Here is a 72,089-nt window from a genome sequence, read left to right on the forward strand (position 1 = left end):
CAGCTCATTTTCTCAGGACAGCGTTTTATCAGAAGGAAGCTGAAAAGCAAACTCATAATTACATGTACAATAATTTTATTTTTTAAATATAAACATGAAATACAATAATATAAGCACAAAACACATTTAGAAGGTGAAATTACTGTATCAATATAAAACTAGCTGTTGGAAATGTTAGTTATTTTCTTTCAACATCCAACGGCTATTGAAAAAATATTGTCAATAAGGCAGTCAACGATTCAACCTACTGTTTTAGCTGTATTAGCGTCTAATTACACTATTATTATTTTTGTTTCCCTCCTACTTTTAAATATAAATAGTAAGTATATAATACTTTTTAGTTTAAAAAACTTTATATGCCTTTTAGATATTTTTAACTTAGGAATAGTACACAACATAAAGAATGTAACAGTGTAAACAGAAAAGTAAATTTAACAATAGGTTATTGTTTTAACAATACATATTGGCACCTGATAAATAAATAGGGTATAATAATAACAAATAAAAACACCAAATATAAGAGTAAAATTTAAAGAAGGTGTTGAGAGAATATTCATTATGATGTCAAGTATGTAATAAAAAGGTAGAACTATATATAAACTAGACATATGAAATAAACTAATTCGACTATTTTTTTATTAACACTAGTCGGTGACTGAAAATGGGCTGCAGACTAATACAGCCAAACTGAATAATGTAAACTCCGCATCAGAGAATATTTGGCTTAAAATTACAAACGATAACAATATTTAACTTGTATATTTATTTTTTCGTTATTATTCTACTACTCATATAGAGATGTCAATAGAAAATGAATTGGCAAGGATACACCACAACCATACAATGGACCTGATTTAATGAGGAGCATGGCAGTACTACGATATTTAAAAGACGCTTATAGGAACAAATTGTGGTCCTAATTGGTTTTAACTTATTAAAATAAATTAGTTATGACAACCATTTCTTCCGATATTTAGCATATTTTAAATGTTGCAGTACTGCCATTTTCTTCATGGAGTCAGGTCCATTGTATGGTAGTGTATCCTTAAGCTGTCGTATCCTTAAAATAAATATACCAATCCTAAGAGAAAGTACAGTTATATTCAATTTTTCAATTAAGTCCTAAATCCTGTATCTAAATTTCGCCAATAAACAATTAGATAATGTTAATTAAGTGTTAATCTCAAGTTACCTATCAGGTAAGTATTGAACTGTATATTTTCTCCATAAATAGTTGAGTAATAACATAGACCACTGTACAAATGTATTATAAGTTTGTACAGCGCCCTTGAGGTGTTTTTGCACAAAAACGGCGCTATACAAGTCATCCAAGTATTATTATTATTATTATTAATTAATTTTCTATTGACATCGGTACACCATGCATTGATTATAAATGGTACAGTAATCTTGATAATGAATTGAATAATTTTTTTTATGTTCGTTACAATTAAGCCAATCAAAACATATATATTTGGCAATGGTTTCTTCAATAACGGGCACAAGATATAAATTTTCGCAATTATAATTCAGTACATACTCGACGACATAATGAATTTCAAGAGCGTTGATAGCAAATTTCTTAGTGGGATCATATGGGTCACCTATGCAAGATATTTTACATCTATGTTCTGCCATCCCCTGTGCAGCAACAGCAACGCTGCTGGTTGCAGAGAAGACATGACTGGGTCCTGCACTCATTTCTGGAAAAAAATATATCATAGTTCTTGAAGAAATTGAAGTAAAGATTGACATATTAGAGGAACAAAACTAACAATACTATTCCCTTTTAAGTAATATAAAACAGATGTGTACCTTCATTTTCTACTAGCTTCCCCTGTGCAGCAACGGGTACGCTGCTGGTTGAGATGTTATGCTCTGAAATAAATATAATTATTACATTAACCGAATTAACAAAACATATTATTATTATTATAGGCTGATGCAGTATAGAATACCTTTTAGGATGTAGTCATGATACGTGCTGAACACCATTCTCGAAATGGACTCTCAGAGGTTATGGTTGGAAACTTGTGTCGAATAGTCTCTGTCCGTACATCCTTTCACACAATACGTTTTAAGGACTTTATCGGTAGGCACATAAATGTTATTTATCACACATAAATCAACTGTTTTACACAACCAGATATTTGACAATTTTATGATGACAAACAACGGCGTCTGTCAAACTTTTCTTACAGTTTTTTAGAGGAAGTGAAATGGCGGGAAGCATGAGTCGGCCACCTAGCGGCGAGAACACGCATTACACCGTTTGCGAACCCTCTCTTTCTGGCGCACGAGTCTTATGGTAAAGTGAGCGAGAAACAAAAAAAATACACATCGCCTACGTCACAAACATAGATTTTTACCATGTCTATAATTTGTGTTGACGTTTTTAAGCGGAGTTATACCCCCCTGGGCTAGAGTGCTGGAGACAGAATAATATTATTTGCAGCGTGAGGTACCTCGCGCAGGTTTACAATGATACCAGTCTCACAAGATTGTAGGTAAAAATAATGTTGTAGTTATTTTCGGGAGATGTAAACTCCTTATAATTTACCCTACAATAGCTTAAAAGGACCCTCCCGATCCAATAATGCCAATAATGCAATATGGAATGTATTAATGCATAATAGAAAATTTTGATAGTATTCTTGTTTAATATGTTACGTACGTTATAGAAGACATAGATTAGTTTTATAATTCTTTCCACTGTGAGATTGATATGGTCTTTCCATTTAACATTTTTATGTATTAAGATTCTGAGATATTTAACATTAGATTTATAATTAATTTAGCGCAGTCTGTAGTGCATATGGTTCTTCTGATCAACTAATCAATAACTTTGAATCCATTTAAATCCTTTAAGGCGTAAATAGATAAATAAAACAATTTTGGAACTGGTCCTTCGAGTGTGTTGCAAAGGGATCCCAGCAGCACCTTCTAAAGCCATCAGCATTTTCTTTTGCATGATGACGGTGTTATCCCTTTGATAAAACTATTCTTAAAATCTCTCTAATAAACAGTACTTGGAAAGATATATACATATTTTTTATTGTCCACGAAACGAGAAGATATACTTTACAAAATTACGTCAGAAACGGCTCGTCACTTTTTGACTCGAATTAACGAAATTCCAATCATTAATGCAGATAAGACATTAAGACTTAGATTAAAATTATGAGATAAGTTTTCTCAACAAAAGTGGATTTGCAAAGTTTGTAATGTAAAATTACATGAGTCAGTTTTCTGAAAAAAAAAATGTTTTAATAGAGTGTAAAATGTATTGTATTAATACGCTAACGTCTGTCGTACACACTTAATCCACGTGCTTGCTACAAACGAAAGTGCTGCCATCTACTATTTTTAATTAATCGTCATCTTGGTGCCTATTTGTCCGATCGACAAATTAGCAAACATTATTCTGTTTTTCAATAAACATTATTTTATTCGAATAAATTTTTTTGTGTTTGTTTTTAGTCACTTTATTGTGTTATATATGTCGACCACAATGACACTGGAAATAAATGGTGGTCCATACGCTCTGGTACGCCGGATTTAAATTACCCTCAATTTTTTTATGCTTAAGTCCGCATTTCTAATGTGTGACAGTTGTCATCTGCTGTTTTTTTAAATTAATTTTATTTCTTGATAGAGCAATCCCGATGAGTTACAAAACTCATTGAATGACGAGATGAACTTACAATACATATGTGGAAGTTAATGGGTACATGTTAATAGGTATTTTGATATCAAAATTATTAGTTTCATATACAAAACAGTACAAAAATACAAAAAGAAAGGTTAAGTAGAACAAACAAGAAGAAACAAAAAAGTGAACAGACAGGGATGTATACATAAGCACAAAGCCAAGGCAAGAATTTACCAAAAGGTACTTACCCTTAAAATTGGGGATAAGAAAAGAGAGGTTGAATCTATATAACAACGCCTTGTTACTGTTAAAACACAAATTTATCCACCCTTTATAAGCCATACATAATATCTTAAAGAGTTTAGATTGGTTTGACCTTGTCTATGACCCCGTCGGATTGAGATCTGTGCCGAGTTGTATTGTAAGTAGTTATTTATTAGTTTCGGTAATATTATTTTCATGTAAATTACATTATTCTAGCACTCTGATAGAACGATGATATCGAAATCATTACCTAAGTTGGTTGGCAGTACAAGTAAGCTGTCGAAGTTTTTATTGAGGCTACGGATGTTCATGGCGATTAACTTGAAAGCTGTTGGTTAGGAGATATTTTTTTGTATTCGTATTATTTGTCGTTTGTACCGTTATAGTGTTAATGTTTGCAGACGACCTGAAATTATTCAAAGCAATCAGAAACATTAACGATTGCCATATATTGTCAAATAACTTGTCAAGATTAATTATATGGTGTCGTGATAACCGCTTGAAACTTAACATAAGCAAATGTCAAATTATGAGGTTTCATCGAATAAAGTATCCAATATTTTTTGATTATTCCATTAACAACATGTCGTTAGTATCTGTCTCGGAAATTAATGACTTAGGTATTTGGTTTGACACGAAACTTAACTTTATCAAGCATATTGAAATAATAACCAATAAAGCTTTGAAAATGTTGGGATTTATTTTAAGGGTATCTAGTGATTTCAATAATGTAAATACTGTAAAAACATTATATATGTCACTAGTAAGGAGTCATGTAGAATACAATTCCACGGTTTGGTCCCCAAATTATGAGGTTCATTCACATGCGATTGAAAGAATCCAAAATAAATTTTTAAGATATGTAAATTTCAAAATGGGCATTCCTAGAGAAAACCTAAATTACGATAACTTACTTTGTTCATTAAATTTAATAAAATTATCTGATCGCAGAATTATTTCCGATTTAACCTGTTTGTATAAAATCATTAATTCAATGTTTGATACCCCTGATTTATTATATGTAATCTCTTTTCATACTCCAAGCAGGTCGGTTTCAAGACAGTACCTACCATATTATTGTAGCAATTCTATGTCAACGTCCCAATATCATACTCCTATGCGACGGATTCAACAGCTAGGAAACAAATACTCAGATGTTGTTGATATATTTAGTACATCAATTTCAATATATAAGCATACCCTATTGAAGTTTTTTTTTCATCGAGTAGTGGAATATTTGAATAAAGGTATTTAATTTGATTTGACTAACATATAATAATTTTGTCAACTGAAATAGAAAAAAATATTTTGGATTTTTTATATGTTGTGCCTGCATTCTGTGTAGATCAAATCAAGTTTAGTGATATTTTGACTTTATATTTATTTTTCTGCAATTGTTTTAATAGTCGATTCCTGCACTATTTTCATGTATAATTTCGTAAATATTTTTATATATATATGTATGTAAAAGCCTTAATAGGCGTGAAATAAATAAATAAAATAAAAAAAAAAAAATATTAAGAAAATTATCAAAAGAATTAATCAAGTGCATTGTGTGTGTCTGTGTATTCTGTGTGATTGGATTCAGCAAAGGCTTTGTAAATTATAACGATGCACCTAGTTAAACCTTAAGGTTCCTAAATATTTTTGCCAACAAGTCCCAACGACGTGGTGAATTTTCTTTGAATTTCGAAATGGTCCCGAGGCATCTAAAATGTGCTACATATGACTTATTTTTGAAGTTGTCGTTAATGGAAAAACTATTTTAGATACAAGATTAAATTATCTCTGAAATATTTGCATTTGAAAAAAATATTGATGTTTCTAAAAAATACGTTTTTAATATAATGAAAATGTTAACAAAAAAACTTACTAGGACATTTTGACTAGGAACGTCCATAATTTTGAAATAGTTTATACAATAAAAAAATACATATTTTTGTCACTGTCTGTCTGTCACCTGTCAACTGTCAATGAAAAATGCCAAATTTCGCAATCGTGCACCAAAAAAGTTTTTAAAAATTTTATCCATGTAATAATGTATAAATATTTGATACCAACTGTGAAGAATAATTATTCATCTTTCCAATGACGAAAATATCACATATCTACGCATTATAGAAAAAAAGATAAAAATAATTTTATAATGTATTGACGCCTCGGTCAGATTTGTCCTTCAGAGCCTATAATGGAATATGATCTTTGTGGCTAGTAATGTCCTTCCGAGGTCTGAAGTGAGGAAACCTTCGCAATTAAAACAAATGAAATTGTTAAGACAGTTGAATGAAATATAGATTTTAAAATAATCAAACCATTGAAAGTATATGTACAGTAATCAAGATAGTAAAAAATAAGGCCAGAATAATATTTAAAAGAAAATATTATGTATATTCAAAAATCTGTTTCTGAAAAAATAAGAAAATACACAGATTTAGGAAATTAAATTAAAAGAATTTGGCATTCTCATTTCGGCTACTGGCATTATACCTAGCTCTCTAACTCAACATTTAGGCGTATTAGATCTGTCAAAGAATTTATATATCATATTTATAAATCAGTCATTTTAAATATATGTAGGATTACGAAACATTTTTTATATTTTTATATTGAGGGATCAGTGGGATTTATAGTTCCAATTAGAAGTTCTACCGAGCCGAACCCTCTGATATGAAAATATCTGGAGTCTGTGAATTATTTTCCCATTTGATCTCTGGTGATTTGACGTGTTGTTTTTGTATTATTTTGTATTTATTATACTTATATAATGCACTTGCATGATGTGGATTGACTAGCTGATCATTTGTGGAAGGGTTTAGTTTTTCCTGTGGGGAAGATTTAACCCGGACATAAAGTCGGAAATTAGATAAATAATCGAAATAAAAATAAATTAACTGGAGGAATTGAAAGAGTTTTAGAAATAAATGTAATTGAATGAATCAATATTACAAAACTTAAATGAATTAGATTCTTTGTTTCAATTTGAAAAGTAATATGAATCATATATGGTAATTTAATTAGAGGAATTAAATCAAACGAATTAGTCACATGCATTAAAGGAATCAAAGGAATTGTACATTATAAAGTAAAACATTGAGATTTTTAGATCGTGAATTAATTTCAGTAAGTAAGTAAATTGGATTGAATGAATTAAGATAATTATTAGCTAAATGAGTTAAAAAAGTACAGATAACTAAAATGATAGCATTTATTAGACAGATTATGATATTAAAAGGAATTACTACAATTATGAGAATTAAATAATTAGAATTAATAAAGTAATGGATGAGAATTGAACGAATTAAAATATTATGATATGTGTTTATGTTGAAGCTATTTTCGTAAAGGCAAAGGTTACTTTAGCTTTAGGCGATGCACTACGTAGTAATGCATAATCATGTGTTTTTGGTTTGAATATTTGGTCGCCTAGAAATGTTTCAGATGCTTTAATTAAATACTACGAGTAGAATACATCTTGGCCTTTGAAATAATCGAGTATTTTTTAGATAAGTCTTTTTATAAGTCCAGAAAACAATAATGTAAAGACCTATGAAAACTGCTTTAAAGTTCAAAATCTCCTACTTACGAACCCATTTTCGGTTATGATTGTATTGTACAATGTGGCAAATTAAGTTATTTATAAAATGATCGAAAAAACATTAAATATTTGTGTCTGAACATCCACAAAATAAAATAAAAGGCACTTTTTGGCCATGTTTTTTTCTTGCATAAATTAAAACAGGCGGATGGTGTTAAGCGGGAATTTAAACCTGATCGCCATTTACGTAAGTGTTATTATTGACAGCGGCTCAATTTAAAATATTACACGACGTAGTGCATCGCCTTAAGTCATTCTAAGTAAAGTGACTAAATATCAATTTTGGTACTTTATTTTTAGTTTTAAAACGGAGCTTGAGAAATTTGCTAATTGGTCGTTTGGACAATTAAGAACTAGGGCCACGTACTGTTGAAGTTTTCATAAGATACAAGTGGACCCATTTATGCTTCACTACTACTAATATCTTTCTCGAAGGCCTCCACTTTCTTCCACCATTCACTACTGTACATTTATATGTAGGTCATTTTAATATTAAAGAAGTTTTAATACTTGTGATATCAGGTCATTTTTATATTAAAGAAGTTTTCATTCTTGTGATATCAGCTCATTTTTATATTAAAGAAGTTTTCATACTCGTGATATCAGCTCATTTTTATATTAAAGAAGTTTTAATACTTGTGATATCAGGTCATTTTTATATTAAAGAAGTTTTAATACTTGTGATATCAGGTCATTTTTATATTTAAAAAGTTTTAATACTTGTGATATCAGGTCATTTTTATATTAAAAAAGTTTTAATACTTGTGATATCAGGTCATTTTTATATTAAAGAAGTTTTCATACTTGTGATATCAAGTCATTTTTATTTTTTATTTATTTATTGTTCTTCAAAGTACAATCCCATTAAACCGCAATTAAACAGTTTGTCAACAGGATGTTCATGTTCAATTACAATATAACATATTTTCATAATATTATTACTTATTACAATACAACTTATACATCATATTTATCACCAACCACTGCCATAATCAAAAGTATTATTAATACAGAGTATCTCTGCTTAGTAGCCATGTTTTCAGCATATATATCTGAATTTCTGAGGTGAATATTTTGGGCACGTTGTATTCCAGGGTTCGCTGTCCGTATTTATTGTTATGTTTTGGTACAAGCATTCCTTCATTTTTTGTGAATCTAGTATTATGTTCATGTTCGACTTTCCTCTTATATTCAGAGTCAGATATTTGCTGAATCAATATTTTGTACCATAATAAGGTCTGTACCGGTAAGACAGTCAAGTTCCGATACAATGATGATATGTTTCGCCTCTGTGAAAATATCTGTTTTGGAACTAGTAATTTAATCATAGAATTTTGTACTAATTGTAGGTAATTTAAGTTAGTTTTGCAAGAGTGTCCCCATTTGGTTATTCCATATCGTAAAGTAGATTCTGCAAGTGATAAGTAAATTATTTTTAAAATATTCACAGGAAAATTTCATTTACCTACTACACGGTGATCGCTTCGTTTGTGTCTCAATAACATATGCCATCTTTGGGATGCTGTGTGGAGGGTCCTCTTATAGTGAAAGATACTTTCAGTATCGCCCTGGTTTAAGACCACCATTCAGAATCGAAACCAGAGCTGAATAGTCAGGTACTCCCCCAAATTCCTCGTCTTCAGCTTCATAGCATATCCCTAGTAGGGATACCATAGTCTCACTGGTTCTAGTTCGGTTGGGAGCAGTTGGGACTCTTGTCTCTCTCTGGTTTCAATCCTGGGATTGGTTTGCAGCAATTTCATCTAATCTCCTCTTCCATTCTTCCCTGTCTTGTGCGGCTCTTTTGACTTGTGCATATGATGAGCAGCGCACGTCCACCAGCAGGTCCTCCAGGTACTCTCGGCGTGGGCGTCCCCTAGAGTTGGTCCCCTCAGTCATACCCTCCATTATGACATGCAAGAGGCCTTCTTGTCGTATAACATGGCCGATCCATCTTGCACGCCTTTCGGACAAGGTCCTGAGCAGGTGCCTTCCTCCTTCGATTCTTTGGAGAACCTCCTCATTTGTAACATGGTCTCTCCAGGAAATTCCTAACAGTCTTCTATACTATAGGACCACATCTCAAAAGCCTCTAGTCTCCGTTTATCTCTTTCGGATAGGCACCATGTTTCGCAGCCGTACATCAAGATACTCCATACATAGGTCTTGATGAGGAGTATTCTCAGTTTTAGGTCTATATTATTCGATTCTATTATTTTCGACCTTTTATTGAATGCAAGCCTGGCCTGATGTATAAGGCTGTCGACCTCGCTCTTAGACCGACCGTCCCATGTTAGGACTCTTGTGCAGTATTCATAATTAAAAAAAAATAATGGAGGAAGTTTTGGGAAAGAAAAAGGTATGAGAGATGCGTAGGAATCTAGGGATCAGTTTGTCCATGACTATCGTATGAATCCATCCCTCCCACTGCGATGCAAGGCTTTAGGTCCATATGACTAAAAATAGTATAAAATAAAGTCGCCATCCGAGACTGTCTGCTTGTGCGCTTAGTTCTTCTAAACTACGCAATGGATATTGATAGAGTTTTCATTATCATTTAGAAAATTTATTAGCTGAGGATTACATAGCGTTACTGGTCGTTATCCTTATAAACTATTACTGAATTTTCTGTAGACTTTTTTCAGATATACGTTATACATTATTTCAATGTTTCTTATAAGCCAGCGAAAATATTTTTCACTACTTGATTACAAAACATCAACTTTCCTCTACTTTGTAGAAATATAATATTGTATTATATACGCAAATTTGTCGGAATAAATTTTCTGAATTATCATTGTGAAAACCCTATCAAAATACATTGCCTAGTTTAGAAGAATTAAGCGCACAAAGACACAGACGTGGATAACGACATTATTTTATACTATTTAATTATTTTATTTTATTTTATTGATTTATTGTGAAAAACAGTATATTCCATTTACATTTCACAAATAACAGTTTATAAATTACAGTTTATAAGAAGTCAGTACATACATTTATTTGCACGGGTAAATACATCAATACTATCTGATTAACCAGATTTGTTAAATAGTATGCTTATTGCCGTCTTAAATTCTCTTTGGTTCAAATTGAAAATGTCAATCACAGAAGAAATGTGATTTAACAAAGTAGTTATTCTCCCCAAAGGCATGATCATTGGTAGGTTGGTCCTGCCCCTTGGAAAAATAAAAAATCTGTGCTGTCTAGCTCTGATGAAATTATCAGGGACATAAAAAGAAATTCGTTCCAGAATATCTGGATTGCAAAATTAAAGTAGAAGATAATTAACAATGTTTTCAAATACTTTCAATAAGATCAATAAGAGTCCGTGTGGAAAGTTCAAAGGGTCTTTCCAAGCTGGTGGGCAACGCATCGGCCGCAAAGAACTGGACATACTCACCCCATGAACCCTGGCACTCCTGCTAAATCACCAAACGTAATTTGCCACTTGGGGTGACCTATGGCAGTGAAGTGTTGGTATTGGTTATCCAGTTAATTGTCAGGGCGGTATATCTCCCAAATATAAATTTTGAAAGGGGTTTACAATTTTACATCTGATAGGTTCGAAGAAAGTGCACAAATTACAAATATTTATAATTCGAGATTTTCACGGCAAAAGTATTATAGACAGAGTTGTTTAACGGTCCGTCCTCTCTGCCTACCCCTGCGGAGAAACAGCGTGATGGTAAGTTAGTTAGTTGAGTATTATAGTGATTTAATTTTGGGATACTATGCCGTGTTGCGCTACTAACTTCTTTAGCCAACGTTTCGGAGAGCATTATGTAGCAAAAAGGAGTAAGCGCAACACGCCATGTACCCCAAAAATAAGTGATATATTTATTGACTTATTGATAAATAGGAAAGAAAAATAGAGATTAACAAATAGCAGAAGAAATAACACACAAACAAGCAGAAAAGAGTAAAATAAAACCCCACAGGAAAATGTAAGCAAGCAGAAGAGAACACAAAATAAAAACACCAGAGGAGAAAACAAACAATCAGAAGAGAAAGTAAGATAAAAGCATACGAGAATACAAATAAGTAGAAAGGCGTTAAAGAAAATAGTAAAAGCAAAAGAGAACACAAAAAACATCAGTGGAGAAAACAACCAAGCAGAAGATAATACAAGATAATGATACAGCAGATGAGAATACAAAAAAGTAGAAAAGAGTGAAGGAAAATACAAACAAGCAGAATAGGACAAATAAAAATTAGCTTCGGAGATAACAGTAAATAGAAGAGAACATAGATAATAAGAGAGGAGAATACACATAAGTGTAATAAATTAAAAGAAACTAGCAAAAAAGAAAAAAGTGGAGAACATAAAAACACAGCCGAGGAGAAAACAAGCAGGCCGAAGAGAATACAAGATAACAGCGGAGGAGAACATACACAAGTAGAAGAAAGTTAAAAAATATAACAGAAGAGAATACAAGCAAATCGAATTTGACAAAGAGAAAAAAAATAGAAATACAAAATGCGAAATATGTTATTGTTTTATACATCAAAGCAGTAGTAGAACTACAAAGCTTACATTCTTAATCCAATGGTTCTCAATCCAATGGTTATCGATCCAATGGTTCTCAATCCAATGGTTCTCGATGACTAAATAAGTGATCAATAAATTAATACACATTATCATGTCATTAAAAGTGCCGAAAAGGTACGATAAAAATGATAAAGAACCATTCCATAAAAGTATAAATACCCCGGAGAAGCATCATTGTTTATGTGATGTGAAGTGGTGATTAGTTCTGTAGATAAAACCTACTTTCAGACCAAGAGAAGAAAACACCTTTAACTTAGCATCATTACGTGATGGGTGAGTGAAATTATTATTTAAAAATATTTAAAAGTGAAATAAACATAGTTTTATAAAAAAATGTGATAATAATATATTTATATTCATAAAATTAAGTGGTAATCATATAAAGTTGTACAAAATTAAAAAAAATTAAAATTCCGCGTGAATTATTGATGGTAACATCAAAAAATCTAAGGATGGGCGTGTTTCACAGAGTTTGAACAATTCATAAAATTTAAAATTCAAGTTTTGTTACTTTTTCATCGTGAGCTTATAATTGTTTTAAAATAATTTGTAACTTTTAGTTTTTTTACTCTACTGAACATACAGCAAAATTATAAGTATCTGTAATAAAAAGACAAAAAAACACCATACTGCAAAACTTCCAAGACAAATACCATCCAGAAACAAAGACATGCTCCAATTTGTAAAATTTTCTTTGGTACGAGTATATATAATTTTGTCTACTTTTTATTTCTTTAATTTTCATTTATCTCTACAAATATCTTAATTTATTTTTTCTTCTCATTTTCTTTAAGAGGAAGCTACAAGCTAAAAATGTGTATATTCTTGGTATACCTTATATCGTAGGTAATAGGCATTACAATCGTTTGACAAACGGAGTCTAGAAACGTTCGATTTCAAGCAAAAACTGGTTTTTATTTATTTTATAAATAGTTTTATTAGAAAGCAAAAAAGTCAATCAAGTGAAACTGTCACAGATAATCTTAATAATAATATTAATATATATAATAATAATATATGATGCAAACATCTATAAAGATGCAAAAGTCGGTCATTTTGAATACATGTAGGATAACAAAAGATTTTTTAAATATTTATGTTGAGGGATCAGTAGGATTTATAGGCCCTGTTAGAAGTTCTACCGAGCCGAACCCTCTGATATGAAAATATCTGGAGTCGGTGAATTTTTTTCCCATTTCATCTCTGGTGAGTTGACGTGTTGTTGTTCTTGTATTGTTTTGTATTTATTTTGCTTATATAATGCACTTACATAGTGTTGATTGACTAGCTGATCATTTCTGGAAAAGTGAGTGGAAAGGTTTAGTTTTTCCTATGGGGAAGATTTAACCCGGACAACAAAATCGGAAGCATAAAAAAAAAAAATCTTTATCTTGATAATCTTAATCTTAGCTATAATACTGTATTTTAAAAAAGTTTTTTCCTTTATGCGTTCATACATTTCTATTGAAAAAATATTTTTTTTAGTAGTTTGCAGTTATATTTTTTATTGAGTAATTTATTATTTTATTTGTATTCTACTCAAGCGAAGCGATAGGAAAACCTTTAATTTATCTACAGCATATTTTTTGGTATTCATAATGTACACCAATTCGTAATAAAGATTAATCAAAATAGTGATTTGGCACTAAGCTTCGCCTTAAGATATTGAAATAAGTTAAAATATCTGCCATTATAAACTATGAAAATTTTTTTTTAACCTTACGTACTTAACACAGTTAATAATTTTTTTGTTTCATCACTTTGCATGACTTTATATAACTTTTTAAAGATGTGATGAATTATTATTGTGATGATTTATCCGGTCACCGTTTTTATTAATAATTTTTTACAACAGTTGAAAGAATGTGACTTTACTGGGGTAACTCGTTCTAAGGCCACATTGTATACGGTTTTGTGTATGAATTATAAATTTAGATCAATTTTTTTTTTGTAAGAATTTTAATTTCTTATAAGAACCTAAGCGTGGTTAAATATTACAAGAGGAAAATGATAATGCAGTGTCTTGGAGAATAACATAACAACAGCGTTAAACTTTGTTAGGTTGCAACATTGGATTTATATTCTTCCTTCCCGCGTCCTTCATCCATGTTTTAATTTACAGTCAGTAATTTTTTTAATGGTTTTTATTGCAAGTGTTTTAATTAATTTTATAGAGAAATATTGCACATTAATTCGTCCAAACGCCGTTTTAGGTTGGTGAAATGATTGTTGTAATGTGGATTTTAGTTTATTTGTAAGTTGTCTTAGTTTTTAAATGCGAAAATTAAAATATCTTTTGAACATAATTGATTCAGAGAACATACATTTGTAAGTAATGAAAATAATTTCATAAGATTTACAAATGGATAAAAATTTAAAAATATAATAATTTTAACATTTTTCAGAAAAAATATAAAATTTTGGTTATGTGTTCAGTTTCCAGTTTAAGATGGTAGCCGTGTTGAATGCTGTATTTTTATCCCGCCAGAGATCGCATGAGCGTGAATAGTGTCTATTTAGAATAATAAGTACTAGCCAACTTGCCTGAAGAAAGATTGAAAAAATAATAATCGTTAGGATAGTGATGTTAAATTAATTTTTATTTTATTTCTTTGGTTTATAATTAAGTGGGTGGGTATTTGAGTAACTATTTACAAACCTAATGATTTAAATTTTTGCAGCCAATTGCCAATAATATTTAATAAAACACAAAACATTTCAAATAAAGCAAAAATCTCCCGAGAAATGCTTAAATTGCATCTAAAGAATCGCTGTGAATTTTTTCAAACATATAACATGTTAAATAACAGAAAAAAGGTGTTTTTAATAATTTTTCGAAAATAGTTTGAGATTTCTTTCTATCAAATTTTTTTTACCAAAATTTGGAATTCGAGTGCGTATAAACATATACATTTCTTTACTTTCTATAAATATAGTATGCATATATTTTAGATATAAACCTTTTGGAAGAAATTTTCTAAATGATAATTGAAACACTACCAAAATCCATTGCATAGTTTAGAAGAAATAAGCTCACAAACGGATAGCGTCTTCATTTTGTACTATTTAGAGACAGTAATTATTGGCCTGAAGAGGAAGCTACAAGCCAAAAATGTGTATATTCTTGGTATACCTTATATAGTAGGTTAAAACGGAGGTTAAACGGACAAACGTAGTCTAGAAACGTTCGATTTCAAGCAAAAAAAACTGGTTTTTATTTATTTTGTAAATAATAATATAAGAAAGAAAAAAGTAAATCAAGTGAAATTGTCACAGATAATCTTAGCAATAAAACTGTATTTTTTTAAAGTTGTTTCCTTTACGCGTTCATACATTTCTATTGAAAAAAAAATTTTTTAGTAGTTTGCAGTTATATTTTTTATTGAGTAATTTATTTTTTTATTTGTATTCTACTCAAGCGAAATGATAGGAAAACCATCAATTAAACCATCGAGTAATCAAAATAGCTATTTGGTACTAAGCTTCGCCTGAAACATTTATATAAATTAAAAAATCTCCCGAGAAAAAACAAATTCTGATTTCCAGTCGGTCGCACCTAAGCCACTATGCTATTTATATCTCTACGCCACCGAGTAGAAAATTTGGTATTCACATGATAAAATAAAGTTGGCTACTTCCATGTGGATAAATCTAATAAGAAATTATTGTGGAATAAAATACTAGCATTTATTGAATTATTTGGCAGTTTTAAATAAGCCGACGTAGCAAAGCAATGCGATGTTTAGTGCACCTGTCCGCAAATCGATAAACTGTGTTATATAGGTGTTTCAGGCTAATCATGATTAATTATGATAATTTGTTAAGATTTGTGCTTTGCATTAAAACCTTGCCTAACATAATTATCTTTAAAAATAATTATATTTGAGAAGTAAAAATTTCTTCCCATTAAAATAAGAATTTGAGGAAAAGTTGATTAAAAAACATATTATCTGAGATGAAGAAACTGAAATTACATTTTTCGAAAAGTGTCCTGTTTGTAACGGCTGGTTAAAACAGAGTGGGTTTGACGATTCCTTAAGAAAGCGTGTTGTAAAATAATCAGGACAACCGCTCTGTAATATATAATTCAAGAATCACTAAAGCAAGGGTAAGCTCACAATAAACATGTCAAAACTTGAGGTGAATTGGTTTCCGAAATAAGGGTCCAATGATAGGAAGTCCAGTATGATTATTATTGCAGAATAATGCATTAGGCAGAGTAACTGGATAAGGTACTTTAAAGTTAATTAGGTGAGCGGCTCATTCACATAGACGTATAAATATATAGTAAACATTCAAATATTTCTTTACATTTCGATAAAAAAACATAATAATACAGACGCACATACAGAATACGACATAAGTACACTCACAGATGAAAAATATTAAAATGCTTTCATTACGTTTCCAGATAAAATATTTATCGTCGTAGTGGGGATCTTCCTACTAGGAACATCCCAAGCGAGAGGACCACCTGGATCATGTGATCCAAATGCACCACCGGCAAACTGTCCGGTTCACGACCCCGAAGGCCCAGCAATACACCTACCACATCAAAGTGACTGCAACCAATTCTATGAATGTGACTGGGGAGTAGCCTATCTAAAAAAGTGTCCAGGAATCCTTCATTTTAACCCGGTATTGGAAGTCTGCGACTATCCCGAAGATGCGGGATGCCAGTGTGAGACAGGGACAACAGCAGCACCAACCGCAGCACCTACAGCCCCAACTGAGGCTCCGATTGAGCCACCATCTTCCGCTCCAACTGCCGCACCAACAGTGACTCCTACATCAGCTCCATTGATATGCAACCCGACTGCTGGACCACCGACATGCCCCGTGCACGATCCCACAGGACTAGCAGTCCATCTACCACATGAGAATGACTGCACTAAGTTCTACGAGTGTGACTGGGGAGTAGCTTATCTTCTGAGTTGCCCAAGTGGTCTTCACTTCAATCCAACACTGCAAGTATGTGATTGGCCCAAGGATGCTGGATGTGCTTGCTCGGGAATCGCAACAACTGCTGCCCCGACCGCAGCGCCAACCGATGCCCCAACAAATGCTCCAACTGATGCCCCAACTGACGCTCCAACTTCAGCACCACCGACTTGCAACCCATCTGCTGGACCACCAAAATGCCCCGTTCACGATCCAACAGGACTAGCCGTCCATCTGCCCCATGAAAATGACTGCACTAAGTTCTACGAATGTGACTGGGGAGTGGCTTACCTTCTTAGTTGCCCAAGCGGTCTTCACTTCAATCCAACACTGCAAGTATGTGATTGGCCCAAGGATGCTGGATGTGTGTGCTCTGGTATCGCGACAACTGCTGCCCCGACCGCAGCGCCAACCGATGCCCCAACTGATGCTCCGACTGATGCCCCAACTGACGCTCCAACTGCGGCACCAACCCCTGCTCCAACATCAGCACCACCGACTTGCAACCCATCTGCTGGACCACCAAAATGCCCCGTGCACGATCCCACAGGACTAGCTGTCCATTTGCCTCATGAGAATGACTGCACGAAGTTCTACGAATGTGACTGGGGTGTAGCTTACCTCCTTAGTTGCCCCAGCGGTCTTCACTTCAATCCAACACTGCAAGTATGTGATTGGCCCAAGGATGCTGGATGTGTGTGCTCTGGTATCGCGACAACTGCTGCCCCGACCGCAGCGCCAACCGATGCCCCAACAAATGCTCCAACTGATGCCCCAACTGACGCTCCAACTTCAGCACCACCGACTTGCAACCCATCTGCTGGACCACCAAAATGCCCCGTTCACGATCCAACAGGACTAGCCGTCCATCTGCCCCATGAAAATGACTGCACTAAGTTCTACGAGTGTGACTGGGGAGTGGCTTACCTTCTGAGTTGCCCCAGTGGTCTTCACTTCAATCCAACACTGCAAGTATGTGATTGGCCCAAGGATGCTGGATGTGTGTGCTCTGGTATCGCGACAACTGCTGCCCCGACCGCAGCGCCAACCGATGCCCCAACTGATGCTCCAACTGATGCCCCAACTGACGCTCCAACTGACGCTCCAACTGCGGCACCAACCCCTGCTCCAACATCAGCACCACCGGCTTGCAACCCATCTGCTGGACCACCAACATGCCCCGAGCATGATCCTAAGGCACCTGCTGTCCATTTGCCTCATGAGAATGACTGCACTAAGTTCTACGAATGTGACTGGGGAGTAGCTTACCTCCTTAGTTGTCCAAGCGGTCTTCACTTCAATCCAACACTTCAAGTATGTGATTGGCCCAAGGATGCTGGATGTGTGTGCTCTGGTATCGCGACAACTGCTGCCCCGACCGCAGCGCCAACCGATGCCCCAACTGACGCTCCAACTGACGCTCCAACTGAAGCTCCAACTGCGGCACCAACCCCTGCTCCAACATCAGCACCACCGACTTGCAACCCATCTGCTGGACCACCAAAATGCCCCGTGCACGATCCCACAGGACTAGCCGTCCATCTGCCCCATGAGAATGACTGCACTAAGTTCTACGAGTGTGACTGGGGAGTTGCTTACCTTCTGAGTTGCCCTAGTGGACTCCACTTCAATCCAACACTGCAAGTATGTGATTGGCCCAAGGATGCTGGATGTGCATGCTCTGGAATCGCAACAACTGCTGCCCCAACCGAAGCACCAACCGATGCCCCAACTGAAGCTGTAACCGATGCCCCAACTGACGCTCCAACTGATGCTCCAACCCCTGCTCCAACATCAGCACCACCGACTTGCAACCCATCTGCTGGACCACCAACATGCCCCGAGCATGATCCTAAGGCACCTGCTGTCCATTTGCCTCATGAGAATGACTGCACTAAGTTCTACGAATGTGACTGGGGAGTAGCTTACCTCCTTAGTTGCCCTAGCGGTCTTCACTTCAATCCAACACTTCAAGTATGTGATTGGCCCAAGGATGCTGGATGTGTGTGCTCTGGCATCGCGACAACTGCTGCCCCGACCGCAGCGCCAACCGATGCCCCTACTGATGCTCCAACTGATGCCCCAACTGACGCTCCAACTGACGCTCCAACTGCGGCACCAACCCCTGCTCCAACATCAGCACCACCGACTTGCAACCCATCTGCTGGACCACCAAAATGCCCCGTGCACGATCCCACAGGACTAGCCGTCCATCTGCCCCATGAGAATGACTGCACTAAGTTCTACGAGTGTGACTGGGGAGTGGCTTACCTTCTGAGTTGTCCGAGTGGACTCCACTTCAATCCAACACTGCAAGTATGTGATTGGCCAAAGGATGCTGGATGTGTGTGCTCTGGTATCGCGACAACTGCTGCCCCGACCGCAGCGCCAACCGATGCCCCAACAAATGCTCCAACTGATGCCCCAACTGACGCTCCAACTTCAGCACCACCGACTTGCAACCCATCTGCTGGACCACCAAAATGCCCCGTTCACGATCCAACAGGACTAGCCGTCCATCTGCCCCATGAAAATGACTGCACTAAGTTCTACGAGTGTGACTGGGGAGTGGCTTACCTCCTTAGTTGCCCAAGCGGTCTTCACTTCAATCCAACACTGCAAGTATGTGATTGGCCCAAAGATGCTGGATGTGTGTGCTCTGGTATCGCGACAACTGCTGCCCCGACCGCAGCGCCAACCGATGCCCCAACTGATGCTCCAACTGATGCCTCAACTGACGCTCCAACTGACGCTCCAACTGCGGCACCAACCCCTGCTCCAACATCAGCACCACCGACTTGCAACCCATCTGCTGGACCACCAACATGCCCCGAGCATGATCCTAAGGCACCTGCTGTCCATTTGCCTCATGAGAATGACTGCACTAAGTTCTACGAGTGTGACTGGGGAGTAGCTTACCTTCTGAGTTGCCCTAGTGGACTCCACTTCAATCCAACACTGCAAGTATGTGATTGGCCCAAGGATGCTGGATGTGCATGCTCTGGAATCGCAACAACTGCTGCCCCAACCGAAGCACCAACCGATGCCCCAACTGACGCTCCAACTGATGCTCCAACCCCTGCTCCAACATCAGCACCACCGACTTGCAACCCATCTGCTGGACCACCAACATGCCCCGAGCATGATCCTAAGGCACCTGCTGTCCATTTGCCTCATGAGAATGACTGCACTAAGTTCTACGAATGTGACTGGGGAGTAGCTTACCTCCTTAGTTGCCCTAGCGGTCTTCACTTCAATCCAACACTTCAAGTATGTGATTGGCCCAAGGATGCTGGATGTGCATGCTCTGGAATCGCAACAACTGCTGCCCCAACCGAAGCACCAACCGATGCCCCAACTGAAGCTGTAACCGATGCCCCAACTGACGCTCCAACTGATGCTCCAACCCCTGCTCCAACATCAGCACCACCGACTTGCAACCCATCTGCTGGACCACCAAAATGCCCCGTGCACGATCCCACAGGACTAGCCGTCCATCTGCCCCATGAGAATGACTGCACTAAGTTCTACGAGTGTGACTGGGGAGTGGCTTACCTTCTGAGTTGTCCGAGTGGACTCCACTTCAATCCAACACTGCAAGTATGTGATTGGCCCAAGGATGCTGGATGTGTGTGCTCTGGTATCGCGACAACTGCTGCCCCGACCGCAGCGCCAACCGATGCCCCAACAAATGCTCCAACTGATGCCCCAACTGACGCTCCAACTTCAGCACCACCGACTTGCAACCCATCTGCTGGACCACCAAAATGCCCCGTTCACGATCCAACAGGACTAGCCGTCCATCTGCCCCATGAAAATGACTGCACTAAGTTCTACGAGTGTGACTGGGGAGTGGCTTACCTTCTGAGTTGCCCCAGTGGTCTTCACTTCAATCCAACACTGCAAGTATGTGATTGGCCCAAGGATGCTGGATGTGTGTGCTCTGGTATCGCGACAACTGCTGCCCCGACCGCAGCGCCAACCGATGCCCCAACTGATGCTCCAACTGATGCCCCAACTGACGCTCCAACTGACGCTCCAACTGCGGCACCAACCCCTGCTCCAACATCAGCACCACCGACTTGCAACCCATCTGCTGGACCACCAACATGCCCCGAGCATGATCCTAAGGCACCTGCTGTCCATTTGTCTCATGAGAATGACTGCACTAAGTTCTACGAATGTGACTGGGGAGTAGCTTACCTCCTTAGTTGCCCTAGCGGTCTTCACTTCAATCCAACACTTCAAGTATGTGATTGGCCCAAAGATGCTGGATGTGTGTGCTCTGGTATCACAACAACTGCTGCCCCGACTGCAGCGCCAACCGATAACCCAACTGATGCTCCAACTGATGCCCCAACTGACGCTTCAACTGACGCTCCAACTGACGCTCCAACTGCGGCACCAACCCCTGCTCCAACATCAGCACCACCGACTTGCAACCCATCTGCTGGACCACCAACATGCCCCGAGCATGATCCTAAGGCACCTGCTGTCAATTTGCCTCATGAGAATGACTGCACTAAGTTCTACGAATGTGACTGGGGTGTAGCTTACCTCCTTAGTTGCCCCAGCGGTCTTCACTTCAATCCAACACTGCAAGTATGTGATTGGCCCAATGATGCTGGATGTGTGTGCTCTGGTATCGCGACAACTGCTGCCCCGACCGCAGCGCCAACCGATGCCCCAACTGATGCTCCAACTGATGCCCCAACTGACGCTCCAACTGACGCTCCAACTGCGGCACCAACCCCTGCTCCAACATCAGCACCACCGACTTGCAACCCATCTGCTGGACCACCAACATGCCCCGAGCATGATCCTAAGGCACCTGCTGTCCATTTGTCTCATGAGAATGACTGCACTAAGTTCTACGAATGTGACTGGGGAGTAGCTTACCTCCTTAGTTGCCCTAGCGGTCTTCACTTCAATCCAACACTTCAAGTATGTGATTGGCCCAAAGATGCTGGATGTGTGTGCTCTGGTATCACGACAACTGCTGCCCCGACTGCAGCGCCAACCGATAACCCAACTGATGCTCCAACTGATGCCCCAACTGACGCTTCAACTGACGCTCCAACTGACGCTCCAACTGCGGCACCAACCCCTGCTCCAACATCAGCACCACCGACTTGCAACCCATCTGCTGGACCACCAACATGCCCCGAGCATGATCCTAAGGCACCTGCTGTCAATTTGCCTCATGAGAATGACTGCACTAAGTTCTACGAATGTGACTGGGGTGTAGCTTACCTCCTTAGTTGCCCCAGCGGTCTTCACTTCAATCCAACACTGCAAGTATGTGATTGGCCCAATGATGCTGGATGTGTGTGCTCTGGTATCGCGACAACTGCTGCCCCGACCGCAGCGCCAACCGATGCCCCAACTGATGCTCCAACTGATGCCCCAACTGACGCTCCAACTGACGCTCCAACTGAAGCTCCAACTGCGGCACCAACCCCTGCTCCAACATCAGCACCACCGATTTGCAACCCATCTGCTGGACCACCAACGTGCCCCGAGCATGATCCTAAGGCACCTGCTGTCCATTTGCCTCATGAGATTGACTGCACTAAGTTCTACGAATGTGACTGGGGAGTAGCTTACCTCCTTAGTTGTCCAAGCGGTCTTCACTTCAATCCAACACTTCAAGTATGTGATTGGCCCAAGGATGCTGGATGTGTGTGCTCTGGTATCGCGACAACTGCTGCCCCGACCGCAGCGCCAACCGATGCCCCAACTGATGCTCCAACTGATACCCCAACTGACGCTCCAACTGACGCTCCAACTGAAGCTCCAACTGCGGCACCAACCCTTGCTCCAACATCAGCACCACCGACTTGCAACCCATCTGCTGGACCACCAAAATGCCCCGTGCACGATCCCACAGGACTAGCCGTCCATCTGCCCCATGAGAATGACTGCACTAAGTTCTACGAGTGTGACTGGGGAGTGGCTTACCTTCTGAGTTGCCCGAGTGGACTCCACTTCAATCCAACACTGCAAGTATGTGATTGGCCCAAGGATGCTGGATGTGTGTGCTCTGGTATCGCGACAACTGCCGCCCCGACCGCAGCGCCAACCGATGCCCCAACAAATGCTCCAACTGATGCCCCAACTGACGCTCCAACTTCAGCACCACCGACTTGCAACCCATCTGCTGGACCACCAAAATGCCCCGTTCACGATCCAACAGGACTAGCCGTCCATCTGCCCCATGAAAATGACTGCACTAAGTTCTACGAATGTGACTGGGGAGTGGCTTACCTCCTTAGTTGCCCAAGCGGTCTTCACTTCAATCCAACACTCCAAGTATGTGATTGGCCCAAGGATGCTGGATGTGTGTGCTCTGGTATCGCGACAACTGCTGCCCCGACCGCAGCGCCAACCGATGCCCCAACAAATGCTCCAACTGATGCCCCAACTGACGCTCCAACTTCAGCACCACCGACTTGCAACCCATCTGCTGGACCACCAAAATGCCCCGTTCACGATCCAACAGGACTAGCCGTCCATCTGCCTCATGAAAATGACTGCACTAAGTTCTACGAGTGTGACTGGGGAGTGGCTTACCTTCTGAGTTGCCCCAGTGGTCTTCACTTCAATCCAACACTGCAAGTATGTGATTGGCCCAAGGATGCTGGATGTGCGTGCTCTGGAATTGCAACAACTGCTGCCCCAACCGCAGCACCAACTGATTCCCCAACTGACGCTCCAACTGCGGCACCAACCCCCGCACCAACATCAGCTCCTTCGACGTGCAACCCATCTGCTGGACCACCAAAATGCCCCGTGCACGATCCCACAGGACTAGCCGTCCATCTACCCCATGAGAATGATTGCACTAAGTTCTACGAGTGTGACTGGGGAGTAGCTTACCTTCTGAGTTGCCCGAGCGGCCTTCACTTCAATCCAACACTGCAAGTATGTGATTGGCCCAAGGATGCTGGATGTTCTTGCACTGGAATCGCAACAACTGCTTCCCCAACTGAAATTCCAACTGAAACTCCATCTTCTGCACCAACTGTCACAACATCTGCTCCATCGAACTGCAATCCTTACTCTTCACCACCAACATGCCCCGTTCATGATCCCACAGGTCTCGCTGTCCATCTGCCTCACGAGAATGACTGCACAAAGTTTTACAAGTGCGACTGGGGAGTTGCCTACCTGTTTGACTGTCCAAGTGGACTTCACTTTAACCCAACTCTTCAAGTCTGTGACTGGCCTAGAGATGCTGGCTGCGCATGTGTTGGGATTTCAACCCCTCCTCCATCCACCTGCAACCCATCTTCTGGACCACCAACATGCCCTGATCACGATCCCACTGGACTAGCCGTCCATTTGCCTCACGAGAATGACTGCACTAAGTTCTACGAGTGTGACTGGGGAGTTCCGTATCTTCTTAGTTGCTCCGGTGGCCTTCACTTCAATCCAGTTCTCCAAGTTTGTGACTGGCCTGAGGATGCTGGCTGTAATTGTGCATAGATTGTAGCCATTTTTCCATTTCTTTTATTAATTTAACCAACTGGTTAATAATAAGGCAATGCCGGCAATATTTGTAAGACTTATTTATTTTAAACTGTTTTGTCGTTATTGTAATACTGCTTAAAATAATAATTTAAAAAAATGTTTAACTATGTTTTATTGAAATCTCCTTCTTCTTGATTTTTTAAAATTTGAACAAGTGTCTCAATTGCTCCTAACCGTCTTTTGCAATTGAAACAATGTCATTAATTCCTTAGTTTTTTGTGAGATCTATGTTAATGTGGAGGGGAATGAGATGGGAAAAAGATGTGTAGAAGTTATTGTTTTATTTCAGATCTGTTACCAAACACGGCTAAAGCTATTTAAAGCAACATTTCAATTTCGATTTGTGGTCTTACACTAGGGCAACACTGAGAGTATCTTCCACTCTGATATCATCCGTTCTCAGAAATATGCTTATATGTCCGCATGTGTGTGTGTGATTGTTAAAAAAATGGAAGAATTATAAGTCGGTGATGGCTAAGGAAGAAATAGCACAATCAAGTCAACGTATTCTTTATTTATTAATTTTTGGGAAATTGACAGTTTACATTTAATCAGTTTGTACATAAGTATTATATAGTAAAATAAAACAAATTATGGATTTCCTCCTTGTGACTTTACCTCTACTGAGACAGCATAATTTAAATTTGTGAGAAAGGAATATTAATTAAAAAAATTATACAAAAAAAAGATTAAATAAAACGAAAAATTTACAAAACAATACATTTATAGCCATGGAGAGAGGTTGTAGATATAAATCAAATCATAATAGAGATATAAACAATAGAGACATAAACATTATTCACAAACCATCAGAGAAATATTCTTTTATGGACCTCTTGTATTTGGTAAGTTCGCAACTGAAAATATCAACCTTAGATAATACGCTATTCTTGAGTAGGGCCATGACAAGAGTCAAAATAATAGAAGACTCTGAATGAGACGATGTATGATGGAAATGCCCTGACTGCCCTCTCTGCCTACCCCTGCAGCGAAACGGCGTGATGATTGATTAGTTAGTTCATAAAAACTACAGTTATTAAAACTAAAATTACAGCTTTACAGTACGTTTACAATAACATTCTACTGACTAAAGAAGTATTACAAAGTACCAGTGTTGGCTTATCAGCCACAATCACAGAGTTACCATATTGACAATGACAAGAGAGATAGTATGTTGAAAAATTAAAAACAAAGATAAAGAACATCTAAATGTGCACTTCAACATTTAAAACAAATTTACAATGCAAAATGGAAAAAATCAACCCGTACAAAGAAATGTTGCTATAGTATATTTTTAAATATCGTGTTAAAATTTTGTTTGCCTGAGATTGAATCCTCCTACCCAGGAAATGGAGTTAATAACTCTACCTACCTCGCCAAATGCCTATCGGGTAGGACCGACAATTATTTCGTATATTAACTGCTGTAAGGTCATCCGATTTCATAAAAATGCGTTTGTGTTCGCGTGCGTGTTCGTATGCATTGTCATCGACAACGAGTATATCTGTCGAGTTTCACGTTGGTCGGATGTCAGAAAGTGGGTTAATTTCCATTTTCAAGATTTGCAATCAGTTACGTAAACAAAGGTGAAATTCAAATTAAATGCATCAAATAGATGTATTTAATTTTCACCTATTTTAGCCCTTAAATAGAGTGTGCTGATGTAGACATTTTCGTCGAAAATATATGCAGATTCTCACCGAGAAAACGAGTATTTCTGATTTATTAAAATTCTGTTAAAAAGGTGACAGCAGGCCCTTTCCTATAAAGCTCAATTTTTTTTAATGTATCAGAACACGTGTTCATGCAGCAGCGTTATTATGTAATGACGAAATGTGAAAATATTAGTATTTTTACTAACATCGCCATACCACATTCGTGTTTTACTGATAGTTTATTAGGAAACCAATCAATTCACCAGTTAAAGGCCTGCAGTCCTGTTTTTCAAAGGAATACGGATAATTTGAAGAGATTTTTTAATAAATTAACAATATTTTATATCAGTAAGTTATCTCCTTAATCCTTAAAATCATATTACTTGTTTCTTTTTGTCCTATTTGTCATTCGAGTGAGTTTTTATAATTTTTAAGTGTGTTAAAATTTTACACATCGTTTGAGTGTTATGGTTTTTTTTAAATTTTATCTTCCTATTTGCATAGTAACTGAGTTTTTATATATGCTTGTTTTGATTTATTTTTGGAATTGAGTAAAACTTGTAATAAAAATTTGTAATATTTAAATATTGAAGATAATTTTAAACGGAAAAATCAAAAAAAAAGTCACATCTGGGATAAAAATTTTAGGTTTTACTCATAAAGTTATTCCAAAAATAAATATATAATTATAATATTTGGATGATTTGTATAGCGCCGTGCAAAATCTCCTCAAGGTGCTGTACAAATATATAATACACATCTTCAATGATCTTTGTTACTACTAACTTTACTATATATGAGGATAATATACAGTACCATACCTACCTGGTAGGTCACTTAAGATTAACATTAAATAATTGTTTATTAGCGAAATTTGATACAGGATTTAGGACAGAATTGGAAAATTGTATATAACTGGACTTTCTCTCAGGAATGGTATATTTAATTTAAGGGTATGACAGCTTAAAAAGGTAAGTTTTTAGTTTAGACCTGAATTCTGTTGGACTTGTTATGGACCTTAGTTCCTGAGGAAGTTTATTCCAACCCTTCGGCCCAGATACTCCGAAAGCGCGATCACCAAACTTAGTATTTGGCTTGCGCTTAGGTTCCATCAGTCTGCCTACAGCTGATGATGTTGCTGATCTAAGAGTTGACTGCATCAGACCAGTGTTTTCCGGGACGCATAGTTCAGAGATGTATATAAATACTCATCGTCGAGTCAATGGATAAAATGAAAATAGGAAGATTGCATTTAGTTCGAGTTGAATCTTGTGATCATAAATGATGGCAACTAATAAAAATGTGCGTTACGAAAAATTAAGATAATGTTGATAGTTTTTATTCGAAGTATGATACAGTTAAAATTGTCCCATTATCACAGTTGGTGAATCTGCGTTCAAGTCCCAGACGAAGTTTACAAATTTCATTCTTTTGGAATTTCACGAGCATTTGTTCCTCAGTACAGGCAATTTGCCTAGCTAGGAACAAATATCGACTAGACAAGACATAATAACACTTGTACACATGTAATTCAAATTAATATGAATCACTGTGCACGATATTTAATAATTGTTGCTTTTGATTGAAAAATTAGGTTGGTTAATGTATAACTACTTCTGTATATAACCTCGTATTGATCAGGGCCGGACAACATTGTAACTAGTCATGTATGTCATCATAATTTTTTTAGTAAAATTAAGTCTGTTACCGATCATCTAGTGCTTCAAAAGGATCTCGATACACTAAATAACTGGTGTACCTACTGTCAATGATATGCACTTAAATGTTACATTTTAAACTGAACTCGAAATAAAGTTATAAAGAATTTTTCCTATGTCATTAATAAGATTATTCTTAAAAAAGTGTTTAGAGTCTATAAGAGATCTAGGAATTACTCATGATTCTAAATTCATATTTGATTTACACATTAATGATATCAAGTCCAGATCACTTAAAATTATGGGATTTCTTCACAGAATAAGTAAACTCTATCAATTCTAACCCTTTACTAGGACTTAATTAGAAGTAAACTTGAATATGGAAGCAATATTTGGAATCCACATTATTGCAAGTATGAAAACATTATAGAATCGGTTAAAAAAATGCTAAGGCTGTATAATCTTTCAAATGTGGACTACATGACCATCTTAGATCATACGACGCACGTCGTGAATACTTCAAGATTAATACACTTAAAATAAGAAGGCAATTGACTGACCTACAGAGATGTGATTTATTTCAAATAAATCCATTTCAAATGGAAATGCGAAATGGGTATTTTCCATTTTGCATTTTAAATGCTTTTTTAAAAACCATTCTGCATTTTGCATTTTAAATGCTTTTCTCAATGCATTTTCCATTTTAAATGCTTTTTTGCAACATTTTTCCTACTATCTCCACTCATTTTTTTTTCCTTAGCCCCAAATATCAGTCAGTCCTCAACCTCGCTATGAGAGTTACATTTATCAAGTTGCTCCCTGGTAGGAGCCCTGGCAATTGAGTGATACCATTACAAAAAATACTGATTCAAATACTGAACATGTCCGACGCTGTAATATTAAATGTTAGATAGCAGTTTCTATGTTTTTACGTTGGCAACATTAGTCCCGCGCAAATTTTTAGTGGTTTCATATTCTGTAGTCGTGGTGTTTTTGGATTTACAATCATGTAATATGTTTTTTCTACATTGATGTCCATTATTAAATGACAAAATTTGTTTAAAAATTCTATAATTATTTTGATTGTTTGACCTGAGAAACCATTTTGCATTTTTAATGCATTTTGAAAATAGGTATTTTGCATTTTGCATTTGAAATGCTTTTCTAAAAACCATTTTGCATTTTGCATTTTCAAATGGAAAAGTTTTGACCCATTTCCATTTTGCATTTCAAATGGTTTTTGGTACCCATTTTGCACATCTCTGCTGACCTAATATGTTTGCATATAAATTATCCACTGCCAAGATGACACCTCATTATGTCTTAGCTATATTAATGTCCCCAATTCCAATTATTTTTCACCTGAATACATTCAAAAATAATATCGCCTATTTTAGCCCTCTGACCCAAATGTGTCGACTGTATAATAAGATTGAGTGCGCAGAAGTAGATATTTTCGTCGATAAAAATAGACAGTATAAGGGGGTATTTCACTATGTCGGGCTAAATATCTGACTAGCTATCCGTTGGCTGGCTTTAAAGATCAGAATAACTTCGTTATTCAACGGCGACCGTTTCACCATTGTTTCGAGCTTCCGGATAGATAACACTCAAAATAGTCTGGCAACATCGCAAAATGTTTGCAGTTTCTCCATCTACTGCCACGGCTGTCATGCGTCACAGTCCGCACACCGCGAAGTGTGCATTTTTTTGGTTATTTTATGTTGATTGTCAGGTCATTTTAGATAGATTCGTGTCGAATTAATACATTGTTTCTTATTTTGAACACAATCAAATAATTCAGGATGGATCATACAAGCATTCAAATTCATTCAACAAAATTCGACTCACTTCTCAGCTGTCAAACTCGGAATGTTTTGACGCCATCTTTGATTCGAGGAATAGCGCCTAACGTGAAGTTCGAGCACTGATTAGTCAAATCGAACTTTAACCCGAGCGTTAGCGTTATTCAGATATAGTGAAAACGAAAAAAATGACTAATCCGCGGATTAGTGCTTAGTCAGAACATAATCAGAGATAGTGAAATACCCCCTAAGAGATTTAAAAAAAAAGTTCTGCTGCTTCTAAATAATGTTTAGATAATTATATTATGTATCACTGTACCTCTTGTGTCTCTTGTCTCTCCTAGTATTATTTGTCATTTTACTGACCTTATGTATAATTTTATTGATTTATTTTATTTGATTAACACAAGACTTAGAGGGTCTATGGTTTTTGTGGTATTTTATCATCCATGCTAGGGAAGACCCTGTGTTATGGCGGGTTAATTTTACAGTTTGTAATCTATACATTACTATAATATGAAAAAGAAAAATGATGTAAAGCTAGTTTGGGTTGCAAAAAGAGAATGGAGAAGTTAGAGAATTATAAGAGATGAAAAATTTGAGAAATTATTAGTAAATAATTTGACGGCCGGCATAGTCCAGTGGTAACGCATTGGACTGCCATTCCGAAGGTCGCGGGTTCGAACACGGCGTGCGCAAATAAATTTTATTTGATTAATTTGTGTTATTTCACAATTAATTAATTAAAATAATATATAGTATATTTGCGGCACGTTCCAGAGTGGAAGATACTACCAGTATCGCCCTGGTGTAAGACCACCATTCAGAATTGAAACGTTGCTCCAAATGGCTTTAGCCGTGTTTAGTGACTAGATCTGAATAGCCAGGTACTTCCCCACCTTCCTCTTTCCCTTCCCCACTTACCTTCAGCCTCACAACATCCCCCAATTGGGGATGCCATAGTCTCACTGGCTCCAGACGGGAGCAGTTGGGACTCTTGTGAGGTATTCACTATAAAAAAAAAAATAGATCACACTAATTAATAATGTACATACTATACCGCTAAGTTAGGGAATAAGGATATATTATGTTTTGTCTGAAAGGTAATAGAGTGTAGAAGTGTAAGGATCCATTTTGTAATTTGTTTTTTAAAGGAATGGGGTTGACTCACGGTTTTTAGGTTTTCAGGGATAAGGTTAAAGATTTTAGGAGCTAGGAAGAAAAATTGTCTTTCAGCTGACGTGGTATGTAGTGAAGGTACTTTGTAGTGACCGTTGGTTATTGTTCTGGTGGTGTAGTTGTGTTGAAAAAGAGTTTTGTTTTTATATTTGAACAGGAAATGTATTAGCGAAAATTTTAGGTGGAGCTTATTTGTTTGGTTTTTTAATTGTACGTAACCTGTATTTAATTGCATTTTTACCTGTATGTTACAGTGCGTAATTTTTGTGCAATTGTAGATTTTTGTCTGCAACTTAACTGGATAGTTCTCACGTAAGTGAGAACATCTGTAAAAAATCCAGTATAAATAAATCAAAACCTTGCTCAGAAGTCGTAATGTTACTGACTAATTTTTTGCGCAATCTGTCATTGCTTTATTCAGACGTAGCTAAGTACCGACAATTCTCTTCGTTAAATGCAACTATTTTTCAGTTTGTATTTTATGTTTTGTACTGTGTTGTCTACATACATGAAATAAAGTTTTTTTACTACGTTAGATCTACACAGGAAGCCCTGATGAAAATAATTCTCCTCAGAGGCTGTCATCTTTGGGGATATTGCGTAGGGGGTATTTTTTAGGAGAGGAAGTTCTGGGAAGGAAAAAAGGTATGAGGGTGGGTAGGAATCTAGGGCTCAGTATGTCCAGGAGTGACGAACATATGAATATATTCCTGCCACTGCGGCGCAAGGCGATGGGTCGAGACACCAGTTGGAGAGGTCAAAGAGTCTGCCTAAACCAGCCTCTCCCGATCTGGCACCCCACGCATTGATGGGCAGGCGCATCCTGCACACACCTCACCCAATGAACCCGGGCACCCCTGCAAATCACCAAACGTAGCAAACCACTTTGGTGACCTATAGTAGTGGTGTTGGTTATCCAATAAATGGTTCCCCGGGCGGTGGTGCCCAAACCCTTTGCCCTGGCCTGTAAACAACTTATTATTTTTGTTACACTTACACCACACAGGAGGCCTCGAGGAAAATAATTCTACTCAGGGCCTTTGTAATCTTTATCTATATAAATACAAACCTAAACGTTCTTTTGTTCAAAATCTTAGCTCTTGGGTTCTTAAGTATTGTTACATATAAGATTTGTAATAAGGTGTGTGCATCACTTTACTTACATCGCATCTATGGTTATGGTGTGTGGGACCTTTGAGTACTTACACATTGTCATTTTGATATTGGTCAAATTGACAGTCCTGGAATTCTGACTTGGAGAGTTGCCAAACCTGAGGGAGGAAGAATCTGTGATTTGCATTGGAAGCAGTGGCCATTCTTTGATCACCAGCCCAAAGCAGTGGGCATTCCTCTTGGCTGAAGTTCGACTAACACATTCGCCAATTTTGTGAGCATCAGCTTTTGGATATAGAGCATTGACTATTGGATTGATTGAATCCGATGACATCTTCCGATCTTGATTGGTTAAGAGAGACCCTTTTGGAGACCAGTAGCCTGAGGCTGTTTTGTAATGGACTACAGCATTCTTTTTTGGGTAAAATATAAACTGGCATAATTGCTGTGAAGAACCGGAATCTACTACTTCGCATCAAGAACCAACTGGTATCACACTTTATCATTTTACCTATGCAAGTCCTGTGCCAGACAGATTTAATAGTAGGATGCTATATAATTTATTTTTTCATTATGTCTTTTTATTGCAATACATTTTAGTATTAGTAAATGTTTTTTTTTATTTCTAGATATAAACCCATCCTCACATTCATTTGTTGCCATTTAATCCATTTTAAGTCCCAACGACAATTTTCTATGGAATTTCGGAATACTCCCGAGGTATCTAAAATGTGCTACAAATTACTTATTTTTGAAATTGTCGTTAAAAAAATACTATTTTAGAAACTAGATTAAATTATCTTTGAAAAATTTGCATTTGAAAAAAATATTGATCTTTCTTTCTATACAATACATTTTTAATATCAAACATGGAAATGTTAACAGATAAACTTACCAAAACATTTTTACTCAGAACGTCCATAATTTTGAAATAGTTCGATGTTTATAAAACATATTCCTATTGTAATCAGTAATAAAACTGTCAATTTACTTTTTATGCCGTTTATACAATAAAAATTTAAACATAATTTTTTGACTTTCAGCTGTCAATGAAAAAATGCAGCCAATTCGTAATCATGCACTTTGACAATTTAAAAAAAAATTATCTACGTAATAATGTATAAATATTTGATTCAAACTGTGAAGAATAATTATTTATCTTTCCAATTACGAAAATATCACATATCTACGCATTATAGAAAAAAAAAATAAAAATAATTTTATAATGTATTGACGTCCCGGTCAGATCTGTCCTTCAGAGGTTATAATAAACAAAGAGTTAAATTAAACAACTTTGTGTCTACTATTATTGAAGTAACGTCCGGCGTACCTCAAGGAGCACATCTAGCACCGCTTCTTTTTAACTTGTTTATAAACGACATTATTAGTATTTTTTCTCATACACGCTTTTGGCTTTTTGCGGACGACAATAAGATTCTAAAGATAATAAAAAATCACGATGACTGCCTTCTTTTCCAATCGAATATCGACTCTTTCAATGATTGGTGTAAAATTAATTGTTTGAAACTAAATGTCGATAAATGCAAAATTATGTCCTTCTATAGATCAAAAAAACCGATTGTCTTCGAATACAAACTTAATAATATTTGCTTAGCAACTGTTACATCTATTAAAGACCTTGGTGTCTCTCTTGATAGCAAGCTTTCTTTTCGGGATCACATAACTGCAATCGTTAATAAATCCCTCAAACTACTTGGTTTCATCACTAGAATCACTTCAAAAACGTAAATACCCTTAGAACTCTTTACTGCTCCTTGGTTCGCCCCCATCTTGAATATGCTTGTGTTATTTGGTCTCCTTTTTATTCTGTCCACATTCGACGTCCATGTTCAACATCGGTTCTTAAGAGGGATTGCTAGGAGGCTAGGTTTAGAAAAAGGCAAATACTCATATGACGAAATTGAACCTAAACTCTAAACCTCTCTCCTTTGGAAGTCCGTCGGGAAAGAAATGACCTCATTTGCTTCTTCAAAATCATAAATGGTATTATTGATTCACCTACTCTACTGCAACTCATTCATTTCAATATCCCCTCGCAAAGACTCAGACATAATGAACTGCTCTTCTTCAACCATCATTCGACAAATTATGGATATTATTCACCATTGTCCAGAATGTGTAGACTGGTCAACTCAAGTCAAAACCTTAACTTTTTTGGGATAAGTCTAAATGATTTTTGCCAGTCGCTAAACAAGTGACGGAATATTATGTGTCCTGTGGTCCTGACCCACGGCGTATTCTTGACTTGATTCGACTTGTCACTTTATTTTCTTATATTATATATACCATATGTCTTTGCTTTCATGTACCTTTGTCTACTCCTATATTTTTCATTTTACTGTATTCGTGTTAAATTTTTTTAAATTTTATTTTTATTTTTATTTTTTTATTATTATTTTTTTCTTAGGTTTGTCAATAGTGATTCATATCAAAGCACTCGAAATACAATTACATTAATTAAACTTGGTTGATACTATCACTAATTACAGACAAACACAACATTGATGAACACAACACTGTAAGTACAGAATAATGTACATGTATGCACCTACATGCATACATGTATACACACATACAAACACTTACATACACATTTCATACATTTCAATTAATACCATAATCGGTTGTCGGTGCGTGTGTGATGTAAAATATTCCCCCGTATTCCTGAGTAAATGCGTAATATTATCCAAAGTTCAACGAACTATATTGGAACTGATAAGTGTGTATTAAGTCATATCAGACGATTGATACCAATATTTAAAAAAAATTAATTATGAAAATTATTATATGTTTGAAATGTGTATTTCTGTTGTTTACTTTTTCGACAGTTATTTATCTTTAATTATAACCAAAAGGTACAAAGGTCAATGGTAAAATTTTCATTCAAATCTATATTGAAGTCATTTCTTATTTATTGTATGGTTGTGAGGCTGGAGGCAGATGGGGGGGGAAGAAGATGGAGAGGGGAAGGAGATGGGGAAGAGGAAGATTGTGAAGCACCTGGCTATTCAGATCTGGGCAATAAATGTACTGAAAATACTGAAAATATACTATAACCCGTGACTTCCGAATTCATAGTGTTAATTCACCCCTCAAAGGGTCAAGGGGGAAAGGCTCTCGATTAGCAATCCGAAGGCGTGCGCAAGAATTTTTTTTGAAGAATTTGTGTTATTTCACAAAATCATTAATTTACAATGGAAGATGCTCTGAGGAACTAGCGTCATTGATCCCTTCGGCACCGGTGCGTAGTCGGGATACACGCCAAATGCGCGCCCAACATTTGTACACGGTTGAAATTTGTCACATGAGAACGGGTCGCTTCTACGATTCGTTCTTAAGTTCAACAGCTCGGCTGTGGAACGAACTGCCGGCCTCTGTGTTTCCTCCCTCCTACAACATGGGACTCTTCAAGACCCATGTTCACTCCTTCCTCTCCACAAAAAGACCCTCCACACAGCATCCCCAAAGATGACATAGGCCCTGAGGGAAATTATTTTCTTCAGGGCCTCCTGTGTGGAGTAAATATATAAAAAAAAAAAAATTGAAATAATATATGAAAGACACTCTCAATATAGCCCTGGTGTAAAACCACCATTCAGAATTGAAATGTTGCTTGAGATGGCTTTACCCGTGTTTGATGACCACATTTGAATATCCAGGTACTCCCCTACCTTTCTCTTTCCCAACTCCTTACCCTGCCCACTTCCTTCAGCCACAGCATACCCCAATTGGGGCTGCCATAGTCTCACTGGCTCCTGACGTTTGGGAGCAGTTGGGACTCCTTTGCGGTATTATTGCGGTACCCTTTTTTATGCTCCAAAAGCGAGGACTTCTGCCTATCAGAACGCCCCAGTCAACAGAGCGACTGAACTGCTCAACGAGTCTGCATTGACCATCGACATTTTTAACGTAACCTACAGGCAGTTTAACAATTATCTTTTGACGTATGTCACAAAGTAGTGAAACTGACCTTTTTATGTGTTTTGCTATACTTTTTGTCTAATTTGTAATCTTCTCCATAATGTATTGGTGAATAACCGTTTTACGGAGAACATGAAAAATAAATAAATAAATAAAAAATAATAAATAATTCACATATAAACCATTAAATATATTAGAAAGTATTAAAAAAATATTATTAATAATTGCGTCACCAAAGTGATTAGTTGATAAAAAAGATAAGAATCATAACTAGGAAAATTAATAACATTTAGTTGTTCAGCTATCTCTATTTACTTTTAAAATATTTTCTCAAAGGGTATAAATGCAACTTCAAAGTGAATAAGTGTTTTATATAATTTAGTTATTCTATTGATGTCCGTTGCGTTAAAACTATTATCATCGAGCATTTACTATTTTACTGTGTGAAAATTCAGGAACATGTCTGGTAAGTTTATAAATCTAGGATTTAGAAAATCTTCTGAAATTCATTGCTAATTTTAATTAACGCCTCTAATCTAGACAAAATCATAGCATGTCATCGCTGTTTTTAAACGTAACCCAAAATGATCATTCTAATTCAATTTCAAATAGATTCGCTGTTTTTAAACATAACCCAAAATGATCATTCTAATTCAATTTTAAATAGAATCGCTGTTTTTAAATGTAAACCAAAATGATCATTCTAATTCAATTTTAAATAGAATCGCTGTTTTTAAATGTAAACCAAAATGATCATTCTAATTCAATTTTAAATAGCATCGCTGTTTGTAAACGTAACCCAAAATGATCATTCTAATTCAAATAGAATTGCTGTTTTTAAACGTAACCTAAAATGATCATGTTAATTCAATTTCAAATAGAATCGCTGTTTTTAAACGTAACCCAAAATGATCATTCTAATTCAATTTTAAATAGAATCGCTGATTTTAAATGTAACCCAAAATTATCATTCTAATTCAATTTCAAATAGAATCGCCGTTTTTAAACGTAACCCAAAATGATCATTCTAATTCAATTTTAAATAGAATCGCTGTTTTTAAACGTAACCCAAAATTATCATTCTAATTCAATTTCAAATAGAATCGCTGACATTCAATTTTAAGCAAATGGGACTTATACAAAATCTTATTATTTAAGAAACGACAAGGAAAAGGAAGCTACAAGCCAAAAATGTGTATATTCTTGGTATACCTTATATTGTAGGAAATAGGCATTAAAATCGCTTGACAAACGGAGTCTAGAAACGTTCGATCTCAAGCACAAAACTAGTTTTTATATATTTTATAAATAATTTTATAAGAAAGCAAAAAAAGTTAATCAAGTGAAACTGTCACAGATAATCTTCGCTATAATATTGTATTTTTTAAAAGTTGATTCCTTTATGCGTTCATGCATTTCGATTGAAAAAATATTTTTTTAGTAGTTTACATTTATATTTTTTATTTAGTAATTTATTTTTTTAATTGTATCTATTCAAGCGAAACGATAGGAAAACATTCAATTTATATTATGTATATTATTTGGTATTCATAATATACACCAATTCGATATGAAGATTAATCAAAATAGTGATTTAGCATCAAGCTTCATCTTAAGACAATCGTCTGTCGATACAAACATCTTCTAATTTTTTAAATTCAACCAAAGAATTGGTAGACTTAATATGATTTGGAAGAATATTAAACATAAGTGGTGCCTGATATAAATAGTTTCTTTGACCAAAATAAGTTTTAGAATGTAAGGCCGCAAAGTTACTCTTATCGATTTCAAAAAGATTCCTAAATTTTCAGTATTTTATTAACATTTTAATTTAAACATTATATAATCTAATGTAATCACAGACATAGGAATTAATAGACGAGAAGATAATGGCGAGGGGTAAAATCAACTGTTGAAGAACGAAGGGAGTAAGGCTGACTGTGATTCGTCAATAAATCAATCTGACAGTAAATAGGCATCTCGCATTATAATATCACCATTTACTTCTTAAAAGTAAAATCTGCTTTTGAATGAATAGACATTTTTACATGGGAGCGCAAATTACTCGCCACGTTATGAACAAATTTGCAAAGTCCAAATTCGGCAAAAAAATTCGGTTCTATTTTCAGAGTCGAATATTTCGTTTAAGTATTTAGTTAAGACACTTTTATAAATGTTCATAATTTACTTCCCAGCAACCAACCAGCTTTGTGTTTCGCGTCCAGACGTTTCTCGGTGTGATAGTATATGTTTCTAAAACTGATCTATATTATACGATGTGAATATGCTTAAAATAAAGTAAAATAATGCTTATATATGGAATGTAATACGACAATTGGGTTTATTCTCTTTTTCACATCTATTTTTACAAGTTTTCATAGTACAAGTCAACATTTTGCCGTGTTATTTCGTAAAATGAACCGATGATGCCTCGACCATAGTTCGCACAAGAATGATGACGTCACGTTTTCAAATTTCACTTGAGGCCATACGCGAGCCCAGCCGGCTCCAATGGAACCGGTATGGGGAGTGGGGATAATACGCTTTTAATCACTTAGGGCAGGTCTACTAATATTCATATGTCTATGAATGTAATCTATTTATTTATCTCACTTCAATCAGTCTGTGTTTGGTTGCAATATTCTATCAATTTCGTGTCCCAGATTCATTTTTCATGAACGCTGTGAATTTGTAGAAAACCTAAGTTTATTTTTTGTAAGAGATTGTTAAATTGTTGTTAAGTTTTATGCCGTAGTAAATACCAGACGCCGTGTATAGATGCCTTTACGATTGCCATATATTGTCAAATAACTTGAGATTTATTATATGGTGTCATGAAAACCGCTTGCAACTTAACATAAGCAAATGTCAAATTATGAGGTTGTATCGAATAAAGAATCCAATATTTTTTATGTCGTTAGTATCTGTCACGGAAATTAATGACTTAGGTATTTGGTTTGACACGAAACTCAACTTTATCAAGCATATAGAAATAATAACCAATAAAGCTATGAAAGTGTTGGGATTTATTTTAAGGGTATCTAGCGATTTCAATAATGTCAATACTGTAAAAACATTATATATGTCACTAGCAAGGAGTCATATAGAATACAATTCCACGGTTTGGTCCCCAAATTATGAGGTTCATTCACATGCGATTGAAAGAATCCAAAATAAATTTTTAGGATAGTAAATTTTAAAATGGGCATTCCTAGAGAATACCTAAATTGCGAAAACATACTTTGTTTATTAAATTTAATAAAATTATTTGATCGTAGGATAATTTCCGATTTAAGCTGTTTGTATAAAATCATTAATTCAATGTTTGATACCCCTGATTTATTATATGTAATCTGTTTTCATACTCCAAGCAGGTCGGTTACAAGACAGTACCTACCATATTATTGTAGCAATTCTATATCAACGTCCCAATATCACACTCCTATGCGACGGATTCAACAGCTAGGAAACAAATACTCCGATGTTGTTGATATATTTAGTACATCAATTTCAATATATAAGCATACCTTTTTGAAGTTTTTGTCATCAAGTAGGAGAATATTTTGATAAAGCTATTTAAATTGACTATTTAAAAACATTATTTTGGATTATTTATATTTTGTACCAACATACTTTGTGGATCAAATTCAACAATACTTTCAGTTAATATTTGTTTTAGTGCAAGTATTTTAAACAGTCGTTTATTGCACTATTTACGAGTATAATTTCGTAAATATTGTTATATATATGTGCAAAATCCTTTAAAAAGCGTATTATAAATAAAAAAAATAAAAAAATCTGATGTTACATTCTCCCCAAAGATGATATTAAAATTATAAATTGTGTTTCTTAGGGACTCCTGGGTGGAGATAATTAAAAACATGGGTTTTTGATTTCAGGAAAAATCCTTTTCGCTTTATTTGGGCTGCTCTTTATCGGAGTTTCCGCCAAAATCACGCAACCAAAGGCTAATGGTTCCACCTGTGACCCAAATTCTCCGCCCCCAAATTGTCCGGTGCACGATCCTAGCGCCCCGGCTGTCCATCTGCCCCATCAGAGTGACTGCACCAAGTTCTACGAGTGTGACTGGGGGGTGGCTTACCTGATGTCCTGTCCACCCACCTTACACTTTAATCCGGTCCTGCAGGTCTGCGATTATCCTGAGAGGGCCGGATGTAAGTGTGCCACCGGGGTGCTGCCGACTTCTCCAACTCCTGGAGGTGGTTGTTCTACTCCTTCTAATACAACTCCTGGTGGGTGTGCTACTGAAATACCTGTTACCTCGCCGCCTCCTATTTGCACGACGCCAGGATCAACTACAACGGGTTCTCCTCCTGTTTGTACTACTCCAGCAGCAACAACGCCAAAGCCAACTACACCTACTCCAACCACACCAAATCCCACAACACCAAAGCCAACCACACCAATTCCAACCACATCAAAACCAACAACTCCACCGCCAGTTATCTGTACAACTCCAGCGCCAACTACACCAAAACCAACAACTCCACCGCAAGTTATCTGTACAACTCCAGGACCAACCACACCAACTCCACCCACACCAAAGCCAACAACTCCACCACCAGTTATCTGCACCACCCCTGCACCAAATGACTCCGTTACTTTTCCTTCTGAACAACCAACGGTCTGTGATCCGAATTCCGGACCTCCAAAATGTCCTGAATATAACCCGGATGGTTCTGTGGTTCATTTACCACACGAAAGTGACTGCACCAAGTTTTACAAGTGTAATGGAGAAGCTCCATTCCTTCTTTCTTGTCCAGATAACTTACACTTCAACCCAGTATTAGAAGTCTGCGACTACCCCAGTAATGCAGGCTGCTTATGTGCAAATATTTCTACGTAACAGTCTTACAAACTAAATTAATACAATGGTAGAATTTCAGAATTCTTTATTTTAGCGTCATTACTACAAAAGACGACATTGTTTTTGATCTGACGTTTGTTATAGCTTAAGTTCACTACTGAACTCTAGCGGTAGAAATGTGAATTAAGCTTCAGTGAATTTATCTATACCCTTTCCGATATTTTGGCCAAACAAAGATACTTCCAAATTTGTTTTCAAATTTGTTGGACGAGTTGTTTCGGAGAATTTGAACAATTCATCAAATTTCAACATTCATTTTCAAGTTCTGTGAAAGATTTTTTTATGTTCTGTTTTTATTTCAGTTTTGTCAAGTAACTAGCCTGTGATTACACTATAACAGAACTTAAATAAGACTTTCACAGAACCCGAAAAAGAACGTTGATATTTGATGAATTGTTCAAATTCTCCGAAACAATAATCTATAAAACTCATCATGTTTATGATTTACTGTTAAAATTTAAAAGGAGCACCATGTCAATGATAAACGGTTCAATGCATGTACATATATACACACACACATTTGCACACGCATTTATACACTAAACACGTCACCGTCACTACAATTGAAATGGTTAGTGTTTGTAAATTGTTTTCACTGTAACCAATGCATTGTTTGTTTCTGTAATTTAAAATAAATTTACATATCTGTTACTCTGATCAATTATTGAATTGTTGATACATTCATGTAAGATTGTACTTGTAGAAATAAATGTTTGATGACTCAAATAAAAATCGCAATCTTTCTTTTGTAATTATTTTTCTTTTAAAACGAACCGCTCAAGTTTCCCAACTGAGTTCCACGATAACTCAACACTTTGATAAATCTGCCATAGGTCACCATAAGTGGTTCGTTACGTTTGGTGACTTAACAAAGGTGCCCGGATTCATCAGGTGAGGATGTGTCTGCCCACCTGCTGCGTGGCGGGCCGGATTTGGAGAGACTGGTTGATGGAGGTCTTTGGATCTCTCCAGCAGGACTTTCTCAACCCACCGCTTTGCCAGTGGTTTGTCTTGGCTTAAGAGGATGCTACAAACCAAAAATTTGTACATTCTTGGTTTGCCTTATATCGTCACGAATATGGGTAATGGGCATTAAAATCGCTTGGCAAACGGAGACAAGAAACGCTCGATTCCAAGCGCAAAAGTGGTTTTTATTTATTTTGTAAACAATTTAGAAAGCAAAAAAGTTAATCAAAAGAAAATGTCACAGATAATCTTAGCTATAATACTGTATTTTTTCAGATGTTTCATTTACGCGTTCATAAACTTTTATTGAATAAATACATTTTTTAGTAGTTTACATTTATATTTTGTATTTAGTACATACATTATTTATTTTTATTCTATTCAAGGGAAACGATACTAAAAGCTTCAATTTATCTAAAGCATATTTTGGGTATTCATAATGTAAACCAATTCGTTATAAAGATTAATCGAAAATAGTGATTTATTTTTATTTCTTGCTAGTACACTCATTTTAGGACAGGAGGAAATTACAATACATAAGTCGGAACAGAATACAAAAGATGAATACATACAGAAGTCAGTACATACAATTTTACATTGGCATCAAAATATCAAAAATACAACACTGCATAATATTTTTTAAAGACAAGTTAAGTAGAATAAAAAAACAGTAAACAAATAAAGGAACAATCAAAAATATACAAATATGGATTTACTGATTTTCATTTTTAAAAATATTTAAACCATCATTGTTAGTTTTTATTTTTTTATTTTTCTCAATGGTTTTATACATTTCTGGAAGCCAATTATAAAGTGTGTAGGCAATGTAGTTTAAAGATAATAATTATTTAGCATTAAGAGGAAGCCAAAATGTGTACATTTTGGTGTTCCTTATATAGTAGGTAATAGGCATTAAAATCGCTTGACAAACGGAGTCTAGAAGCGTTCGATTTCAAGCACAAAACTAGTTTTTATTTATTTTGTAAATAATTTTATAAGAAAGCAAAAAAGTTAATCAAGTGAAACTGTCACAGATAATCTTAGCTATAACACTGTAATATTTCAAAGTTGTTTACTTTACGCGTTCATACATTTCTATTGAATTTTTTTTTGCAGTAGTAGCTTACATATATATTTTTTATTGAGTATTTTATTTATTTATTTGTATTCTACTCAAGGGAAACGATAGGAAAATCTTCAGTTTATCTAAAGCATATTTTTTGGTATTCATAATGTTAACCAATTATTTATAGAGATTAATAAAAATATATCGATACTAGAACTCATCTGATTCAATATACCTTCTCGTAGACTAAGAAATAAAGAACTGCTCCCTCAATCAACACTCATTTATTTATTTATTTAACGCCCAGAGGGCTTTTACATGGTTGGTAGTATAATTTTAATTTGACAAATACTTTCAAACATAAAAAATAAGAATAAAATTACATTTGATAAAAGCTATGTAACAAGTTATACAAACACAAGAAACAAAAACAGAAAATTACAGCTATTTGTTGGTTTACATGATGTGTTTAGGAGTATTGTTGAAATAAATGTTTTAAATGATCCACAAAACTTGCCAAGTTGGTATTGAATATGTCAACATCACCCAAGTAATGATTTCCCATGGTGTGAAGTCGTTGTATCGGAGAGTGGGCAATGTAGTTACGCTTATGTGTGCTGCTGTAGAATATTGTATTTTGTCGTGTTGTTATTGTGGGTGTATGTATGTTTATAAGTTGCAGGAGTTCACAACAATTCTAAATTTAGAGTTAAGTATTTTGAATAAGAACGTTAAATCGTTTATTTTACGTCTATCTTCTAATGTATGTATTTTTAGAATATTTAATAAGAAATTGTATTTTAAGTCTTCGACAGGGATTTTTAATTTAAAATTTATAAAACGTAGAAATTTTTTTTGTATTCGCTCAATGTTGTTAATTTGAATTGTATAAGATGGAGACCAAACTACTGAGTTATATTCAATTAGACTTCTTACTAGAGATACGTATAATAGTTTAATGGCTTGCAAAGAATTAAAGTTTTTAGTTGTTCTTAATACGAAGCCTAGTGTTTTCATACCTTTGTTCACAATTTGATGGATATGATTGGTAAAACTTAGTTTTTCGTCCAAAATAATTCCAAGATCTCTCATTTTCGTGACTCTTTCTAAAGCTATGTTATTGATGGAATATTCGAATAAAACAGGATTTTTGTTTCTGAAGAAAGTCAAGGTTTTGCACTTTACTACATTAAAAAATAAATTATTTGAACGCACCAATCTCTAAACTTACTAATATTTGACTGTAGTATATGGCAATGATTTATATCAGTTATTTTCTTGTATAGTTTGACGTCATCTGCAAAGAGCAATACCTCGACATCGTTGAAGCAATTGGTTATATCATTGATGAAAATGAGGAACAAAACCGGGCCAAGGTGACTACCTTGCGGTAGGCCACTGGTAGCCCGGAAAGCTTTCGACATCCAAGATTTTATTTTAACGAACAGTTTACGATTTGACAAATAGCTACTAAACCATTTTAGCATGTTATCCCTTATTCCTAGAGCAAATAGTTTTTGGATTAGTAGTTTATGGGATACTTTGTCGAATGCCTTCGAAAAGTCTGTATATATACAGTCGACTTGTTTATTTTCTGCAAATTATTGTATAATGAAGTTTTGAAATACCGTTAAGTTAGTTGCGGTGGATCTTCCTTTGATAAAACCGTGCTGTTTTTGATTAATTAATTTTATTAATTTGGGATAAATTTCATCAAGGACCAATGATTCAAAAAGCTTTGGCAGTACTGACTGTATACAAATGGGGCGATAATTAGCTATGTCAGTATCGTCTCCTTTTTTGTAGATCGGTGTAATGAAGCTAGATTTCCGGCGGTCTGGAAAATGTCCAAGGGACAAGAGACGGTTAAATAGTAATGTAAGTGGTTTAGATAATGTATTAGAGCATGTTTTGAGGAATATTGGTGGAATGTTGTCTGGGCCAGCGGATTTGTCAGTGTCTAAGGAAAGTAATTTTTGTTCGCAACACTTTTGTGTGATTTGGCAGTTTGTTAAGTTTGTGGTCATATTAAATTTGTATTCGGGTATTTTATCATCTGGAGTGTCTTCATCATATACATTTTTGAAGAAGTCCGAAAAAAGGTTTACAATATCCTGTGTATTGTTTGCACTGATTCCATTCATTTGCATTATTGTCTGTGTTTTCATTGTTCATTTTTTTAAGAAATTTCCAAAGGTTTTTGGATTTAAAGACAGTGCCCTCGACAGAGGTTATGTACATTTTGTAACATTGTTTGGAAAGATCTTTACATTTTTTCCTAGTTTCGCTAAAGATTATATAATCTCTAGGTAGGTATTTTAATTTCATTTACTGATTTCTTAATTGATTTCTAAGTAAAATATCAAAAATTATTAATGGTTATTACCCCAGCAAAGTTTCCCCAATTAGTGTAATGTTTAAATTTGACTGAATGCCTTTATGTTAGTTATTCCCAAACGATGACTCATAGGGTTATTTTAATAGCATAATTAAGTACTTCATAGTGCACTCATATTTGCATTAGGTTTGAAGATATCTAGTAGGGGTGAACGAATTATATTTGTTTGTTCATTAATTAGAATAGCTTTTGGATTATTAGAGTTTTTGTTAATTTCTAATTGCTCTAAAAGATTCAGTTTACGGCCTTTATTTTGTATGTGTAACGGAGTTGGTTTATTATTATCATTAAGTGAGTGATTTTCATCTAGGAGATGTTTGGCAAATTGAGATTGTATTTTATTATTATTTTTTAAATTAACAAAAACTCTAATAATCCAAAAGCTATTCTAATTAATGAACAAACAAATATAATTCGTTCACCCCTACTAGATATCTTCAAACCTAATGCAAATATGAGTGCACTATGAAGTACTTAATTATGCTATTAAAATAACCCTATGAGTCATCGTTTGGGAATAACTAACATAAAGGCATTCAGTCAAATTTAAACATTACACTAATTGGGGAAACTTTGCTGGGGTAATAACCATTAATAATTTTTGATATTTTACTTAGAAATCAATTAAGAAATCAGTAAATGAAATTAAAATACCTACCTAGAAATAATATAAATTTATCGTCTGTAAGTGGGCTACCCACAGTTTGATAATGCCTTCAGAGGGCGAAACAGCTGTCACGCGTAATAATAATTACACAGCAGAACTTGTTTAAAAATAAACTGTTTTTATAAACCCAATAATAATATTATTGTATATATAAAAAATAAAAAAATAAAATGGAGTTCTACAAATTAAACTTAATAACAATAAAAAAATTATATAATCATTTATGGATTTACTTTGTTTGAATTTTCTGTGTTGACTCTTTTTTTGCTGAAGAGAGGCTGTAAGCTCTAATGAAAACCAAGCCGGGTAGGTATAGCTTCTTGGTGTGTAAAAAGGTACATAGGATTCAATAGTATTAGAAAAATATAAATAAAGTTTATCTAACAATTCATCAACGCTTTCGTCGGATAAAAAAGACCAGTCTGTATTTGAGAAATGGGAGTTAATTGAGTCGAAGTCGGCTCGTTTAAAGTTTAGGACGCTTTGTGAAGGTTTCCTTTCATTATCACATGTCATATTTAATTTGATATATAGGGGAGGATGATGATTATCTATATCTATGATTATCTATTATCTATATTATCTATACTCGACTTATTATGCTTATAATTCACCATTGTCCAGAATATGTAGAATGGTCAACTCACCTCAAGACCTTATTTTTTTTGGTATAAGTCAGAATGTTTTTTGTCGCTCACTATACAATTGAGGATATTTTGAATCACTTTAGTTTTAGTAAGGACTTGACTTGACTTGACACTTCTATTTCATTTATATTTTCTTATGTTTTCCCTGTTTGTCTCTGCTTTTATATACCATCCTTTACTCTTGTATTGTACATTGTCCCAAATCTCGTATCGCTTTCTAACATATTGGACGTAAGTCCGTTAAACTAACTAACTAACTAACTAACCATCACGCCGTTTCCCCGCAGGGGTAGGCAGAGAGGACGGACCGCCAAACAACTCGGTCTTGGCTCACACTCTTTGCCTCATTCACATTCATACATCGTCTCATACATACTCCTATATTGTTCTGACTCTTGACATGACCCGACTCAAGTATCTGATTATCTGACTTCTGCTACCATTCACATTTGCATCGTATATTCTCCTTACACTTCTTTCTTCGCTCATTCGCTCTACACGCCCAAACCATCTAAGCGTCCATTTCTTGATCTTACTCATTACGCTTACATCAGCCTTGCACTCTTTGCGGATCTCCACATTCCTCACACGATCAAACATGGCTTTACCACACATACGCCTCAGGGATCTCATTTCAACAGCATTCAATCTACTTTCATCCTTTCTTTGACAGTTCCATGCCAAACCTCCATACATCAGGGTAGGTACCAGCACTCCATTGTGGACTGCTAACTTCGCTTCTTTGGACAATTTTTTGTTAGCACCAACTGCGTTCAGTCCTCCATTAATGGAGTTACCTACATTTACTCTTCTTTCAATATCTCTGTCAGCCTTCCCATCTCTCTAGAACATACTTCATAAATACACAAACTCATCCACCTGCTCCAAGTATTCCTCATTCACAACTATATTGCACACTGTTTTCGTACTCTCTCTTTCAAACACAATTACCATCAAGTCCGTTAATTAATTAATACATAAATAAAATAGTGATTTAGCATTAAGCTTCGCCTTAACGATGGATTATCAATCAGACGGACCGCCCTCCTTTGCACAGAATCATCATCAATTGCTGGGCGTACTTGATCTGTATAGTGTTAGCAGTTGGTTACTAGTTTCTTGTAAGCTATATTTACACCAAGCATCCAATATTTTTATTTCGAAGAAGAATAAGAGTGACTTGCATGTTCGACTTTCCCATTTTATCTTTACAATCGATCAAAATACTTTTGCCAATTGATTAAAAAAGATTATCCTCAGTCTCGATGTAAGCCTAGCGAAGCAATGTATTGGAATCCGAAAGATTAAATAATGATTTCACTTATTTTTACGAACTCTGACGTTGATAAAATAATACGAAGGATTACCAGTAATCAAGGTTCACTTATTTGTTGATCGTGCTAATCTGTTGCAAATATTAATAAGCAAATAATTGTACAAGTGATAAAATTCCTTTGGATCATTTCGTTAGTGTCTGTAATGTACTTCCTACAAAACGTAATACGTATGATATTATTATTATTAATAATAATAATAATAAGCCTTTTATTCTGAACTTCTGTTAGGTACATTAATATTAAAAATGTTTTGTTTGTTATAATATATCCCGAAGCTCAGTTTGCCTCTTGGCATAGGCCTCCTCTAACAATTTCCATTGGGACCTGTCACGCGCTACTCTTCTCCATTGATGTCCAGCCGTGAGTTTTAGGTCGTCTTCCCATCTCATGTGTTGACGTCCTCTACTTCTCTTGCCATCTCTGGGATACCAGTCGGTGATATTTTTACACCATTTCTCTTGTGGGTTTCGGATCATATGACCTGTCCATCTCCATTTTTGTTAGTCTATTCGGGTAACTATATCGGCTACATTAGTTATCTCCCTTATTTTGCTACATCTCACTCTGTCCTGTTTTCTTATTCCTGTCAAACTTCTCTCCATGGCTCTCTGGCAGCGTTCCAACTTTTGTCTGTGGCGTTTGGTGAGTGCCCAAGTTTCGCATACATAGGTGATGACTAGAATTATACACGTGTTGAAGACTTTCCTTTTTATTTGCATACTTAGTTCCTTATAAATAACTACAATATTGTACTCTGCACTCAGCTTCCAAACACAAGCTAATGATTCTATGGAAGAGTAGTATTCAAATCTCTTAATATATAAAAACCCAATGTAAATACGATTCCACGTGTAATTCCGTTATTTCTTTAATAAATAAATTGCTGATTCTAATTTGGGAGGCGTGTTTTGGGACTTGGGTATTGTCGCCCTGGGAACCAATTATTGGATAACCAACACCTTTTTCCATTGGTCACGCCCGTATGACTAAACACAGCATCCCAAAAGATAATATAGACGCTGCGGGAAATTACATTCCTCGAGGATAAACCGAAACACAACTCTGTATTGGCACTCACTAATCGCTTCATTATCAGTCATACATCGTTTCATACATACTTTTCGGTTATTCTGACTCTTGAAATGACCAAACTCAAACAATTGATTCAATTTGTCAAGTGCAACGTCTTCTGTCGTCTTTGACGGCCGGCATAGTCCAGTGGTAACGCATTGGACTGCCATTCCGAAGGTCGCGGGTTCGAACCCGGCGTGCGCAAATAAATTTTATTTGATTAATTTGTGTTATTTCACAATTAATTAATTAAAATAATATATAGTATATTTGCGGCACGTTCCAGAGTGGAAGATACTGCCAGTATCACCCTGGTGTAAGACCACCATTCAGAATTGAAACGTTGCTCCAAATGGCTTTAGCCGTGTTTAGTGACTAGATCTGAATAGCCAGGTACTTCCCCACCTTCCTCTTTCCCTTTCCCACTTACCTTCAGCCTCACAACATCCCCCAATTGGGGATGCCATAGTCTCACTGGCTCCAGACGGGAGCAGTTGGGACTCTTGTGAGGTATTCACTATAAAAAAAAAAAAAAAAATGTTCCCGATTTCTACTACAGCTAAGGCTGGCCGCATACATACGTTTTCCGTATTCGATTTCCGAATTCGTTTTCCGTATTCGGAATTCCGTGAGACTAGCGCAAACGTTCGTTTTTCTTCATTCGGAATGTATAAACGTCAGAACCAGTGTTGCCAACAAGGGCGATATATCGCCATTTAGGCTACTCAGAGCGAGAATCGGCGCCGAAAAAATCTAAAAGGCGACTGGTCGCCAATTAAGCTACTTCAAAAACATCAATTTTAAACATGTCCCGAAATTTATTTTTCTGGGGACAAATTTTATATTTTCTTGAAATTCTCTAGCCACCCCCCCCCAGGAATTTTTTTATTTTCAGGGGACAAATTTAATTTTTTTGAAATACTCTAGTCACCCCCCCCCCCACGAAATTTTTATTTTCACGTAAAAACATCAATTTTAAACATGTCCCACCTAACAGCAAATTCGGCTACTTTACGCTAATTTATGTATGAGAAACGGCGATATTAGGTCAAGATCCGTTGGCAACACTGAATTACTGAACGTAAATTTCCGAACGTGTGCGTCGGCACAAACAAAGTGTATGCAAGAGCTGCGTTCCACATGACGTCATTAGGTTTTTTCCATTCGGTTTCTCCGAACGAGCCGGCTCTCATTCGGAACGTGCGTAAGGAATTTGTTCCGTTCGGAACTAAAACGAACGTGTGCGGCACTTAACAGTCCAAGAGGGCTTTTTCTATTTTTGCGGTTTTTTTCGTATTTTCGAAGTCACTTGTGTCCGTAACAGCATATTCAAAAAAATATTTATCGTGTATGTTTTTTAGATACATGTATGTTATATACAACCTGTTAAAAATAAATAATCTAAAAAAATATTTTTCTTACTTTACAGCTGTTTATAAAATAGTAGTTTTCAATAAATCGCCAATCGACCTCAAGATTACTTTCATCTGCTACTACATACAACATGACAAAAATATATAAAAAATATTTTTTGATAGAACATATCTCAACCTATAGGACCCAACTTCTATATTTTTATATAATAGCTAAGTAACTGTGTGATATTATTTTGAAAAACTATGTAAATACACTAACTTTGAAGTCAATTTTATGTATTAAAAAACAGCAATTTGAAAAAAAAAAAAAAACCGTATAATTAAACAGTATTTATACTATCTTAATTGATAAATAAATTAAATTAATTTAAAGATTTAATTGGTGATATTCTATATTCATTTAAACTCTAAACACATATAAATGATTGCATTTTACATATTCAATCATAACGCGAAGATCGTTCGCCACAAGCGGTCGTTCGCGACGCTCTCTTCTGTAAAGTAGTGTTAAAAAACGTAAGGGTAATAGTTTATTTTCGATATACGTATATATTGTAGACATAAAATCAAAACGTAGACTTTGTTCATGTAATTTGAAGGGAGCGTGTCAAAGGTGAACAAGAATTTGAATAGCGTTGAGGCGAACGTTGTTGAGATGATTGTACCTTGTTATATATTACCTTCCAACTGAACAATATGTAGCAGGTCTTAATTATTGTCAACTCATCTCATTTACTTGCGCCCGCTGTGGATATGTACGAACGAGACAGCAGTATTATAATTGCTTCCAGCAGTATAGACGGGCAGACGTATCGTATTTCATGTGCCTAGTGTTATAGGGCTGTGCAAATAGGTGTTTAATTATAATAATAATTTGATTATTTAATTTGGCTATTATAGCTCTTCGTGAATTGAACAAATGAAAATAAAATATAATTATATAATATAATATATGTACATATATATATTTTTTTTGTAAAAGATTATATATAACTGTTTGAACCCGTTAGTCAATCTGCCAAAAAATGGTTTATCGGGACGTTATAAAAATACATATATAAAAATACATAAATATTGTAAAAAATTCGTAAATCATTTTACTGCCAAACTTTTTCACTATCACGATCTAGGCAAAAAAATAGCACAAAAGTTCTATTATTTGGAATATTCCAATCTGTAAATATCCCTTAAATTAATTTTCCCCCATCAGAAACACCAGATAAAGCAAACAACACAAACCTGACCTCAATTATTTGATTTCCCAAAAAAAAATTATTCGCACACGCCGGGATTTGAACCCGCAACCTCTGCAATCGAAGTCGAGAACCTTACTTACAATAAAAATATCAATATCCACTTATTCCAAGAAGGGAAAGACATTATTCTAGTATATTTTTAAAGTGATTGTTACCATACCAAATTTTGGAAGAATCTTAAATGTGTATTTATTTATAAGCCTAAAAAGTTTTAACGTAAAAGTGGAATCATTAGTGTTTATATGAAAATATCAATATTTCATAGGAAACTATAATAGTCATTTTTTGTTTTTAACGAGTTTTATTATTCACAATGTACATTTGTTACGTATAAATTTTATTAAATTAGCGACCGGTTTCGACACGTCCGTGTCATTAACTAGCTATTACAAAAAATGTCTAGAAATTGTTACATAGTGAATGCCAAAGAAATACAAAAAACAATAATAATATTAATAAAAATGCATAACAATAATAATAAAATATTATTGAATTTTATAAAATATATTATGATAAAACTATACTAACAGACCGAACGATTAGTCATAATAGACCCGGTATAGTTTTACATGAAAATATTATAAAAATAACTTATATCATTGATGTCGCTATTCCAAATTCCTGTAACATTCAAAAATGTGTTAATGAAAAAATAAGAAAATACACAGATTTAGGAAACGAAATAAAAAGAATTTGGCATTCTCAGACTATAAAAATATTACCATTCGTTATTTCGGCTACTGGCATCATACCTAGCTCTCTCATTAAAAATTTAGGCGTATTAGATCTATCAAAAAATTTATATATAAAGATGCAAAAGTCGGTCATTTTGAATACATGTAGGATAACGAAAGATTTTTTAAATATTTATGTTGAGGGATCAGTAGGATTTATAGGCCCTGTTAGAAGTTTTACCGAGCCGAACCCTCTGATATGAAAATATCTGGAGTCGGTGATTTTTTTTCCCATTTGATCTCTGGTGAGTTGACGTGTTGTTGTTCTTGATTGTTTTGTATTTATTTTACTTATATAATGCACTTGCATAGTGTTGATTGACTAGCTGATCATTTGTGGAAAAGTGAGTGGAAGGGTTTAGTTTTTCCTATAATAAATAATGATAATAATACTTGGATGACTTGTATAGCGCCGTTTTTGTGCAAAAACACCTCAAGGGCGGGGGGGAAGATTATGGGGAAGATTTAACCCGGACAACAAAATCGGAAGCATAAAAAAAATTATAAAAACTGTTTTTTATATGCCTACTCACTGTCAAAACCAAAACTTTTAATTAAATAAATGTATTCTCAACTGTGTTTTATATTTCAATGTTATGACAGCCTACTCACTGTAAAAACCTAAATTTTTAAATAAATAAAAGTATTCTCAACGGTGTTTTATATTTCAATGTTGTGACAGCCCTCATCAGTCGCAAGTCGGAAGAGCCGGCCGTTGGGGAGTGTGCTCATTGAATTGAAATATTTCCAGTATTTGGGGAAAAAATATTTTTTCCTAAATTCTTACAATTTTATAGGGAATTTTAGTTTACATGTTAATTAAATCAATACCTCTCTAATAATTATTTCATATGGAGAAGATGCAGATTTACATAAAACTTTGAGATCTCTTTCGACATTTATGTATTTTGAAACTAAAATAAGCATAAATAGTAGTGGTTAAACCCAGTAAAAAGCTCATAGTTTACTTATAAAATCAAATTATTTTAATCGTGGATATCCGCCAGTTTTTAAAAAGCCGTTCATATAATGTTTATCAACATATTAGGGAATCTCAAGGGAAAATTCCCACATTGTAGGGAAAAATTGAAAGCCAGCTACCACATAAACGGCTAAGATAAAACACGCTATTTTTAATTTGTCATCGGGAATGTTCGTTGTTGTCGATCGGGAGACCTCGGGTGTTTATGCCCGGATATTAGCATCAAACCACTTGTTCAGTAACGTTTTGGCGGAATTGTCTACAAAATACGATGAGGGCGACACAGTTGACCAATTTTTTAACTATTTTAGTAAATTTCGACAAAATCGTTATCTCTGCTACCCTCTTAATGTATTTTCTACTGATTCCGTGCATTCGGATGTCCGAATACGGAAAACGAATTCGGAAATCGAATACGGAAAACGTATGTATGCGGCCAGCCTAATATTCGCGTCATAAATTCTCAGTAGCACGTATCTCCATAGAAATATTACTTGATTTGGTTTAAGCTGTATTAACCCTTCGATGAGTGACAAGGTCTAGCCAGACCTTTTAAATGATGAAACTATTTCATAACTTCCTTAAAATTGGTAGCTACGCCGAATACAATGGGCGCAGAAATATATCGATTTCGCATATTTCGTAGCGGATTATTTTTTCGAAACCTATTTTGTGTAGAGTTAATGTAAAAAATTTGTTTTTCTCGGTGTCCGGATAACTCATCAAAATGACAATTCAACACACTTGTAAAAAGTGCTATAAAGTTATGGAAAGTGATGAAACAAAAACTAAGTAGGTAATAGATAACATATTTAACTATTTAACCTAGTTTTTGTTTCATCACTTTTCATAACTTTATAGCACTTTTTATAGGTGTGCTGAATTGCAATTTTGAGGAGAAAGCGTAACAGGTCAAAAATTAAATTAAAGAAACATTGTTTTAACGGGTTGATTAAAGAAATTAATAGAAATATTATTTTATAGTTCAAGTACAATGTAAAACTATACTGATTTGTTTTTGGGGTATTATGCCGTGTTGCGCTACCTCCTTCTTTAGCCAACGTTTCGGACAGCAATGCCTGATGATGGACACTGCAATGCTGTCCGAAACGTTGGATAAAGAAGGAGTTAGCGCAACACGGCATAACACCCCAAAAACAAATCACTATAATACTTTTGGCCGTGAACATCTCAAATCATAAATGCTAAACTAGTTCAATTTAATATTTCAAATTCTCTATCTGTTCTCTTCTCTATTGGAACTGGCAGAGAAATGACTGAATGCTGTAGAAATAAGATCTCTGAGGCGTATGTGTGGTAAAAACATGTATGATCATTTGAGAAATGTGGAGATCCGCAAAGAGTGCAAGGCTGATGTAAGGGGCCGTTCAAGTATTACGTAAGCATATTTATTACAATTATTTACCCCCTCTTCCCCCTTGTCACCAAAAGTAAGCAAAGCTCTTACCCCCCCCCCTCCCATGCTTACGTAAAAATTGGTACCTATATGCATTATGTATTCTGTTATTCGTTAATGTATTCTGTTTTTTTATTGATTCATAAGCAGCACTTATAAAATAGACTTAGGATAGAAGACTTTAATGCACATAATATTAATTTAAACAAACTTTATTGACACAGTGGGAATCCCCGAATATGTATTCGGTTTTCAAACATAGACAACAATGTGTGGGTTGCCAATGTGTAAAAAAAGATAACTACTGCTGAGCAGTGCTGACGTAATCACTATCTCGACCCCCCACCCTCCCATGTCATCAAAAATAAGCAAAGCAAAGACCCCCCTGCCCCCCTATAATGCTTACATAATACTTGAACGGCCCCTAATGAGTAAGATCAAGAAAGGTACCCTTAGATGTTTTGAGCATATAGAGCCAGTGAACGAAGAAAGGAGTGTAAAGAGAATATATGACGGAATTGTGAATGGTAGCAGAAGTTGGGGACGCCCGAGGAAGACATGGCAAGATCAAGTGAATCAGAGTCAGAATTATAGAAGAGTGTGTATGAGACGATGTATGAATGTGAATGAGGTAAGGAGTGTGTGTCGAGACCGAGTTGTTTGGCGGCCCGTCCTCTCTGCCTACCCCAATGTTAGTTAGTTACTTACTTGACGCATAATGTTACACACATTCTGCTGACGTGTACCAGACGTTTCTCGACTTTTCTACTACTTACTACTTTCTATAAAGATGCATGCATATAAACAAAGGCACATCAACTATATTGCCCCAAAATTGTTCAATTCTTTACCCAATTCCATCAACATGTGTCAAAACCTGAACATATATAAGAAAAATGTTAAATGTTGGATAAGAAATAATTTCGAAGCGAGTAACTTTTTTGCTATAATTTAAGCTATCTGTTTCTAAATAACTAAAATACCACATGTCTTTCTGTGTGTGTGTGTTTGTGTGAGAGGGTGTGAGTTTGTATGCACCTTTATTCGAGGACCTTCACAGGCCTTTAGACCCAGAATCCGAGGACTCACACGAATCCGAGGACGTCCTCGGATTCAAAATGCGAAAAACTGAATATGTACCTATAATCTATGCGTTCTGATTGGTCAACTGTCGAAATTTTGGGCCGATCGGAGAGAGTCCTCATTTTCGTGGCGAAAAATATCGTGTTTAATTTGGCTAGTGTTTCATTAGTACGGATGTGTGACCACCAGGGCGGCGCCGCTAATGCTGGAAATCACACACAGACCCTAAACCGAGGACTCTCTCAAAGTCCTCGGTTTCGTGTTAAAAGGTGCCGATTGCCGGAATGTGAACACCAGGAGGCGCTGCAAGCTCGAGTGTCAAGAAATCTCACCTACGCCCTAAACCGAGGACCCGTCGTTCGAAATTCCTACGTGCATGTCTATATAATAAGTATTGCACTATTAAGATTGTGCCGACAAGGAATTCAGTTTTTGACTGTTGAAACAAAATTCAATATTGCGTTTAGTTCGTATTGTGAACTATGTTCTGTAATACTGTTTAATTCGATGTACGGTATTGTACTATTTAATAAGTAATTAGGACACCTGATCAAGTATTTGATTAATCCGCGTCATATATTCTTCTTTCACTTCATTCTTCGTTAATCCGCTCTATTTCGGTACTTTCCGTATTATGAACGCCGATTACTAGCCGATCTGCTGTTGCACCGGGCGGCGTATTTCCTTTTACGTGTTCAATAGGAGGCATCATTGCCTTGAAACCCGCACGGGTTTGTAACGCCATTCTCCTTCCAAACCCGTGTTCAATATGAGGCACGCGTCCTCCTACTGAACACGGGTTTGTAACGCCATTTCTCTTTACAAATCCGTGTTCAGTACGAGGCATGCGTCGTCCAATCGTTTATAATTACCATGCGCATTAATTGAGCACTACGGATCCGTGTTGGTTTCGAAAGATTTTTATTTTTTAACGCCCTAGTGGACTTTTACATGGAATTTTAGTAATTGTAAGAAAACAAGACAAATGGATATAATTAAATTTAGTGCAAATCAGTTAAATATCAATACGATGATTCAATATATAATACTACTCTTAGCCTGAAATGATAAATAAAAGAAACTATTTATTTATTAATATAAACGCCATAATAGGCTTTAAAATTAAAGTGATACATTGTATTATAAGTATGCAGTGGTACACAGAAGGGAAAAATTATTTTAAGTATTAAGGACAAAATAAGAATGTGAGTACTTAGAAATATTATCGCTGAAATGATACAGTTGTTATTAGAAGAACACTGAGATAATGTTGAAAGAAAATAAAAAAGAACTGTGTACTTGTGTTATTTTGATTGATTAATATAAGACATAATATAAAACAAAGTATGTATGTATGGAAAATCTAGTATTTAGATACAGGATACAATTATTTAATGTGGGTTACATAAAAAAAGAAAAAATATTAAGTACTCATAAGGTAAAGAATGTTATAATAATATAGAACATTTTATGTAATTCCTTGGGCCTCGACAGTATTTTGTGAGAGGTTTAAAATATTGCCGTTTTGTAATAAAATCCCAATAATAGAATATTTCTAAATATATCCGAAAACTAATAACCGTTTTGGAAAGGTTATGAAATGTCCTTTCAAATTTTATAATTCAAAATAAATATTTAATTTTAAAAATATAAGTATTTTGCATGCCAGCATAAGGAAGTTTTAAAAATGACTCATCTTACGATTTTTGTAACTAAAATTACTGATAATGAAAAAAAGCGCATTCATATTGTGATAGACTAATGTATTATAAACGATATTGTCATCTCAGTTTTTGTCGTGCCATATAAAAAATAATCAATATAAAATGCTCAAAGTACATAATTATTTTTTCAAATAGCGTTTGGAAACTTAGGATTCGTTTATGTTGGACTTCTTAATTATTTTGCGGTAAATTTTTAGATTTTTTTATAAAGAGTGATTTTTTTTCTTTTTAACACCGTTAAGATCATATCCTAACCATGAACCATGAAAGTAAGGGAGATACAACGATTTCTGAGAGACATGAGACATGAGATTAAAAATGTGTAAAAAAGGTGACTTGTTTTTAAGTAGAATAGATCAAAATTATTAACATCAAGTATATCTATTCATACATTCGCATGTTTATAATTGAGTATTGAGATTATTATGAACTTTAAAATTATATTTGTTTGAAATTTTTAATCAGGTATTGTTAAATCAAGGCTATCAGTTGTAATAATAATTTTGGATTAAAAATCATAATTTTGGACATCAGTTGTAATAATAATTTTGGATTAAAAATCATAATTTTGGAAAATCATAATTTTGAATAAATTATAACATAAAAAAGTAAGTGTGTGCTCACAATTTCTGCGTTATAAACCAATAAAACAGAATATATAATAATTTTATTTACTCGTCAGGTATATAACATTATAATAGAGATTAAAAAAAATAAAATATGACGAGTTGTACCTATTAAAAACCAAGGATAGAAATAAAACTACATTCAAAGATGTATATGTTATGTGAGGTAATCTACATAACTAGGTACCTACAAATAAAAACATAATAATATTTTTTTTTTAAATCAATATTTTTTGGCAGGAGGTTCATTATCATCAATATTTAATGCAATTTTGTGAATACGTTTTCTCTTGATCAATTAAGACTTGGCTGGTCGTCCTGATTGAATCCTTCCTGTAGCCGCATGATAGACCCTTTCTTTGCGGGGAGCGATCGATATAGGTTAATGTACATTAATTTTTCGAGATCTTTGCCGGCTATTTTTTTTCCACAATATATGTATATATTTTTTTTTTTTTATAGTAATACCGCACAAGAGTCCCAACTGCTCCCGTCTGGAGCCAGTGAGACTATGGTATCCCCAATTGGAGTATGTTGTGAGGCTGAGGGTATTGGGGAGGGGAGGGAGATGGGGAAGAGGAAGGTGGGTAAGTACCTGGCTATTCAGATCTGGTCACCAAACACGGCTAAAGCCATTTCAAGCAACGTTTCAATTCTGAATGGTGGTCTTACACCAGGGCGATACTGAGAGTATCTTCCACTCTGGAACGTGCCGCAAATATACTATATATTATTTAAATTAATTCATTGTGAAATAACACAAATTAATCAAATAAAATTTATTTGCGCACGCCGAGTTCGAACCCGCGACCTTCGGATCTGTAGTCAAAAGCGTATACCACTAGACCACGCCGGCATAAATGATAGTATACTCAAATTAAGCTTTGACAAATCACATCCAAACTTGGTGAGAATTTTTGTATGTTGAGCATTTGAATTCCTTTCCAAGATATTAGTAATTCTTTGCCACTGGGCTTGAATATTTCAGGCTAACAGCAGTATTATACAGGGTGTCCGGAAACTCGTAGTACAAGCGGGAAACTGGTGAATCTACATCACATTTGGAGTCGATTTTGTAGTATATATTTTTTTTATTTGAGCTTTCGTTATCGAGTAAATCGAGTTTGAAGTTGATTTTTTTTTTTTTTTTTTTAATCAAATTCTTATAAATTATTACTGAAGATCAAAGTACCCAACTAATTAAAACTATTTGAAAGTAAAACAAATGAAGAAACTCGGATTTGAAGCATTATTTTGAAATCACCCTTCATTTAACCCGGTGTAATCATAAAATATTTCTGCTCTGCAGGGTTAAAACATCTGTTATTCAACCCTAAACACCAGAAAAAACTTTAACCCTAAAATAGCCGAAAAATATTTTTTTTTTTTTTTTTTTTTTTTTTAAATGCTCAAATCAAAAAACTTTATGTTTTTTTGGGTTCCCCATGTGGTGTAGATTATCCAGTTTCCCGCTTGTACTACGAGTTTCCGGACACCGTGTATATCAAATCATCGTATTAATATTTTAATAATTTACACAAAATTTATTGCATTCATTTGTCTTGTTTTCTTACAATTACAAAAGCCCACTAGGGCGTTAACAAATAATAAATACCTAATAAAAAAGGTTCCTAGATTATGCGTTTTATTGCCCATCCTTTACATAATAATTTACAGATACAAAAAATGTCTCGAAACAAACATGGATCCGCAGTGCTCAATTAATGCGCATGGTAATTATAAACGATTGGACAACGCATGCCTCGTATTGAACACGGATTTGGAAAAAGAAATGGCGTTACAAACCCGTATTCAGTAGGAGGACGCATGCCTCGTATTGAACACGGGTTTGGAAGGAGAATGGCGTTACAAACCCGTGCGGGTTTCGAGGCAGTACTGCCTCCTATTGAACACGGAAAAGGAAATACGCCACCGGGCGCGCGGGTGGAGGGGTGCATTGCCTGTCGGGTGTCAGCCGTAATGATCTCTTACCAAATTCATATATTTAGATAGGCAATTCAATTTTATTTTGAACCTTTTTTTAAGTTTTGTGCAAATTTATATTTTAAATAAAATATTTAGCAATACGATGAGGCGTATACTTTTGTTGCCTGTTCACCGAACGAGCGAACGTTAGGACGAGCCGCGACGCTTCCAAGATACGTGTAAGAAATTCGTTCCACACTATTTCGGGGACCCAAGACCTCCAAAAACTATAGACCACTAAATCGAGGACCTTCCGAGATCCGTGTATTTTACGTATGTGTAATCCTGAATACGTGGACAGGCCTCGGATATGGGAAGTCCTCAGTTACCGGCTGTGTATTCCGGTTTTTTGAGGACCGTTTTCTAGGTGCTTACCGGGTGTATGATGAAACCGAATAGACAGCAACGATCACGATTAACTTGACTATACGTATAAGTGTAGAATACATGTCTACTTTATATAATATAACAGGACCTCGAATTCGGGTAGCCAGTTGAAGTCCTCGAAATCGGGATTGGACAAACAAGGGTGTGTAAGAGTGTGTGAGTGTGTGTGTTTCTGTAAAAAAAACCAATCACATTGATCTCTATAGATACTTTTTACAAGTTTAAAAAAAAATATATTTTAAACACCACTGTTTTATCCTTACACTATAATACCCACGCTCAGGCTTCGCCTTTGTGGGATTTTTTTGTTACACTTTCATTCTATATTACTATGTATGTACCTGAATTGTATATGTATCAAAAATTTTGTTAATAAAAAAAATAAAAAAATAAATAAATGTATTACATATAAAAAAATCCTTTAATGATAATGAAAACCCTATCAAAATCCATTGCGTTGTTTAGAAGCTTTGCTCGTTGTTTTTGTTTAAAATAAACAGACCGACGCGGCGTTATATACATACTATTGTCACGATTACGAATTTACTAAAAAAGGTTATAAGGAAACGGCCTGTAATCCCGTTTTTGTTCATTATGATCTGCGATATTCCCGAACGTTTCTGATTATTCTCAAATATTCCACAATATTCCAGAGTGTTCCGGAATGTTCTGGCCTGCGATTCTGGAGTTAAACGATCAATCGTTTTCGTATGCGCCGTCTTCGAGTGAAAAACTACTAGTCGTCGCGACTAACTTTTTCGAATGTTTCAATTTTACGTGTTCTTGAGCGTCGAACGGTCGAAGTTGGTAGAAGAGATGATTGGCACCCCTGTGAATATTGTCTATGTTCCTGATGTTTTTGGGATTTCTATGGTGTGACTGTCAAACAGACAACAGTTATTCGTTATTCAAAACAGAAATGGCTGCGGGACATATTACAAATTGCCAAAAGCAACTCTTAATTGAGCTTGTAAGCTCCGATAAAGACTTAGTAAGTGGGAAATTTTCACCCACTTTTTCATTTGCGGAATCCGCGCGGTAACATAAAAATTGACAGCTAGACTAGATTTTGACAGCCAATTCCATAGAAACGCCAACAACCTACCACTCGCTGCCCTGTTTCTACTGGTTATACCCAGTAGTTGTTGTGTGGAATGACTTTTGACGTTTGGCGTCGAAGTATGTACCTTCGACCAATTTCGGGAATAGCAACGACGACCAACGTACGTACTTTCGACGGCGATTACGAGCGCCCTCGATTCAGGAATAGAGCCCCTGGAATGTTGTGGAATGCTCTCTCAAAATACTCTCGAATGTTTTGGACTATTCTAGGAATATCTAGAGGGCGAAATTTCAGCCCTTATATCTTCAAAAGCACGCCCTTCAAGTAAAAACGGGAAACTTCTTCATGGATGGGGGATAGAGGGCTACCACACCATATTACTCCCTTGATCATACAAAGACTCGTTTCTGACTTTTAGTGGCAGGCACATTGTGCACTTACTTTTATATATATATTGATTTGATTATTCAATACAATATTAGCGATTCCTAAACGAAAATCTGAAACAGAAAAATCAGAAAAGGATACGGTCACATCTAGGACTCGAACCCAGGATCCTTCCCTTGCCGGGGCACCACTCTACCACTGAGCTAATGGGACCCTATCTCCTTCGGTCATATTTAACTGTATCATACTTCGAATAAGAACCACTAACATTGTCTTCATTTTTCTCACGCACATTTTTACTGGCAACCATCTGGCAACAATCGCAAGATTCAAGCTGAACTTAATGCAATCTAGACAACGTCTATTAGATAAATATATCGTATTTTAAAATAAAATATGTTTTCTAAAGTTCCCACTTCTAGACCACAGAAGAGTCAAGCACGTGAATGTTAAAAAGGTGAGAAGGAACGGAACAATGTCCAATCCTCATCCGAATAAGTGAGGAAATTTATTTTTGGAGAAATGGGGGAATTGTTGAAACCATGGTTTTGATAGGAGAGTCCTCTGTATTGAGGCATAGCAGGCTCCCTTGGATTGACTTTAAATATATTGAATATAATGATATTTGTAGGAGAGTTGTAAAGCTGCTGTAGTAAATGAAATTTCTCTGTCCAAATGTTGTGTTCGTTTTTTCATGTATATTAACAAATTTAATCGATCAAAATCTAATTTATTTATTGTGCTACTGATTCCTGTTAAGTATACACATACACTGATGATAAAACGATGAATATATATATATATATGATCTAAGCCAGAGGTTCCCAAACATTTTTGCCCCGTAGACCACTTGCCAAATATATTTTTTTTCTGTAATATAATCCCTGCCTGCCGAATATTGAATTTTCCTAAAACTATTAACGTCCCATGTGATAATCATTATTTTTTTAAGTAAAAATATTCCCGTCCCTTGCCTGCCCAACAACCGGGTGGCGATATAGTTTCTCTGTTTTTACACTGTGCAGACAGGGGCGCCCTTGTGAGGTATTACACCAAATGAAAATGGAGCAGGATAAGCAACGGGAATTTCTTTCTGTAGCTAACCCTACAGAACTGCCTCTTACGTTCTTTGTCAGTGCTTATTCCGGTCAGTTCTTCTTGTCACATGATATCCAATCGGATTGGAAATGCAACGTTGAAAAATCCTTCAACGTTGCATTTCCACTGTCAAAATGTCCTCAAACTTAGTTTTGAAGTCTGTGTGAAGTGCATTTAAATGTTGAACGTCATTATTACCCTGAAAATTTTTCAAAAACAAGTTGGGGAACTAGGAAAATTCGCGGCTTCCAATGTGCAATGTTTTGATTGAATATATTAATTCTGACGATAAAAGGAACGTAGACTCTATTTATATACCTCAATTAACAACTTTACGAAATATAAAAATACAAATATGGAATAAGTAATTTCTCAGTCTATTATATTTGTGTTAGGTGTATTGTGTCATTTACGGAACTCCTAAAAGTTGACTTGAGGTAAATGGGGTCCGCTCGTATGTACCCCTATTTGAATCTCGTGGACCCCCAAATTTTTTCCTCGCTGACATAGACCCTCAGCATGCCGATATGGACCCCTGGGGGTCCATATAGACTACTTTGGGAACCTCTGATCTAAGCGGATTCGACCCTACTCCGGGTATATCAGCAAAGCTTATCTATTGGCTTATCTTGTTGGTGTTCCCAGTAGTATTTCAGAATCTATCTTAATTTAAGTTAATGTTTTTATTCCTCTACTATTTTATATACCTCTATTTGAACGTCACCTTTGTTTTCGGTAATGAATGAATACAAATCTAAGAAGAGGATATTAACTCGCTCTGATCGAGTTGAAACTTGGGAGATAGGCTCGTTTTCGATGACTATGCACTCTATTTAGTAGCAATCACGTACACACGTGGATATGTACAAATTTCTCTGAAATCGGATGACATTATAGCAGTTAATATACGAAATAAATATCGGTCATACTCGATCAGCATTTGACGAGGTTGGTAAAATTGTCGACTATAGTTCCTGGGTAGGAGGGTTCAATCCTCAGTATAACCAATCAAAAAAATAAATTAAAAGTTATTAAAAAAATAGATTTTAGCAAAAAAACTTCTATTGCATTGTAAATTTGTTTTATGTGTTGTTCTGCACATTTGGATGACTATATATTTAATTGTTATTCAAACTCTGTCTCTCAATCATTGTATTTACAGGGTGTATCGGCACGTACCCGACAAACTTTAACCAGCTATTCCTTAGCAAATTTGGAGTAAAAAATGTTATTGGCACTTTGCTGTCCGGTAGCATTTTTTTTTCAATTAAAAACAAAAAAAAAAAAAAATTTCCACACTACAACACTGTCATTGGCATTGCTCTACATGTTCAACAGCTGTTATAAGCAAGTATGTCGAAAAGCGTCTTCGCTCTTTCGCACACACTAAATAATAATAGTTAAAAATGAGACGAATGGTACCGTGCCATTTCGTTGTGATTGTAAAAACGCGCCAATATAGGTACACACGTACATTATTCAACGGAATTCGAATAAAATATTGCCAGATGGGTTTTCAAACTGTGACAAAGGATAAAACAGTGGTGACATGTGGTGAAAATATGAATAATAAATTTTATTAAAAAAAAACGTTACCGGACAGCAAAGTGCACATAAGATTTTTTACTCCAAATATGCTAAGGAATAGCTGGTTAAAGTTTGTCGGTTACGTGCCGATACACCCTGTATATATATTTATATGTAGAGTGAAGTTCTCGGTTTACCCGCGTAAAGTAGTCCTTAAAAGGACTTTTTAATTCCTGACGTTTCGGACAGATCTCGCTGTCCATCTTCAGAGGCCTTATGTTCTGAATTTGGTCTCAAACTGAACGCTTTTGCGTGTCTGTTCGGTCCAGATGTCAAGATACAAGTGGATACAAAGATACAAAGAGATGATTAGTCATCGAACTACGGTAGTGGATAGTCGTGCTCTGTGTTTGACGAATTGCCTACCTGCTGTCGCGGACTTCGTACAGATAAGAAATTATTGTTACATTTTTGTTTTCTATTATTTGTTTGTTATATTTAGGTTTTGAAATTCGTGTGTACAGTCAATCAAATAGACTGTATTATTGTTTTTTTTGTTAATTAATTTATAAATATGGAGGAAGATGAAGATCGACCTCCTGACCCCGAGTCCATATTCAATATTGGAGATGAGTATGAATCGGATGTTTCTATAATACTCCCTTCCAGAAAACGAAGACCATCGCTCTGTCTTAATGTACCTCCCAAAATTAAACCTTCGCAATCCGATGAAACCTCAAACCCTAAGGAAATTCGTAAGGATACCATATTATCAGAATCTAAAAATACTGAACTAAGTTATTCCCCATCCTCCTCGGCTCCATTCATTGTCAATGTCCAAAGTACTGAACAAGGAAAAATTATTCATCCTCTGGATTTCGGGAAATTCATTTTTAGTTCAAAAAACAATAACCTTGGCATAGTTAACGGATCTATTAAGCCGGAAGGCCGCTATAAGTTATCCCTAGAATTTAAATCCGCAAACTTTGCAAATGAATTTGTCCAAAAAATTGATACGCTTTCACACCACAAATTTAAAGCTTATATTCCAACTTACAACCTTACTAGAATGGGCCGAGTGAGAGGTATACCAACCGATCTCTCAGAATCTGAAATTGTTGATGCACTTAATGATTCTCAAGTGACCCCTAAGGTTTTAAAAGCACGTAGATTAAATTACAAAGATACATCTAATGGAACCACTACATGGAAACCCTCACAATCGGTTGTTATTACTTTTGAAGGCCAAACTTTGCCATCTCGGGTATTTATTTATTACAACGCACTCCCTGTGGAAGTATATAAATTCCCGACGATACAGTGTTTTAACTGCTGCCGTTTCGGACACTCTAAACTCATATGTCGTTCCCCTCCACGTTGTTTTCATTGCGGAGAGGACCACCCCTTTGATCTTTGCCAAAAATCATCGAATGATCCACGTTGCATTAACTGCAAGGGAAATCATACAGCGGTTAGTATGGCCTGTCCAGAATTGACCAGACAAAGGAATATTAAACAATCAATGGCTTCAGACAACATTTCCTATTTCCAGGCATCAAAATTATTCCCACCTGCAATAAAATCGTTTGCAGAGGTAACATCTACCTCAATTCCTTGCAATCTATCTTACTCTAAATCTCCTCCATCATCTTCTCACAGGGAAACAATTTTTATACCACTAAAACCAAAACCAAAATTTATTGCTTCTATTGATAAAAATCAACATAATGATATTTTGTTTAACCCAAATGGGAATTATAAATCTCAGACACTCAATGGGAGTGCTTTAAATAGTTCCCAATCTTCCCCTAATTTAGGGAAAGTGGTGAATGAAAATTCTGCTTTCATTCAGACTTTAATTACCCTCTTAATTTCTATTCTTTCAAACAACAATAATATACCGTCCAACGCTGCCGATTGCATTAAATCTTTATTATCCTGTCTTCCTAATGTCTCCGAAACTGAACAGAATTCTTCAGTGGAATATCAGAAGTCTAATCTGTAATAAATTTGAACTTGTAAAATTACTCGATGAACATGAAATTTCAGTTGCCGCTATTTCTGAAACGTGGTTTAAACCCTCGTATCTATTTAAGATTTCGGGATATAATTGTCTTAGACATGATAGACTGGATGGTAAAGGTGGCGCTGCCTTAATCATCCATGACTCTATCCCTTTCAAACCAATCATGTTTCATACTCTCTCTAACAATTTTCAGATAGTAGCAGCTGTTGTATGTGATATTACAATACTATCAATATATGTCCCTCCCTCCACTATTTTTGATGAAAACGAATGGTCATCATTTATGTCTCAGATCCGTCCCCCGTATATGTTACTGGGCGACTTTAACGCTCATTCTACCTCTTGGGGTAGTGAATTAACGAATCGTTCTGGCCGTAATCTTTTAGATTTTATTGATTCCCATAATTTATGTATTTTAAACGACGGATCTCCAACCCGATTCACCCCCCCTCAACAAAGGAAAAGTGTTGTTGATTTATCTCTCTGTTCATCTTCGGTGATACGTAAATGTTCTTGGAACATACTTAAAGACCCCCTTTCCAGTGATCATTTCCCTATTATAATCCTCTTTCACTATCTAACCACCTCGCATTCCTTTACAATTAACAATAATTTTAAATTTAAAACGAAAGATGCGAACTGGAGATTTTTTTCTTCTGTATTAGACTCTCTTGTTCACTCTGTAAAATCTTCTCTTGGGAACATCAGAACTCAATGTGAATTATTTCCTAGTATAGTTATAAAAGCAGCAGAAAAATCCATTCCAAAGCGTAAAGTTAACATTAAAACTAAACATTCGACTCCGTGGTGGGACGAAGAATGCACTCGTGCTGTTAACTCTAGAAAAGAAGCAGTTTCCATTTACCGCAAATGCATGTCTTTTGAAAATTTCTTATCAGTAAAACGCGTCCAATCAGAAACTAAACGTATTTTGAAAAATAAAAAGCGGTCTGGATGGCGAAAATTTTGTGAAAACTTGTCTCCTGAAACTCCCCAGTCATCTGTTTGGACTAATTTAAAAAAATTCGGTTCGTCATATGCTCCGGAGCGTACCAAACATATTCCGGAGGAAATTATTATAGGTTTTGCTGATAAGATTGCCCCTCCTTCAGTTGCCAGATGTGAAGAAATGCCCTCTTTTATTTCATATCCATCTCACTCTAACTGGCTAGACTCTCCTTTCTTAGTTAGTGAACTAAAACGAGTAATTAAATCTCTTTCTGACTCTTCTCCGGGTCCTGATGGAATATTATATAGCTTCTTTAAAGCATTCTCCGACATGTCGGTTGAATATTTCTTATCCTTAATTAATAACATGTTTGAAACAGGATTTATTCCGGATGTCTGGAAAGTTCAAAAAATCCTCCCGGTTTTAAAACCAGGGAAAAATCCGTCCGAAGTCTCATCCTATCGTCCTATTGCTCTTTCGTCGTGTTTAATTAAAGTAGTGGAACATTTGATAAAGAACAGATTAGAATGGTTTGTTGAAAATCACAGTATTATCCCTCCTAATCAATACGGCTTTCGGAAAAAGAAATCTACTATGGATAATTTAAGTTTGTTAACAACAGATATCCGTATTTCTCAATCCCTTAACTCTTGTACATTGGCCACATTTCTAGATCTCTCTTCAGCTTACGACGATGTATTAATTGATGTTTTGAAGGAAAAATTAATTAAAATAAAAATCCCTATAAAATTAGTTCAATTTATTATCAACTTGCTAACAGACAGATCCATTATTATCCACTCTTCCTCAAACATATTGAAGCGCAAACTTTGGAAAGGGCTACCCCAGGGGTCTGTAATCAGTCCTTTATTATTTAATATTTATATTAGTGATTTAGACATTGTAATCCCTTCGTCTATTAAGCGACTTTATTTTGCGGACGATTTTCTCATATATTTATCTCACAAAAATTTATCACATGCTGCGAAGGAATTAAATTTGGCCTTACATAATATTAAAGTTTGGATGTTGACAAATGGAATGAATTTAGCTACCTCTAAAACCAAGGTAGTGGCTTTTACTCGCAAAAGAAAACTGCCTCACTTTACAGTCTCTTTTGATAATTTCCCCCTTCAAATCGTTAAGCAAATAAAATTTCTTGGCCTGCTTTTGGACCATAAGCTTTCCTGGCTCCCGCATATTCAGAACGTTTCTGCTAAGTGTGAAAAGGGGCTTAATATGATGCGAGCTGTTTCCAGAGTATGGTGGGGATCCCATCCTACTACTCTTAAACTAATGTATAATTCCCTCGTTCGAAGTCACTTGGATTATGGCACATTTCTTTTCGACCCACTTCCTAAATATCTGGATAAGAAACTTGAAAGAATCCAATCAAAAGGGCTCAGAATGATTATTGGGGCAATGCAATCTTCTCCAATTAATGCTCTTCAGATAGAATGTGTAGATCCTCCCTTATTTTTGAGAAGACAATACCTCGCGGATAGATATATCTTCAAAGCGTTATCTTTATCGCGTCACTCATTGGAACAGAGTCTCGATCGTTTGTTCAGTATTTTGAATAACAGAAGGAGGGTAATAGATAGAGATCGGTTCCCTCTCTTATTAAAAAGTTTTCTATCATTCAGATCTCTGTCTTCTAACCTTCAAAATCTACAAGATGATCCAATCCTTCCTATTTACAGTACCCCGTTTAATGCTATTAATTTTATCCCAAACGTAATAATTTCTGACTTCCGGACGAACATTTTATCATCAGCTAATAACTTTCAAAATGTTGAAGAACATTTTAAAAACTTTATATTTTCAAAGTTTCCTGGATTTTCCCTCATATACACAGATGGTTCCAAATCCGACCACAAAGAATGTGGCGCATCGGTATATATTCCTGAATTCAATGTTAATCTGTCTTATAAATTGCCTAAAGAAATTTCCATATTCACTGCAGAATGCTTCGCAATTGAACAAGCTTTAATTCAAATCCAACTCCTCAATATTCGTCGAGCCTTACTGTGTACTGACTCTCTAAGTGCAGTATTAAAAATTTCCTCTAATATCGTTCGAAGTCCAGAAGACTATGTTATTTGTAATATTAAAAACATCCTCGATTCTTTAAACGAATCTATGTTTGAGACAATACTGGTTTGGGTGCCTGGCCATCTAGGAATTGAGGGTAACGAGCAAGCTGATTCTCTCGCTAAACTTGGAACTGTATCTGGTTCTATTCCTTTAGATTTTAAAATTCCTGTCTCTGACGTCTTCTCTATTCTTAAATCCAACATGTCTCGTTCCTGGGAAGAAAATTGGACAGTCACGAAAACTCAAACTGGATCTTTCTATGCTGGAATACAAAATCATATTCCAAGTAAACCCTGGTTCCACGGAATAAAAAAGTCCAAAAGATTTATTTCCTGTATCTCGAGAATGAGAATTGGCCACTGCTCTATAGCAACTCATTTGTTTAAAATTCGGGTACTCGAAAGTTCATTATGCCAGTGTGGTGTGGAGGATGAGACTCTTGACCATGTCTTCTTCAATTGTAAAAACCATTCTTCTTTCAAGGGCATGTATCGATTGCTTATTAAAATCACCCACCAGTCTCCCCTTAGTATTCCATATTTGCTGTCTCTCAACAACTCTCGCGTATATTCTATTCTTTATAAGTTTATAGATTTGAATGACTTTAATATATGATATGTCCAGTCCCCTTATAGATAATTCACATCAGTTTAACCATATATCTTAACCCAATCGGCACAAAGCACTCTCTTTAGGGTGAATTGCCTAATACAAAAAAAAAAAAAAAAAAAGATACAAAGATATAAGCACCCATTAGTTTCGGGCTTAGTACACTTCAAAATTGGATGAAAATCAACACAGTTATCTTTAATACAAGCAAAACTAAATTTATAACATTTTCAATGAACTCAAGGGGCCAACCAAAGATATTAGAATATCTTTGGGGCCAACCAATAAAATCACTCGAACTAAAATTACACGAATGCCGTAGAAACAATGTTCAATGTCAATGCATAGAGTATCTCCGGGTAGTAATTGATGAAAATCACAGATGTGACCTACATATCAAAGATATCACGGAAAACTTTACAAAAATTATATATTTCTTTAAAAATCTAAGAAATGAGGTAAATAAAAACCATGAAAAAAATCTATTACGCTTTATGTCATTCTCGTATTAAATATGAAATTATAGGATGGGGATCTGCTGTATCTAAGTATATACATAACCTGAACACAATCCAAAAAGGAATCATAAAGACCATACTGAAAGTACTCATAAGAACGCCATCAATTGAAATTTTCAATAATTTTGATGTACCAAATGTACAACAAACATATGTTGTTAAATGTGTTAAGACAAGTTTATCGGCAACACAAAACAATATTTAAATCAAAACCTAAAATCGTTGCAGCTTCTCGTAGGATAGCTACTATACGGACACAAATCATCCCCTTTAGTTGTAACTTCTGGAGTACCACAGGGGTCAAATCTTGGCCCCCTGCTTTTCATTATATTCACAAATGACCTTGACTCGAAATTAAACTGTGATTATGCTTTTTTCGCCGATGATCTTAAATTTTTTCGTAAAATTAAGTCTGTTTCCGATCATCTACTGCTTCAAAAGGATCTCGATACATTAAATAACTAGTGTACTGTAAATGATATGCACTTAAATGTTACATTTAAAACTTCACCCAAAATAAAGTTATAAAGAATTTATAACTTTATTTCGAAATGTCATTAATAAGATTATTCTTTAAAAAGTGTCTTCTACAAGAGATCTAGGAATTACTCTTGATTCTAACTTCATATTTGATTTACACATTAGTGACATTAAGCCCAGATCACTTAAAATGATGGGATTTAGTCACAGAATAACTAAACCTTTCAAAGATCCTCTGTCAATTCTAACTCTTTACTATGCCTTAATTACAAGTAAACTTGAATATGGAGGAACTATTTGGAATCCACATTATTGCAAGTATGAAAAAATTATTAAATCGGTTAAAAAAATGCTAAGGTTATCTTTCAAATGTGGACTACATGACCATCTTAGATCATACGACGCACGTCGTGAATACTGATAAATACACTTAAACAATTCCCTGTTTATGATTTTATTGAAATATACTATTTTTGAATAAATAATCAAATAGTTGTCTCAGAGAGAATTCGAATGCGATGTCATCATTCTAGTATCTTTATCGTTTTCATACAAGACGAAAACTTAGATATTTGGTCGATGGCGTGCAAACGACCTTTCTCTGTGACATTAGTCTCCTTCAGAGTTCTTAGTATTGTCAGTCCTTCTGATTCTTCGTAAAACTTTACAGTAGTTGTTATCTTATTTTATTATTGTCATTACGAAAATTTGTGATGTCGAATAATACATATTGACAGAAGTAAGGTTATCAATCCATTTACAAAAAATACTCGTCATGCGTCTAGTATTGGATATAAAATATGTAATTTATTTTCGTGAAAGAATTAATGCAAAT

The 72,089-nt window shown here is 35.5% G+C and overlaps 1 protein-coding gene across 1 annotated transcript; it reads left to right on the forward strand.

Annotated features, from left to right (window-relative positions):
• The first annotated feature begins 12,332 nt into the window (after positions 1-12,332).
• On the forward strand, positions 12,333-40,756 carry LOC149415075 (uncharacterized). Its single transcript, XM_089642988.1, has 7 exons — positions 12,333-12,336; positions 16,475-17,371; positions 17,462-18,358; positions 18,437-18,679; positions 18,770-22,360; positions 22,460-24,478; positions 39,831-40,756. The coding sequence occupies exons 1-7, from the start codon at positions 12,333-12,335 to the stop codon at positions 40,754-40,756; spliced, it is 8,577 nt and encodes a 2,858-aa protein (XP_089499114.1).
• The last annotated feature ends 31,333 nt before the right edge of the window (positions 40,757-72,089 follow it).

This window comes from Hesperophylax consimilis, chromosome 19 (assembly GCF_061612785.1).
Source record: "Hesperophylax consimilis isolate HC1 chromosome 19, BYU_Hcon_1.0, whole genome shotgun sequence".
Lineage (NCBI taxonomy): Eukaryota > Metazoa > Arthropoda > Insecta > Trichoptera > Limnephilidae > Hesperophylax > Hesperophylax consimilis.

What these genes read in the sequence shown, in the direction of transcription:
- LOC149415075 (XM_089642988.1), top strand. An exon ending in GCCCAAGGATGCTGGATGTG is followed by an intron (nt 18,680 to 18,769) that starts CATGCTCTGGAA and finishes CAACTGACGCTC; the next exon opens with CAACTGATGCTCCAACCCCT. An exon ending in CTGGCCTGAGGATGCTGGCT is followed by an intron (nt 24,479 to 39,830) that starts GTAATTGTGCAT and finishes TCTTTATCGGAG; the next exon opens with TTTCCGCCAAAATCACGCAA.